Source organism: Salmo trutta, chromosome 18 (assembly GCF_901001165.1).
Source record: "Salmo trutta chromosome 18, fSalTru1.1, whole genome shotgun sequence".
Classification (NCBI taxonomy): Eukaryota; Metazoa; Chordata; class Actinopteri; order Salmoniformes; family Salmonidae; genus Salmo; species Salmo trutta.
In genome coordinates, this window is record NC_042974.1 from 37,047,652 (window position 1) to 37,119,740 (window position 72,089).

The following is a 72,089-nucleotide window of genomic DNA, read 5'->3' on the forward strand; positions in this document are numbered from 1 at the left end:
GGTTAGATAAAGGAGAGTATTGTCTTTAAAATGGTGTAAAATAGCCTCACCAATACTATTGGATATTGGTGAGGCGTTCTGTCTGTCCCTAACAGGTTTTAAGACATGAAGGTCAGTCAATCGGGAAAATTTCAAGAACTTTGAAGGTTTTTGTGACTGCACTTGAAGAAACTATCAAGCGCTATGATGAAACTGGCTCTCATGAGGACCACCACAGGAAAGGAAGACTCAGAGTTACCTCTGCAGCAGAGAATAAGTTCATTAGAGTTACAGATAACAGCCTCAGAAATTGCAGCCCAAATAAATGCTTCACAGAGTTCAAGTAACAGACACATCTCAACATCAACTGTTCAGAGGAGACTGCGTGAATCAGGCCTTCATTGTCAAATTGCTGCAAAGAAACCACTACTAAAAGACACCAATAATAAGAAGACTTGCTTGGGCCAAGAATTTTATTTATTTATTTATTTCACCTTTATTTAACCAGGTAGGCTAGTTGAGAACAAGTTCTCATTTGCAACTGCGACCTGGCCAAGATAAAGCAAAGCAGTTCGACACATACAACAACACAGAGTTACACATGGAATAAACAACCATACAATCAATAATACAGTAGAAAAGTCTATATACAGTATGTGCAAATGAGGTAGGATAAGGGAGGTAAGGCAATAAATAGGCCATGATGGCGAAGTAATTACAATATAGCAATTAAACACTGGAATGGTAGAATGTGCAGAAGATGAATGTGCAAGTAGAGATACTGGGGTGCAAAGGAGCAAGACAAATAAATAAATACAGTATGGGGATGAGGTAGATTGGATGGGCTATGTACAGGTGCAGTGATCTGTGAGCTGCTCTGACAGCTGGTGCTTAAAGCTAGTGAGGGAGGTAAGAGTCTCCAGCTTTAGTGATTTTTGCAGTTCGTTCCAGTCATTGGCATGAGAAACATGAGCAATGGACATTAGACTGGCGGAAATTTGTCCTTTGGTCTGATGAGGCCAAATTTCATAATTTTGGTTCCAACCGCCGTGTCTTTGTGAGATGCAGAGTAGGTGAACGGATGATCTCTGCATGTGTGGTTACCAACGTGAAGCACGGAGCAGGAGGTGTGATGGTGCTTTGCTGGTGACACTGTTGGTGATTTATTTAGAATTCAAGGCACACTTAACCAGCATGGCATGGCTACCACAGCATTCTGCAGCGATACGCCATCTTATCTGGTTTGCGCTTAGTGGGACTATCATTTGTTTTTCAACAGGACAATGACCCAACACACCTCCAGGCTGTATAAGGTATATTTGACCAAGAAGGAGAGTGATGGAGTGCTGCATCAGATGACCTGGCCTCCACAATCACCTGACCTCAACCCAATTGAGATGGGTTGGGATGAGTTTGACCACAGAGTGAAGGAAAAGCAGCCAACAAGTGCTCAGCATATGTGGGAACTCCTTCAAGACTGTTGGAAAAGCATTCCACGTGAAGCTGGTTGAGAGAATGCCAAGAGTGTGCAAAGCTGTCATCAAGGCAAAGGGTGGCTACTTTGAAGAATCTCAAATAAAAATATATTTAGATTTGTTTAACACTTTTTTTGGTTACTACATGATGTGTTATTTCATAGTTTTGATGTCTTCACTATTATTCTACAATGTAGAAAATAGTAAAAATAAAGAAAAACCCTTTTGACTGGTATTGTATGTTTCAGTAAGATTGGATTTTTAGCAATGGTTATCACCTGTACTGCAGGGATGGAATATAAGTCGCAGAAAATTGAGTTTGTGGTGGCAGCTGCAGAGTGGTATTTGGGTGTGTGAGACTTGATGTCAGAAGACTTACAGGGTGTGTTAAGTGGTGTTTTCCCATCCTTTCAGGCTGTTGGCCTGAAGTAGTACTAAATAAATTTAAAATTGGAGTAGGGTGGTGTTATTTTGTATTATTATTACTTTTTTGTGAGTGTAGTGTTTGATGGTAGGGTATTTCTTTATTCAAGGAAAGTATAAGGGAGTTGTACTCCAGTCTAATAGGTGGCTGTAATGCAACATTTATTGGATGCCAACCGCAGTTAAACCTCATCGAAGAAGAAAGCGTCTAGTCTGCTGGAAAACCACACGAAGAAGAAGCAGAAGAATAGGAGTCATTGGCACTACAAAATAAATAAAGTCCAGAATCTGGAAAGAATTTAAAACCAATGCCGGTCATCAATGTACCGCTATAAGCGTAGTTTTTCCATTGGTACATTCTGTATCGTTTTTGTAAACTGTGGCTATCTTTGCACGGAGTTAACGCTTGTTTTGTGTGATTACGCCGAAGTCTAATAAGAAGAGGCCTAGCCGGGTGCAGAAGAAGCGGTCCCACTGTCTGAGTTGAGAGGTGAGTGTTTTTCCGGTGTTAGCGCAGTTCGCAATTTCGCACCATGTCTTGTTTTAATGTGTATCATTGCTAATTTTGAGAAATACATTTTCACACGTTTTGTTACAGAAAATAACCCATCGTCTTTAAGGCTGCATTTACTGGCTAGCTAACGTTAGACCATGTAGCTAACTAGGCTAAAATGTAAACATGGCTAACTAACGTTAACTAACTAATGACAGCGTTTCTAAACCATCTTGCTATTGGCTGTTCTGTCGCTCTTCTTCCCAACTGCCTGGCTTATCCTTGCATTGGTCCAATCAACCAGTCAGTCGTGCCATAGTTTGCAATTACTAACTCAGTCAAAGTTGTGTAGTTAGCTAACTAGCCAGTTAGCTGGCTATGCTACATCAAGGAGGAAAATAACGTTATTGCTCAGTTAAATTTAGAACTAGCTAAATAGCTATAACTGTTAGTGATAAAGCTAAAGATGTAGTGTTAAAAGGCTAACGTTGGCTAACTAACGCCGTTACCGGTAAGTATGTAGCCAGCAGATCCGACCCGTTTGCTTACAGCTGCATAAGTGTCGAACAGACTAATGCCATAATGTCCACAAGATGCACATGCATTCTGCCTTATGTTGTTTTTGCTGTATGTCTAGACCGTGTTTTCCGTACTTGATGCAGAACGGTTTGCAGCATGTAAAATATCATTTTCGATCATAACTTAATCCATTCTAATTATTAACTATTTTCCTATCGACCTACTGGTTTCATAGGCTGGCAGAGCTACAAACAGACGGCGTGCATAAGGGCACATTTACAACAATGAATCAAGTTTGCTTCTATTCTTCTGTCACTCATCTCTAGCAACATCAATGAATTAAACTGGTTGTTCCCAAAGAGTACTGATTTTTCAAATCACTAGCTTTCCCTGCATGATGGCATGCTAAATTACACACACAACAGTTCTGTGCATATTCATTTTTCACGCCATTCTGCTGGCTGGTTTTGTGAACTAACCAACAGGGCACACTACCCAAGTGTTGTAATGTTGAATTGTGTCATTGTTACCGGAGACAAATTTCCAGTGATTCAGCCAGTGTATGCATCTTCTCCTCTCTAACTATACAATAGTCATCATCATTTGGCTTCTGTATGGTTCCATCCCGGCCATGGAACTTTTATGAACTTCTGTTTGTACCACCGCATGGAAATGTAGCGCACGAGTTAAAAATATTTAACACAGGCACTACACAGAACGCACCGCAGCCTAATGTGGCATCCCAAACGTAGCTTTGCGGACTGTTCCATTGACACTGAATGACTTTCGCCAGAGCGCAAAGAATTTGACGCGTCTGGTGGATATGAAGCTTAAGTGAGTGTGCCGATTAAAGACATTGTAGAGCAGGGTTGGAGCAGGGTTGCCAGGTCTAGCGCAAATGTATATCGCAAGGACCCAATAGTGTGCAATTTGGGGTGCACACCATTGGTTCCTGCATGAACCACCCCTCGCCTCAAGCATGACATCCCCATGCTTGTGACAGTTTTTTGAATGTGGTTCAAAAGGGAAATAAAAGTTATCTGAGTTTTTTTTCTGCCCCCGCCCCGGTCGGAGTTCTCCTTGTTAGCTAGCGGGAGCGACATCGGCAGACAGTGTCCTTCGCTCCCGCTTGCCGAAAACCTGCCCGTCGTTAATAGAACTATGTAAAAACGCTGCCCGACAAGCGCGGGCGAAGGACACTGTCTACAGGTCACTCACGCTAGCACAGCAGGGGGGAGGCTGGGACTACACCATGTTATAGCTAGCTAGCGACACCGTGTGCTCGCTTGCTAGTTAGCTACCACACTGTGTCACCACTGCCTCCCGCCTTCTGTATACCGGAGAACATTGTGCCCGAAAGGCAGGAGCAAAGGACACTGTCTACCGGTTGCCCCCTACTCCCGCTAGCGCGGGAGGCTGGGGCGACACATATGTTAGCTAGTTAGGGACACGGTATGCTAGTTACCTAGCTAGCACAGTGTCGCTCCCGCCTGCTGTTTTCTGGTAATTGTGCCGTTATTATGTGCCAGATGTTGAGACTACAAAGTACAAATTGTTGTAACTGTCCTGTTTGCGGGATTGACTTGTCATTTCAATTGGCATAGGCTACTGACAAAAGTGGGTTTATGATTGTAATTCAACTTTGATGGTTTGCTTAGCTAGATTCAGTTAGACTAGCCCCTTATTGGTCTACATTTTATTTCAGATACAGTAGCCTAGGCAAGATGTAGGTAAGCTGAACGATTTAGCAGTTTGCTTAGTTAAAATGTAGACTTTTATTTAACCTGAATGGCGATTTCGAGATAAGAAGTGCTTGTGTTGCCTAATAGCCTGCTGGAATAAGCTACTGAGAATGGGCTCGTAATTTCAATGACTGAATCAGTTATTAATAATATGGAAATGAACTGAATATGCTCGTCAACAACAGCCCGTGTTTATTTTTTTTAACCTGTAGCCTAATCTGACTGTTAACATCAATCAAATGCATTCCAACCATAGCTGATTGGCAATTGCGATAGAGATGTGACCATGATCACAATTGATAACTTCCAATTTTAATTAACTTAACATGGCAATTCATAATTGCATGATAACACAAGGCTACAACAACAATAAACTGAAGTTCTAGGCTATTTATTAAATTGGTTTGGCAGCCCCAGGTAGGCTACACAAGTGGCACACATTGATTTACAATAACTCCAGTGATATCGTCATTTCAACATATTTATTGTATCAAATGGTAAGCTTCAGTAGTCTACGATGGCATAGAAATCAATATGCTACTTGATCGCCAACAGATGCAAATGTATCATTGTCCAAATTTTAATGTCAGTTTCATTGTGGACTTTTCCCCCAATAAGAGAAGCACGTTAGGGAGTTCCATAACTTCCATAAAAACCTTCGCTTGACACAGTTCAAACCACTTCTGAACGAATTTATCTAATGCGCTCTAGTGTGCCTAAGTCATTTTCCAGTGCTTTGTCGCCTTTCTTTCTTGATGTGCATCAGTTCTAGGACTTTATGTTTTATGGAAAAAGGGGGCAGATGGTGTGTGTGTTGAGAGAGCAGTGCAGTGAGCAGCTGTGTCACGTGAGTGAGAGGAGACAGAGCAGCACACGCGTGATAGCTTTTTACCAGTTGTAGGTAGGTAGACTATTTAGCATTTCTTATCTCGCATCTGCTCCTCTGTGCCTTAATCTACACTGGAAGGCGTTCTGACCCTAGTGCAGTTGTATGCAAGTGGGTCGGATATGTTGGCTAGCTAAATGCAGTATGTGACCCCCTCCAGTTTATTAGCTATCTGTAGGTATGCTAATTGTCTGATCATAAATAGTCAGGGAAAAACATTCAACCTATTTTGCCTGTAGGCCTACACACCCTCCACCAGCTTTGTGTGAGATAAATATTGATAAACTAATATTGTTTTCTGGTGTTACAGAGAATATGTAACATACATCACCATGACATCCAGATTTGGTAAAACCTACAGCCGTAAGGGAGGGGAGGCAAACTCCAAATTTGAAGAGGTCTTCTCCAACAAGGCCACACTGAGCACCAAATGGGGAGAGACCACTTACAAGGCCCAACTGGGCTCTAAGCGGCCCACTCTGAAGCCTGAAGTTGTCGAGTTACTCAAGAGGCCCCGGCTTGAGGATGATGACAGCTCAGAAGATCCTTTTGGTTTTGACAGCGATGATGAGTCCAAGCCTGTCACCTCCCTCAGTGTGCCCCAGTCTAAACCGGCTGAGGGTGAGGCCAGTAAACTGCCTTCTGCTACAGTCACAGCCACAGTACCAGTGGATACCAGTAGGAACTCCAACAGCACATCTACAGGTAAGAACTGGATGGCAGATAACTCTGACTGTTGGCCATAAACATGTAGGATATGTTTTCATTAGCGAGGATGCTCTCGGAAGTTTAGAATGGGATGTTGTGTGCACTTTGTCACTAGCTAGATGTCCATCCAATTAGCAACAGAGTTTCATGAAAACATTCTAAAATCTGCATCAAAAACAATATTTGGCTTTTCCAGGGATGTGCCCATTCCGGTCCTGGCACGTGCCCTCCAGCCAACCGCTCACCGATACTGTGCGGGTATAGCCGACATGATGAGATTATTATTTGTCAAACTGCATCGATCATCATGTCACCAGAATGAATCCCTTGATATTTATTGGAAAGGATAATCAAGCTCATCACCGTGCACGTTCACCACCCTGTGAAGTTCATCATAACTTACTTCATCTGTAGCCTAATAAACTGCATGCTTTTTCCCGAGTCGTAGTGGCAGGACCACACAACATACAGTGCCTTCAGACCTTTTCCATATTTTTGTTGTTACAGCGTGAATTTAACATTTATTTAAATAATTACATTTTATGTCACTAGACTACACACAATACCCCGTAATGTCAAGGTGGAATTATGTTTTTAGAAATGTTTACATATTCAGAAAATATAAGCTGAAATGTTTTGAGTCTAAGTATTCAACCCCTTTGTTATGGCAAAACTAAATAAGTTAGAGTAAACATTTGCTTAATAAGTCTCATGGACTCACTCTGTGTGCAATAATGGTGTTTAACATGATTTTTGAATGACTACCTCATCTCTGTACCCCACACACAATTATCGGTCGAATAGTGAATTTCAAACAGATTCAACCACAAAGACCAGGGAGGTTTTCCAATACCTCGGAAAGAAGGGCACCTATTGGTAGATGGGTAAAAAATAAAAAAGAAGACATTGAATATCCCTTTGCGCATGATGAAGTTATTAATTACATTTTGGATGGTATATCAATACCTGCGGTCACTACAAAGATACAGGAGTATTTCGTAACTCAGGGATTTCACCATGAGGCCGATGGTGACTTAAACAGTTACAGAGTTGAATTGCAGTGATAGAAAACAGGATGAATTAACAACATTGTAGTTGCTCCACAATACTAACCTAATTGAACGAGTGAAAAGAAGGAAGCCTGTACAGAATAAACATTTTCCATAACATGCATCCTGTTTGCAACAAGGCATTTAAATAATACTGCCAAAAATGTGTCAGAGCAGTTCACTTTTTGTCCTGAATACAAAGTGTTATGTTTGGGGCAAATACAACACATTACTGGGTGGTACTCTGTCCCTGAGTGCCACTCTCAATATTTTCAAGCGTAGTGGTGGCTGCATCATGTTATGGGTATGCTTGTAATCATTAAGGACTGGGGAGTTTTTCAGGATAAAAAAGAAACGTAAGGAGCTAATCCTAGAGGAAATCTTGGGTTTAGTCTGTTTTCCACCAGACACTGGGAGATTAATTCACCTTTCAGAAGGACAATAACCTTCTAAAACAAGGCCAAATCTATACTGGAGTTGCTCACCAAGAAGAAAGTGAATGTTCCTGAGTGGCTGAGTTAGTTTTGACTTGTATGGTAAGACCTGAACATGGATGTCTAGTAAGGATCACTTTACTGACACATTTGGTGTTCTATCAGGCCTGTTGTGAAGAAAAAATAATTATCTGACATGTACTATACAGTGAGGGGGAAAAAGTATTTGAACCCCTGCTGATTTTGTACGTTTGCCCACTGACAAATAAATGATCAGTCTATAATTTTAATGGTAGGTTTATTTGAACAGTGAGAGACAGAATAACAACAAAAAAATCCAGAAAAACGCATGTCAAAAATGTTATAAAATGATTTGCATTTTAATGAGGGAAATAAGTATTTGACCCCTCTGCAAAACATGACTTAGTACTTGGTGGCAAAACCCTTCTTAGCAATCACAGAGGTCAGACGTTTCTTGTAGTTGGCCACCAGGTTTGCACACATCTCAGGAGGGATTTTGTCCCACTCCTCTTTGCAGATCTTTTCCAAGTCATTAAGGTTCGCGAGGCTGACATTTGGCAACTCGAACCTTCAGCTCCCTCCACAGATTTTCTATGGGATTAAGGTCTGGAGACTGGCTAGGCCACTCCAGGACCTTAATGTGATTCTTCTTGAGCCACTCCTTTGTTGCCCTAACCGTGTGTTTTGGGTCATTGTCATGCTGGAATATCCATCCACGACCCATTTTCAATGCCCTGGCTGAGGGAAGGAGGTTCTCACCCACGATTTTATGGTACATGGCCCCGTCCATCGTCCCTTTGATGCGGTGAAGTTGTCCTGTCCCCTTAGCAGAAAAACACCCCCAATGCATAATGTTTCCACCTCCATGTTTGACGGTGGGGATGGTTTTCTTGGGGTCATAGTCAGCATTCCTCCTCCTCCAAACACGGCGAGTTGAGTTGATGCCAAAGAGCTCCATTTTGGTCTCATCTGACCACAACACTTTCACCCAGTTGTCCTCTGAATCATTCAGATGTTCATTGGCAAACTTCAGACGGGCATGTATATGTGCTTTCTTGAGCAGGGGGGACCTTGCGGGCGCTGCAGGATTTCAGTCCTTCACGGCGTAGTGTGTTACCAATTGTTTTCTTGGTGACTATGGTCTCAGCTGCCTTGAGATCATTGATAAGATCCTCCCGTGTAGTTCTGGGCTGATTCCTCACCGTTCTCATGATCATTGCAACTCCACGAGGTGAGATCTTGCATGGAGCCCCAGGCTGAGGGATATTGACAGTTCTTTTGTGTTTCTTCCATTTGCGAATAATTGCACCAACTGTTGTCACCTTCTCTCCAAGCTGCTTGGCGATGGTCTTGTAGCCCATTCCAGCCTTGTGTAGGTCTACAATCTTGTCCCTGACATCCTTGGAGAGCTCTTTGGTCTTGGCCATGGTGGAGAGTTTGGAATCTGATTGATTGCTTCTGTGGACAGGTCTTTTATACAGGTAACAAACTGAGATAAGGAGCACTCCCTTTTTAAGAGTGTGCTCCTAATCTCAGCTCGTTACCTGTATAAAAGACACCCGGGAGCCAGAAATCTTTCTGATTGAGAGGGGGTCAAATACTTATTTCCCTCATTAAAATGCAAATCAATTTATAACATTTTTGACATGCGTTTTTCTGGATTTTTTTGTTGTTATTCTGTCTCTCACTGTTCAAATAAACCTACCATTAAAATTATAGACTGATCATTTCTTTGTCAGTGGGCAAACGTACAAAATCAGCAGGGGATCAAATACTTTTTTCCCTCACTGTACTTGAATTAAAAGGTTGGGTGGAAACCTGGTTTTGTTTCCACAGGTGCTTGTAGAATAATTGTGTGTGTATACAGTAGCTAAAGAACACCTGCCTGTCTCTTGTATTTCACTTTATTTATTGAATTTTTTTTGATTATTATGGAAGGGAAACTGTCTGTGATAATGGTGATGATAGCTGTGGTGTGTGGATGTTTCCGGAGAAGATAAAGTGATGGGCTCTCTTGTGGGCTTTTAGTCTCTGCTGCCAGCTTCTGTGTCAGCTTATCTGTCCCTGATGGCTCACTAAAGATAAATCAGGCTTTACTGCAACGCCGTCGTCTCAATAGGCCTGTACCCCTTTCATTTAGAATTAGATTACTGATTAGAAATGACACAAACCAAACAACCGTGTTGAACAAAATCTGAAACAGTAATTTATAATATAATGCTTCCTTTTTGTTAACATGCTCTTTTTTTCTCCTTTGTGCTCACAGGCAAGCAAACATTGTCCAATGAGGGTGCAGAAAAGAGTAGCCAGTCCTTGTTCAGAAATACATCAGAGAGTAACCAGAAGCCTATTGCTCAGTCCTCTGTTTCAAAGACTGTGCCCAAGGACCCCTATGTGGAATGGAGCCTAATAGGAACCCAGGAGTTTTCTACCTCCTCCCCTAGCATGGATCCTCTCCAGGAAAAAGACTCAGCTGAGGCACCAGGGTTTAGTGGGGACTCCCAGTCCTCATCTTCAAAGGATGGGCTCTCCTCAGGTGGGATGAAAAGTGCTGAACACGAGTCCCCGGCCGAGCCTGTTGATGACAACATCCCTCCCTCCCCATTCCTCCTCAGGCCGTCCAATACTAGGAAATACATCCGGCCCAAACCAAACAAGGCCTCCGATGTTCCAGATGCTTCTGCTACTAGCGACAGTAAACTGCCCGTAGCCGCCAGCAGTCCGGCTGCACTGATGCCCAAAAGTGTGTCCACTGCCAGCAGTTGCGGTGGCACTAATGCTATCACAACAGTGGCCAAACCGGCGACTAAACCTGCTGGCAGGGGTCGGGTACGGGACTATACGGTGCTGCACCCATCCTGCCTGTCAGTGTGTAACGTCACCATCCAGGACTCCATAGAGCGCAGCATGGACGAGCTCATCACCAGTGCACCCCCTGCTGACCTGGGGGAGGTGGGACGGCTGAGGAAGAAGGCAGACATACCTCCAGCCAAACCCACCAGGTAAACGACTCCACTGGCTGTGGCCCAGACAGTACACACAAGACTCTTGCCTGAGTTGCCTCCCACTGGTCCTTCATGACATGCTTGATACTGCTTAATATTGTACAACTGTATATTTACAGGTAAGCGCATAACGTCCCTTATACCCACTCATCTCACCCTCATGTGGTTTACCAAATGTTTCCACTACACCTAAACCTAGGTGAATCTGTTTTCTCGATTTAAGCACCTCTTCTGTTTAAGAAGACACTTAACCTTTGACTATTGTTTTCGTGTTTTTAATGTCAGCTGCTGATTTTGAAATTAATCCATTCTCCGCTTGTAACCGTCAGGTCCCGAACCACCCAGAGTAAGACCAAGAAGGAGACCAAGCTGGAGTTCTTTGGCTTCGAGGACAAAGGTGACCAGGAGGGGGAGGAGGGAGCGGACCACGCGGCCGGCGGAAGCAGCAGCTACAAGATCAAGTACTTTGGCTTTGACGACCTCAGCGAGAGCGACAGTGATGAAGAGGAGGGCTCCCAGGCCAAAGAGAAGAGGAAGGCCAAGAAGGCTGCAGCAGTGGTGGCAGCTGCAATGGCAGCTATTGTGGACAGCCCCCAGCCCAGCGACTCTCAGGACAGCCAGGGCAGCAGCAGTACAGGTGACATATACTGTTGATGTTTGTGTTTGTCTAAAGGCAATAAAGAGGTTAGCTGTATGGGAAAACACAGGTGATTTGATAAGCTTTATCATATACAGTCAAAATAGGATGCGTTGCTTAGTCAGTTTTCCTACAACATGTAACAGGATTTCTATTGTACATGTATTTCCATCATGTTGATTCCACCTTATTGTGCTGTTTCCCCCCTCTCAGATATTCTGGAGTTTTCTGATGACTCGATCCCTGGTGGGTCTGAAGGGCAGAAGGGTCGCTCAGGAAAACAGGGGGACAAATCCATGGAGATTGGCAGGAAGATCTTCAGTGGGCCCAAAAAGGTGAGGGACCTATGAAGTCTGATTTTGAATGTGTGTGTGTGAGATGGAGAGTGTGTATGGAAAGAGTTGTTTGATTCACAGTGTATTTGTAGCGGTGCTCATGAGGTAACCCAGATAGAATTGCTGTCACTAAGGGGAGTACATGTTCAATAATGTTTCAAGCAGTCACGGGTGAGCAGTGGGAGAACGTTCCCAGTAAAGGGATTTTTGTGCTGTGATATTGTTATTGATTCCGTCTGCTTTGCCTCTCTGGATATCGAACACTGCTTTTTTTGCAAGGCAGATGAATGGGTTAGGCCTAATTACATGAATCTTCAGAAACATCACAAGAACCTCTCGCCTCAACTCAAGCATTTGACCAGATCAAGCGCAAAGTCACACTGTTGTCATAGCACACATGTCTAGACTGACCATCAAAACGAGTGATTTAAGCCTTGAAAGAGGACCACTAGATTGTTTTAATTACAATAATAAGTATTAACTGCACCCCCCAAAGTAGCTGAGCTTTTCAGGAACCGTTTATTCGGGACTGTTAAGGAAGAGCTTAAAGGAAGCTTTTCACTACTGTTTACACCTGCTGTGTTCTGTGCCTGTGACGAATAAACTTTGATTTGAAGACCCTTTACTCTTGGGCCGAGATTCAAACCAACTCAGATAATGACCTGCACACTGCTATAGACTTTTAAAGGCTGTTTCTCTGATATTCACTGTAAATGCTACAGACATCATCTTAAGCATCAATCTCCTTTTAAAAGTAAATCGCAGGTTACAAAGGTCGTTTATCTGCGTTTGTTTGAATCCTGCCCTTTTAGACTTTATAACTAAAAAACAAGAAGTTCCACATTTTTACCATTCCATTATAACTTTGTCAATGGTTTTGACAAACACAGTAAATGTGTCCACTCTGGTCTTGGCACAGTGCACTCTAGCCAACAGCTCGCAAATGCAGTGCAGAGATGGGCTACAGTTGAAGTCGGGAGTTTACATACACTTAGGATGGAGTCATTAAAACTCGTTTTTCAACCACTCCACAAATTTCTTGTTAACAAACTATAGTTTTGGCAAGTCGGTTAGGACATTTACTTTGTGCATGACACAAGTCATTTTTCTAACAATAGTTTACAGACAGATTATTTCACTTATAATTCACTGTATCACATTTCCAGTGGGTCAGAAGTTTACGTACACTAAGTTGACTGTACCTTTTAAACAGCTTGGAAAATTCCAGAAAATGATGTCATGGCTTTAGAAGCTTCTGATAGGCTAATTAACCTAATTTGAGTCAATTGGAGGTGTACCTGTGGACGTATTTCAAGGACTACCTTCAAACTCAGTGCCTCTTTGCTTGACATCATTGGAAAATCTAAAGAAATCAGCCAAGACCTCAGAAAAAAAAATTGTAGACCTCCACAAGTCTGGTTCATCCTTGGGAGCAATTTCCAAATGCCTGAAGGTACCACGTTCATCTGTACAAACAATAGTGCGCAAGTATAATCACCATGGGACCACGCAGCCGTCATACCGCTCAGGAAGGAGACGCGTTCTGTCTCCTAGAGATGAACGTACTTTGGTGTGAAAAGTGCTAATCAATCCCAGAACAACAGCAAAGGACCTTGTGAAGATGCTGGAAGAAACAGGTACAAAAGTATCTATATCCACAGTAAAACAAGTCCTATATCGATATCACCTGAAATGCCACTCGGCAAGGTAGAAGCCACTGCTCCCAAACCGCCATAAAAAACCCAGACAACGGTTTGCAACTGCATATGGGGACAAAGATCGTACTTTTTGGAAAAATGTCCTCTGGTCTGATGAAACAAAAATGGAACTGTTTGGCCATATTGACCATCGTTATGTTTGGAGGAAAAAGGGGGGATGCTTGCAAGCCGAAGAACATCCCAACCATGAAGCACGGGGGTGGCAGCATCATGTTGTGGGGGTGCTTTGCTGCAGGAGGGATTGGTGCACTTCACAAAATAGATGGCATCATGAGGAAAGAAAATTATGTGGATATATTGAAGCAACATCTCAAGACATCAGTCAGGAAGTAGCAAATGGGTCTTCCAAATGGACAATGACCCCAAGCATACTTCCAAAGTTGTGGCAAAACGGCCTAAGGACAACAGTCATGGTATTGGATTGGCCATCACAAAGCCCTGACCTCAATCCTATAGAACATTTGTGGGCAGAACTGAAAAAGCGTGTGGGAGCAAGGAGGCCTACAAACCTGACTCAGTTACACCTGCTCTGTCTGGAGGAATGGGCCAAATTCACCCAACTTATTGTGGGAAGCTTGTGGAAGGCTACCAAATACTAATTGAGTGTATATACACTTCTGACCCACTGGGAATGTGATGAAAGAAGTAAAAGATGAAATAAATCATTCTCTACTATTATTCTGACACTTCACATTCTTAAAATAAAGCGGTGATCCTAACTGACCTAAGGCAGGGAATTTTGACAAGGAGTAAATGTCAGGAATTGTAAAAAACTGAGTTTAAATGTATTTGGCTAAGGTGTATGTAAACTCCCGACTTCAACTGTACATGATGAGACTATGGATCAGAGCGCAATAATTTTATTTGGCAGCCAAGCACCGATAATCATGTCAGTAGCATACAAATTAAGACTTTTATACATAATTATATTTCTGGGAAATGAGCACAAAGTTCATTGCTGTGCATTTTTACCACCCTGTGAAGTTCAACATCAATTTATTTCACATGTAGCCTAAATAATTAACTGTTCATGCTTTTCCATGTCCTAGTGGACCACACAACATAGCATCGCGTGACTGCAGTTTACTTCGACGTTAGGGTTGTTCTAGGGCCGGGTCGATACCAGTATCGCAATATTTCTTTCCATGGAAACACGAAGCACACCAAACCATTTGGTTCTTTAAAAACCTGCTGTATGTAAAATATTGTGCTATAGCTTGGAAAATAAATGTGACTCTGAATGACAACAGATGTTTGTTTCAAACATTAGGGCTGTTTTTCCAAAAATGTAAATCTACTTCATGTTTTGTTTCCTTGCCACGATACTAACGAGTATCGCAATACTGGTATGGTCCCGACTCTGTTATTCTATCAACAATTGTGCAAAAAAGCATTTCCAATGCCATGTATCACATTATCTATTTAACAGACAATATTATCCACCCCCTGTGTAGTGTATTTTGTTTTGTCGACATTTGGAAAGTTTACAGAGATTTGCTGTTTCCATCAGGCCTGTCATGAGTTTCTGACGTGTACTTAACTCGCATTGTTGGATGGAAGCATGGTTTATGGGTTATATAATCATAACATCCTCTCAATATAGGCCATTCATATTAAGGACATGCTCTGGACTACTTCAACAATTTATGGTTTTTCATTAAAATGCTATGTTGGAACATACTGAAAGGTCTACCTAGGAAATTAAGATACTTTTAAGTCTAAATTATCTCAGATTTTGTATTCCTTCCATCACCAATTCACCACTCTATCAGATTTAATGGTTTGCTAATGACGAACTGAGCTTACTCAGACCTGGATAGGCTTAACAAAAATGTCTCAGAATGGAAATGTAGGGGATATATGTATTTATGTTGGAAGTAGTCTAGTTTCTGGTAAATGTTAAAAGAAGTGACCTAGGTCTAGTTGACTGTTTTTGTCCTGGAGTCTGATTCTGAAAGCAACTGGTTGATGAAACGAGCCATGCAGGGTCATAAGTGTAGATGTTATGAAGTTGCGTTCAGCAGTCTCCACCATTTCGCTCGTATGGTGATTATGATGCTAATAATAACACGTCAGATGTATCTATTACTCACTGTTCCCAAAACTGAGGATACAAGTCAAGGTATGTCTTGGTTTTAGGCATTCATGTTGAATCATATCCACTGCTACTGAAACCTCTACTGTTATCATTCCTACTGCTACTGTACTTACCCTGGATCTGTGGTTGTTTTTGTTGTGTGCAGTCCCCTGCTAAAGCTGTGTACAATGCCCGCCACTGGAACCAGCCTGAGCCTGAAGAGATGCCCCTGCCACCCCTGGCCCGCGCACACACTGCTCCGGTGAGAACTACTCTAGGACACTACCAAGGCTCTGCCTAACACTGGTCGCACACACATCCTCTCTCTATTGAATTTGCTATCTCTAGCACGAAGATAACAATGTGTTGTCCTAGAATAATGCATTGACCTAGGGCTGCACGATATTGGAAGGTAATTACATTTTTACTTGCAATTTTAGATCAAAAAAGCTTGGGTAAGCTGAAATAGAAATAGAATGGTCATTCAAATTGTGTGGTTGGACAAGTGTGCGCTTGGAATGCCGTTTTTGTTTGGCATTACAACGCATTAAAAACTAATGGCGGAGATGGTTGTGACCATAGAGATCCTATATGAAAGATCACAATATCTCACAACGGCTGTAGTTCCGCGTGGAGAAAGTTGCATTCTGTGCATGGTTCTCTGTATGGTTGTGCTCTGTATTTACAAATGAGTAATCACATAGGTAAGGAGCCGGCAAAATCGACTTTGCGATAACATAAACCATTGTCAATGTCGCAGTGCTATTTCATGGTATAATCTTGAAATTATCCAGCAGATGGTTATTTTTTAATTTATTGAACCTTTATTTATCTAGGCAAGTCAGTTAAGAACAAATTCTTATTTTACAATGACTGCCTACCTCGGCCTAACCCAGACGACGCAGGGCCAATTGTGCACCGACCTATGGGACTCCCAATCACATCCGGCTGTGATACAGCCTGGAATCGAACCAGGGTCTGTAGTGACACCTCAAGCACTGAAATGCAGTGCCTTAGACCACTGCGCCACTCGGGACACACAGCCTCACATTAGTTGGCTAAGTCCAAAACCGGTTTGTTTTCAATAAACAACGAACAATGATAGCCCGTCCTGTTCACTCATTCATAGATGGATATCACAGTCAAGAAATAATATAATATTTTAAACAGAGGTTATTTTCTGTGTATAACATTCAGTTACTAGCAGGCAACTAGTCCAAACCTGGTAGCTAGATGGCTAGCAGAGGAAAACAGTCAAATTGCAATGATTACAGGTCAACATGTAGGCTAGGCTTATGCCAGACAAGTAGCTAGCTAGTATACTTCCTGATAACCTCGTAGCCCCAGCTCAGCGAATGGCAGGCTATGGAACATCATCGGCACCGGGTAAGGAAATATTTGTGTGCTGATGTAGCTACCAAGCCATCTTATTAATTGAAAACGAGGGTTGTCTTAGCAAGCAAACTTTACATGACTAACATCTGCATTCATCCATGCGTGCTGGCAAGATAGCCAATGCAAGGCAGGACTAGCTAGCTACTGCACCCACTGGCAGGCAGCTTGTGGTCATTCGGTGTTCCAACAAGATAGCTGAAAAATAACGACAATAACTAGAACTCGGCTAGCTAGCTAACTAGCTAGGTAGTTGGGGGCTACAGATGGGCTAGCTAACATTAACTGGCTACTGTTTTTGAGTAATGGATGCTGCAAAGTGCCGGTGGCTGAAGATTGGATAAGTTAAAATATGGTTAGATAATTGTAATTTTTTCATAGATGGAACCGATTTTAGCTATCTATCCAACATTGTAATTAGAGCTGGCTATGTGTTTGTTTATTTATTATTAAAAAAAATCTATGCATACAAATACATGGCTCTGGCTAGCATACAGGTCAGCCGCAATGTGGCTAGCTAGCATTTCCTCCCTGAACGAAGCAAACAAGCTATCTGGCTGACCTCCAGAAAAATGGACACTTGATAACAAGAGTAGTGTTGATGATTGTACCCGAAACTACCAGAACGACATGTTGCTTTACACTTCTCACAGCACTGAAAAACCATGGTTGACCAAATGGATGACCTTTAGACTATCATAAGAAGGTTCATGTCCATTCTAGTATTTTAATTCTATAGTTGTGACAGAGTAGGAACCAAAGTGTTGGTCAGTGTTTCCCAGGGGATCCTAATTAGATTTAAGTAGGTACATTCAGACAGATTTTAGAATATTCTTTGCCTTTTCCTCTCTGATATACTCCCACAGATACTGGCATGTATTAGAGCAAAAGTTTCTCAGTGGATTTAGCGAGCCAGCTAGTTAGCCCCTAAAACTAATCATTAGCTATCACAATTTTTGGCAACATTTGCAGCTTGCTAAAATCAACTAACTAGCATTTTGCAGAATAAGCAAAGTTTATTTGGTTTGAAAAAATCTTGACTGCATGCGTAATTTTGCTCAATGCATGCGGAGTGAATCTTGAGCACAAGGAACTGCCTGCTTGAGTGACAGTGGGTGGGGCTTGGTGTGTGGGTCTGGGAAGCAGAAAAAAGAGGAGCAATGAGTGGGAGCTCGAGCAATAAATCAAAAGTAAAACAAAACAAACGGGTGTTAGACAGCTAAGTGGCGTTTCAAAATAGGGAGGGACTCATAGTCCATGTCCAGATCTTATATTTCTGAGGCTCCGTATCCGAGTGCGCAAATTCTCGCAGTATCAAGTGGGAATTTGGAAATGTACTCATTTCCTCATGCCCAAACCGGATTAGATACATACCGGTAGTTGAATGCCAAAAATATGATATTCACAATGTCACTAAGCAAGAACCTTGATTTTGACATGCATTCAGTACCACTTGCTTGATTTTGCAGATCCATGACTATGGTGCATCGACATTAGCTAGCTAGCGACGCTAATCATCATAGGCTTCTACATGATCATCAGCTCGGTTAGCTGGCCAGCCTAGCAAGCTCTACTCCAATGGAAACCGGTGTAACCCTGCTGGCTACGTGGCTAGCTAGATGGCCAGTGGTGACAGTGAGGTCCATATGAGATTCAAGGCTTTAATAAGTGCCATCGTGCAGAAAATACTGGTTGATGAGCTAAGTTGGTTAGAAAGATGGCTATGACAGTTAGCTACCAGTGTGCATGCACAAACGCTAGACGACACATTGTATCGAAGTCAAGAAGGCATGCAGAACGGACAGCCTCTGGAACTGGACCTCCCCATCTAGCTAGCTAGTAGCGGGGTACAAAAACGGCGGTACACAGATGTATAGCTCATACAATTATATTTTGTTTGTCAATGACAATACATGTTGCAAAGTAAATACCCGCTTGAACTATATCTCATTGCATGCTAGTGCATAAAATCTCTAGTTGGGTTGTTTTTTTTGCATAGGAAAGGGGGCCCATCCAACATCAAGTTTGTGAAGAGGGGATACAGATTTATGATGGCTAGTGACCAAGGATGAAAAACCCGATGACCACTAGTTCTTCTCGTATACCCATATTTAGGTCAATGCTCTAGATTTTTCATCAGTACTGTGTAAATGACATGCCCATTCAATCTATTTTGTATAGTTATCTTCATTTTTTTTTATAGTCTGCAGGTAGGGGCGTACTTCAGATCATTTTTTTCATGAATGGTTTTAGGTGAGCTGAATTGCATCCCCCATCTTCGTGTAAGAAGACATTTGATTTCACAAATTATGTTCTATTTTAATTTCTGCTGGATTGCCTTTTCTCATGTTAGCCCCACCTCACCCAAGAAATGCAAATCAGTTGTCAAATCAGTTTACAGAGTATGTATCATATGGTGAATGCACCAATTTGTAAGTCGCTCTGGATAAGAGCGTCTGCTAAATGATGTATGTATGTATGTATGTATGTATGTATGTATGTATGTATGTATGTATGTATGTATGTATGTATGTATGTATGTATGTATGTATGTATGTATGTATGTATGTATGTATGTATGTAACAGGTTCATAGGTGTTCCCCAAAGATTTCTCAGATATGTTAATATATACAAGTCATATGCAAGAGTGACATTTTACACTAGTGCAGTAAGCTAGTGGACTCTATCAATACTGTTAAAATCAATTTGATCTGTAGGTATACGATGACACTTTGTAGTGGTCGTATGGTTGATTTCTCCCTAACCATTTTTATCTCCCCACGCTGTTTACTGTTTTGTTGGGCCCCGGCAAACTGTCCACCTCTTGTGCAAGAACGACGAGCCAAATGTCTGAGAGATTGTGGACTAAATATGTTGTGTATTGAGACATTTTGTTGTATGCATTTTTTTATGTGATGGCAAGATGTATAGCTAATGGAGATGACACATCTAGCTAGCTACTTTACAGTTTACGACATGCTCGCTCATGGCTATGTGAATTTATGTGTACTGACTATTATTAACTACAGATAATAAAAGATCGTTGCATTGCATGAGAGCTGTGTCTGTGCCGGCGTTTTAGCGTCCCATTGGACAGTCCGTCCTGGTTGTAATGTTGACACGACACCAGAGACGGTCTAACTTCTTTGACAACACTGGTCCTGCCATGCATGCAAAGCTAGCTGGAACCTCTTTGATAACTGGTATACCTTGCTAGCTAACTTAGCTCATCAAACAGTATTTTCTTTGCTATTTCTACACGATGGCACTTATTAGAACCTTGCATCTCATTTTGAAGTCCCAAATTCCCACGAGATACTGCGAGAATTTGCGTGCTCATGTGTATAAAATCTGGTCACTGATTAGGAGCCACTCCCTTCAAAATATCACAGCCTCTTGCGATATGGATATTGCACATGTCAATATTGCAATTTTTATTAAAATTGGAATAATCGTGCAGCTCTACATTAACCCAATAGCAGCCTCACCTAAATTACATTTCAGAGGAGGAAATCTAAATATTAACCCTATTCTGTTTAGTCAAGACTTGAAAATGTCCCTATAGGAAACAATTCAGATAAGGGCAACTGGAATGAAAGTTGTTTGTCTCTAACTTTTTCAATTGTTTTCTGCTTTTTGACTCTCCAGGCCAGCGTATCGAGCGGAAGCAGCAAGGACACCAACTCCCACAAGGATGACGGTCTGTTCAAAGCTCCTCCCCCACCGCCCAAAGTCATCAAGTCTGTGACCATCCCCACTCAGCCTTACCAGGACATCGTCACGGCTCTCAAATGCAGAAAAGAACACAAGGAGGTGAGCCAGCCATGCTGGGGGATATTTCACGCCCTCAAGACAGTCAACATTATCTTTTCACTGTAAACATCCCCCAAACGCTCATCTGCTATTTTCACAACTTGTTTGCATGCTGTTAGGGATTTATTAGTCTCTTTATTTATTTCAGACACAGTGTAGCCTGTTAATGTCCATTTGGAGCGCAGTGTAAAGCTTGTCTTTTGTTCATTTAAAACACAGCATGGGCTGGTCAGGGCCTGTGGAGCATCTTGTTTTATTAAAGCGCCACTGCCCCTACAAAGCAACTTCTCCTTTAACAAATCCTATGTGGCATCGTTATGAGTCAAACATTTATTCTAGTGTCAAAATTGACTACAAAGTGTAAATAGGATAACTTTGGTCATGAAGTCAATCTCGTCCTGAACAGAGATTTGCGAGATGATAGGAAAAAATGTTACGTCACGAAATGAAGGGTATGTAACAGTTTTCCTTGGGTTGGGGTTATTTCAATCCTGACCACAGCTGGCATCACCTAAGTATTAATCAAGCGGCTGCATTTCTTAATGACCAAGCCGAATCCGGAAGTTCAGCCCCCCTTTAAGGCCTAGCTATAGCTAGCAGATCTGCCTTCTGGTTCTTGACCAGACGGTTAGCTGCACATCCCCCTTGCCAATAGGGACTGAAGCTAAGCTATCTCGTTGGGCAGTGCCTTGGCCACACACACAATCGCGTGCCTAGGTCCAATCACTAGCCAGCAAACACAGACATGGTCTAATCTCTAGCAAGCAAACACACACAGCTGATCAGATACTTCCACTCTCAGCAGTGTTCTTGATGAGGGGGTATTATCCCAGTCAGCTAATAGAACTGATGGCGTGGGGCTGCTTTGCATGCTGGGTGACCTTTTTTTCCTTCTCTGCACACACACAAATACACAGCAACATTTTGGAAATTGCATTGGATAATATTCCTTCTATTTTAAATATCGGGTTTTTTTTCTGGATCAAAACGAGTCTTAGGTGGTTGGACGTGGCAGAATGCATGAGGGGGCGTCGCCGACCGAACATTTTAGAGGCCCTCCTGTTGGCCCAATGACAAAATATAGCCGTTTTTAAGCTAATTTCCTGCAATTCTACGCATTTTGCCATAACTTATGCTGTCTAAGTGACTCAAACATTATAACAAAATCAATGGGAGCCCATGCCATGGCAAAAATACTCCTGAATGCATCATTTTTGGATTTTAGATTCTTACTGACTAAAAGCTTTTATTTTGGGGATTTTTACTTCTCAAATAGGATGTTTTTTTCAAAATATATAGTAGGTTGGTTATCTTTTCTTCATACTTTATCTTGTTTTAGTTCAAGTTTACACCAAACATTTTTCCATCCCTGAAATGTAAAAAAATTAAATATTTTACTGTTTGGACATGGGCAGCCCATAAATAAATAAATAAAATAAATAAATAAATAGGCGGTTATTGTTGCTCAATACCATTTGCTTATGTAAATGTCACTCATAATGTCATTATCTCTCCCCCTTGCAGCTGTACACGGTTGTGCATAATGTGAAGCACTTCAACGATGTGGTAGAGTTTGGTGAGAACCAGGAGTTTACTGATGACTTTGAGTACCTGGAGACTGGCCTGAAGAGCAGCCAGCCACTCAACACACGGTGCCTTAGGTAAGACAAATCCACTCAAAATTGTCCACCTCGGTGAAGGATCTTACCTGATTTAACATCCCTTCAATACATTTCCAGCTATATGCTCAATTCTAGAAGACATGAGCAGATTTAGAATTATTTATACTTGTCCACTCAATCTTCTATGTACTCTTCTCTTCGGAACTTCTTTAAACAACCTCCCCCTCTCTTGCTCTCTGTCTAGTATAATCAGTCTAGCTGCAAGGTGTGCAATGCCCAGTTTCCGGATGCACCTACGGGCCAGAGGGAAGGTGGCTCAGGTCTTCAAGATGTTGAATGATGCCCCGCAGCATCCGGTAGGAATCTGTTCTAATCTACAACCACAACTGACCCAAACTAACAACAGTAACGGACCCAAAATAAAGGGCTTCAGTAGGGTTACAATTAACCTCCCTCTGCTTATTTGTGGTGGCAGCATGACCTACTATTTGTCCTGTAGATACTTCAATGTTCGCTATTTGAATATAAAAGGAAAAGATTCAAGGACTTTCCCTGCCACCAGTTGCTTCTGAACTTATTGTTGCCCCTCCCCGCTCTCCCTTTACTCGTCTCCAGAACCTTGCCCTGTGTACGGCCTCTCTGATGTACATCCTAAGCAGAGACCGGTTGAACATGGACCTGGACCGGGCCAGTCTGGAGCTGATGATCAGACTGTTGGAGCTGGAGCACGACCACTCGGGCCACCACCAGGACCAACTGACTGCCAAGGAGATGACCAAGGTCAAGGAGAAGATCCGCAAGCTGTGTGAGACGGTCCACAACAAGCACCTGGACCTGGAGAACATCACGGTATGCAGGGACAATCAGAAGGATTATGTTTAATATTTATATTGATGATGATGATGATTGTGGGTTGGAGTTCTACAGCACTTTATTTTGTTTGTTTTGCAGTCGTGTCACTTGGCCATGGAGACCCTGTTGTCGCTGACCTCAAAGAGAGCCGGCGACTGGTTCAAAGAGGAGCTGCGCTTACTGGGAGGCTTGGACCACATTGTAGACAAAGGTGGGTGTTTGTGTGCGTGCATGTTCTGTTGAACTATCGGAGCACCTTTCTGCGCCAGAAGCATACTTTTTTTTTTAGTTGTCCTTGTTCCTATATTTGACAGTTGCATCTTATCAAGGTCAACTCACTTTGTTAGGCTATATTCATTGGCATATACACTACCGTTCAAAAGTTTGGGGTCACTTGGAAATGCCCTTGTTTTTGAAAGAAAATCACTTTTTTTCCCCTTTTTTTTTTTATGTATGCAATATCTACAGAGGCCCATTATCAGCAACCATCACTCCTGTGTTCCAATGGCACGTTGTGTTAGCTAATCCAAGTTTATAATTTTAAAAAGCAGCCAAGAAGTGCTCAGCATATGTGGGAACTCCTTCAAGACTGTTGGAAAAGCATTCCAGGTGAAGCTGTTTGAGAGAATGCCAAGAGTGGCAAAGGGTGGCTCGTTGAAGAATGTCATATTTTGATTTAACACTTTTTTTTTGTTGGTTACTACATGATTCCATATGTGTTATTTCATAGTTTTGATGTCGTCACTATTATTCTACAATGTAGAAAATAGTAAAAAAATAAAGAAAAATCCTTGTAGGAATAGGTGTGTATATGTACAGTTGAAGTCGGAAGTTTACATACACTTAGGTTGGAGTCATTAACTTGTTTTTCAACCACTCCACAAATTTCTTGTTAACAAACTATAGTATTGGCAAGTCAGTTAGGACATCTACTTTGTGCATGACACAAGTTATTTTTCCAACAATTGTTTACAGACAATTCCAGTGGGTCAGAAGTTTACATATACTAAGTTGACTGTGCCTTCAAACAGCTTGGAAAATTCCAGAAAATGATGTCATGGCTTTAGATGCTTCTGATAGGCTAATTTTCATCATTTGAGTCAATTGGAGGTGTACCTGTGGATGTATTTCAAGGCCGACCTTCAAATTCAGTTCCTCTTTGCTTGACATCATGGGAAAATCAAAAGAAATCAGCCAAGACCTCAGAAAAAAATTGTAGACCTCCAGAAGTCTGGTTCATCCTTGGGAGCAATTTCCAAACACCTGAAGGTACCACGTTCATCTGTACAAACAATAGTACGCAAGTATAAACACCATGGGACCATGCAGCCGTCATACCGCTCAGGAAGGAGACGCGTTCTGTCTGCTAGAGATGAACGTACTTTGGTGTGAAAAGTGCAAATCAATCCCACAAGCCTCCCACAATAAGTTGGGTGAATTTTGGCCCATCCCTCCTGACAGATCTGGTGTAACTGAGTCAGGTTTGTAGGCCTCCTTGCTCGCACACGCTTTTCCAGTTCTGCCCACAAACTCTCTAGGATTGAGGTCAGTGCTTTGTGATGGCCAATCCAATACCTTGACTTTGCTGTCCTTAAGCCATTTTGCCACAACTTTGGAAGTATGCTTGGGGTCATTGTCCATTTGGAAGACCCATTTGCGACCAAGCTTTAACTTCCTGACTGATGTCTTGAGATGTTGCTTCAATATATCCACATAATTTTCCTCCCTCATGATGCCATCTATTTTGAAGTGCACCAGTCCCTCCTGCAGCAAAGCACCCCCACAACATGTTGTCTCCAACCCCGTGCTTCACGATTGAATGGATGGTGTTCTTCGGCTTGCAAGCCTCACCCTTTTTCCTCCAAACATAACAATGGTCATTATAGCCAAAACATTCTATTTTTGTTTCAACAGACCAGAGGACATTTCTCCAACAAGTACGATCTTTGTCCCCATGTGCAGTTGGAAACCGTAGTCTGGCTTTTTTATGGCGGTTTTGGAGCAGTGGCTTCTTCCTTGCTGTGCGGCCTTTCAGGTTATGTCAATATAGGACTTGTTTTACTGTGGATATCGATACTTTTGTACCCATTTCCTCCAGCATCTTCACAAGGTCCTTTGCTGTTGTTCTGAGATTGATTAGCACTTTTCACACCAAAGTATGTTCATCTCTAGGAGACAGAACGCGTCTCCTTCCTGAGCGGTATGACGACTGTGTGGTCCCATGGTGTTTATACTTGCGTACTATTGTTTGTACAGATGAACGTGGTACCTTCAGGCGTTTGGAAATTGCTCCCAAGGATGAACCAGACTTGTGGAGGTCTACAAAAAATTTTTCTGATGAATTTTCCAAGCTGTTTAAAGGCACAGTCAACTTCTGACCCACTGGAATTGTGATACACTTAGGTTGGAGTCAGATTATTTCACTGTATGTAAACTTCATGTTCATTCATTCATTCATTCATTCATTCATTCATTCATTCATTGTGTGTGTCTCCTGCAGTAAAAGAATGTGTCCAGAACCTGAGCCAAGAGGATGACAAGGAGAAGCTGGTGTCGTCGCTATGGGGGGCAGAGAGGTGTCTAAGAGTACTAGAGAGTGTAAGTACAACATCAAGGAGTGTTAGCAGGCTCAGATGTTTTAAATCCATTCATTGAATACAAAATGGGAAAGTAAATAGACTGCACTCTCAGCCTCATCTAACCACCTTTTTTATTTGACAATTTTAAAAGGCATTTCAGTGTCTTCCTGTCCTTTCATTGCAGGTGACTGTCCAGAACCCAGAGAACCAGGGCTACCTGATCGCCTACAAGGACTCTCAGCTCATAATGTCCTCTGCCAGGTGAGAGCGACTGGATCACATGCTAATCTTTTGGTGACAGAGCCCTGGTCTTTCACTCCACCTCTACTCCCTTTGCCCAGTCCCCGCCTCTAGTATACTAGTATAGGGACCAGTCCCTGTAAAGGACTCCGTGTTAAATCTCTCTGCCCTCAGTTTTCCTGGGACTCAGAGGCTTTGACACCGTTAGTTGGCCGAGGAAGTCCCATCTAATTTGTATGATCTCATTTCTCTCTCTCACACAGAGGTTTGCGGTACTGTGTGGACATGATCCAGTGCTACAGCCGGGAGGTGAACAGCTCTCTGTGTTCGTCAGGCACGGTGCTGCCCCACTCCAGCTTTAGCAACGTGGGCAAGGCCGTGGAGGACTGCATGAGGGCCGTCATAGGGGTGCTGCTCAACCTCACCCACGACAATGGTAATATCACTGCATCAGCACGACTTCTACATTCGGCAACATTGTAGCTAGCGCATTGCGGTCCCTAGCTAGTGCCTTGTGCTCTCCATTGTCCCACGGACCTCATCACAGCTAGAGTCCACATAACACGCACCTTCTTGGTGTGTTGGGGCTGTAGTACTTAAGCCTGACTGGTCTCAGGCCACAGCTGACTACTGCAGGGTGGAGTGAGTGTGGTAACTATGGACTGTACTGTGGTTTTTAGAGTGGGGAAGCACTAAGACTGGAGAGCAGGACCAGCTAATCATCACAGCACTCAACTGCGTCTTACGGGTCCCACGCTACATACCTCAGGAACAACGCTTTGACATCCGAGTCCTGGTGAGCGTGTGTTTGTGTGTGAGGCCTTTATGTATATGATTACACAAATCCAATTACCTGTACGATATCTGAAAAATGTGGGTCCTTTGTACCCACTTTATTTGAAGTGCCCACAGGTTGAGGAGACCTTGAACGCTGACAATAGCTTGAATGCCAAATATTTTGTATGTCCTCTAATCTTAATGAATTACTAAATAGTTATTAAAACCGAAGCTTCAATGTAGTAATTTCATGGTTGTTTGTATCACAATGTTTTGTTATGGATCTTAATGAAGTGTATGTCCTTGAGAGCTTTTTTAACAGCATCTCTCGTCCGGTGTGTGTGCTGGTACAGGGCTTGGGGCTGCTGATTAACCTGGTGGAGTACAGTGCAAGGAACCGCCACGGTCTGGTGGACATGGAGTTCAACACAACCAGCCCTGAATGCAGCCAGGGAGAGGCAGGTGGAGATGAGACCCAGACCCCTGAACCAGTCCTAGCCTCCACAGAGATCGAGAACGGGGCAGAGCCACCTACAGCAGCCCCTTCAGAGGGTGCTGAGGAGAAGACCAAGGACTCTTCTTCAGGTGCCCTGGCTGCTCTGGTGCAGGTAAGAGTTTTTTGTTATAACTACATCACGACTTCAGAATAACTTATAGAGAAATGAGGCCAAATATCACAGGAAATTGAGTTACTCTTGTGATTTTTGTCTGTCTTTTCCTCCGTCCACAGTTCTTCCTGGAGCGGGAGCGAGCGGCCATATTGGCCGAGGCGCAGACTGATGACCTCATCAGCGAGGCGCCCAAACCCCAGGACCAGAGCGGGGAGTGGCAGGAGACGTCGGGCGAGATCCAGTGGGTCGCCACAGAAACCAACGATAGCGAAAATGACAAGGAGAAGGACACAAAGAAGGAGGAGGAAGAGGAGGAGCTGGACCTCAACAAAGGTAAAGATGTGTGTCTGTGTGTAAAATCCTATTTTTGCAACAGCAGTTTTCAATGCTATCATTGCTCCATGTTGAGTGTTTTTCTGACTCTGTGGTGTTGTAGCTCTACAGCATGCTGGGAAGCACATGGAGGACAGCATCGTGGCCTCCTACACAGCTCTGCTCCTGGGCTGTCTGTGTCAGGGAAGTCAGGTAAGCTTCCAGCAAATTAGCTATAACCCTGTTCCTCGATCCTGCCATTGGGGGTGCAGGCTTTTGTTCCATCTCAGCACCCACACACCTGATTCAATGAATCAATTAAGGGCTTGATTGCTGAGCTTGCAGGATTGAAGTATAGGCTACTGCAAACCAGTGCCATTCTTCTGTCTTGATGGCAGATGATCTCTTAGGGTCCTTCACACTTGTACGTGAAGTTGAAGCTTGTCAAATCAAATGTATTGGTCACGTGCGTACACGTGTTTAGCAGATGTTATTGCGGGTGTAGCGAAAGGCTATTACAATATTAGATACAAAATAAATAAAGTTTACATATTAACAACTAAGTGAAAAGGTAAGGCAGCTGCAGTGCTGTACTTTGTTCATGGTGAGAAAAAGAGGACATGATCGAGGTCTAGCTGTGGTCTAAGACGCTGCCTCCATATACCGCTGCACCATGTGTTTGGATCCGGCCCACTTTTATTTCAGCAACTCTCTCCTCTATCTTTCCTCTTTACCTCTGTCCTATCCAATGAACAAACATAAATACAAGAGGAGTGGGACTTAAAAAAAATAACAAATATCCCAAAATTAAAATGAACCTGATCACTGATGCATAATGCTGTATCAGAATTCACTTGTGTTAATAGTTAGCTATTAAACAGAACATAATGAAACAATACATTCACAGTGCATTAAAACAACCTATTTTTGGTATAAAAAAACAACAACCTAGTTTGAAGCTTGTGTCTCATTGTAGCCTATTGCTAAATGGAAGTATGTGGATCTGTGGGAAAAGCTAGTATCCTACTCCCCTAAACATCTCATTGTGACACTGATTTTCTTCTCCACCTACATCAGTGCAGATTTGACCAAGAGCTGTGCAGACTCCAAAAACCAAACTTGTTATTGCTCAGGTTTTGTAGCTGGTTGCACATATATTTTCGCGGGAGGAAAATGTTGCAGATTGCCACTTGATGTGTATTTGCTCATCTCTCCTCAGGTTAATGTGATTAATGTGCGGGGAAACCTACCCGAGGGAGATTTCTCCATCATGACGGAAATGCTGAAGAAGTTCTTGAATTTCATGAACCTCACTGTAAGTGAGAAATGTCTTTTGATAATGGCCTAGCATCTCACATTACTTAACAAATATATACCAGACACACAATACAAGCTAACTTGCTTTTTACCCTTTCTTTTTCAACAGTGTGCATTTGGAACCACAGGGCATAAATCCATCTCTCGTGTCATAGACTACCTGGAGCACTGTTAGCTAATCCTTCTTTGCACTCTGACTGCACATAACGGTCCTGCTAGATCTGGCAACCCCAGCAGGAGGGGCTGTACAGAGAATCCACCAGAGGTCAACAGTGTTCCCCGGCAATGCTTCAACCTGCATCCTCATTCTGAAGAGCAAGACACACAAACTCAGCACTTTCTGAACCAAAGCCACGTTAACATGTACCATTGATTTTAATCAATGCTGTTTTAAATCTTCACATACCATCCAACTACTGGTAAGATTCCTAGTTGCAGAGGACAGCTTGAGACTGCTGGCATGTGGAGTGAGGTTTTTTTAATATTTTTTTTTAATATATTGAATCAAGGATGTTATCCTTGATTAGCTTGAAAATAGTACTCAAGGACGTATCAACAATGTCTGTTAAGTTGTGTGGAATGGTTCAATGCAAAAGATCAGTGTAGCCATTTACATGTTTGCCTCTGATGGTTGTAGAAAAGGGAAGGTCAATGTGAAAGGCCCCTGTAGTTCTCTCTAAGCTAAGTTTCAGCTCTGAATATGTCCATTATCTGTATAAGCTTACTGTCAAGTCGAAATTCACCTCTGTTGAAATATTATTTTTCTTCAGTGCATCATGCTTGTTTAAGTTCTTAGAATGTCATGTCATTTAACAATCTAAATTGATTTAAAAGAGATCAGCAGGTCTGGATGACTGTTAATGTTATTTAAATCTTTGTTTTTAAATAATGCCACTTGGCATTGTTTTCCTTCCTGCCTTTCCCAATTTGACTTTACAGTAAAGAAATTGAGTTTTGTTTGTTTTAAAATAGCAGTTCAGATGATTTTAATGATTGTGGCTTTCATATATTTATTTTACCATTAATGATCCAGATCTGATGCTGCTTAAGATGTTTCTGTGCACTTCCTTACCTTTTACATGTTCCACTGAACATGTCACTTGAAGTGGCTGGGTCTAATAACTGTATATACGGTTTTCATTAGACTCAGAGAGTCCTTGGTTAACCGGCCTGACATTAATAATAACCAAACCTCAGCCAACTGGCATGATCCTCACTGAAAAGGATTGTTCCTTGCCTATTATATTGTAACATTTGTTCTGTGGGCATTGTGTCTAACCACTTCAAGTAGTGCCTATCCAGAACGAACGCCTAGCCCAGGGTTCACCTCTGGTCCTGGAGAGCTGCAGGGTCCATCCAGTCCTGCAATAACACGCCTGATTTAATATATAATACAGATCAAATCTAATCAATTGTTACTGCAAGGCTGGATTGCAAGCCTACATACCTAGTACCCTGTGTTGGTGACCCCTGTCCTAGCCCCAACCCCCTAGGTACTTGTGGAGGTCTGAGAGGACTGGATGGTAAAATTCTACCTAGCCTAACAGAGGGAAAAGTGAAGTTGCTACCATATTATTTATACCTATCCTTTCGGCTCTACACAAGTGTTTGTGGGGGTAGTGGTTGGCTCTGGACAGGCTGTAGTGTTTTTTTACCCGCCCTTGTGTCTTATGTCAAGTTGGACCTGACCTTCCTACTCTGAGCAGTGAATCCCCTTAACATCCTTCCAGCTACACTATAACTAGTCCTGTCCTCCAAGAAGATAGTGTTTGACTGACAGCTATACTGATAGCTGTTTCATGTCATTTCCCTCTGATTTGTAGAGCTGCAGTTGAACAGACATGTTCCTTGCGAGTTGATTTGCAATCTGGTTGTGGATGAAATTTCAGAATGTAAATAAAAAACATCTAAATAGTGGTTAATGGATGTTAGAATGCTAGACTACTTTTCTGAAGCTGATATTTTTATTTTATACAACATTTCTGAGTTGTCATTTGAAGTAAAAACATAAAATGTATAAAAAAAGACAACTGCAGGGCAAAAAAATGTTTGTACTGGTTTTGAGGACATTCTTTGGCTACATGTAAAGAATTGTAACTCAAATAAAAAGTTGCTACTTTCAGTATACTACTGTATCTTTCTCATGTATTGTTTGAGAAATACTTGTGTATGCATTCTGCCATTATACTGATGTGCTTAGCCTCAGGAGGCAGACACTTTTTATATGTAATAGAACTCGATATTGGTATTCGCGTGAAGAGACAGAATACAGTCATGCATACACTCTTGTTTATCCTTATTTTCTCACCCCTATGAGGCCATGACTGTGTTTTTTGGCAGTGTGCGTGCGTGATGCTTATCTTCACTCGCCCTCTCTCTTTGTCTCTCTGTATGTGTTCATTCACCCTGACTGACTCACAGAGCTGATTTCGACTGTACACAGACCGAGTGAGTTACACAATAGAAACAAGCGTTTTATACTTAACAAAGCACCACATATTGACAGTTGGCCTTCTGCTTGACTGGCAGCTGTTTTAATAGAGACAAATATGCTTGTATGTGTTAATACCCCATTCTCTTAAACCAACAAAATGCTAAAGGAAGCCTTCTGGGAATTATTTGAATATCTGGTAACCTGACAGGGGTGTCTATCTGGGAGACAAATACATGATTATGTCTGAACCTGACAAGACATGGCAACATAAGCTGTGAAAATGTAGCCATGCAGCACAACTACCTTGACTTAATGTACGAGGCCAATGTGAGATAATGGTTGCAGTGCAACGTCAAGATAGCGACAGTATGTCAATGGAAGGGATAGACAGGAGTTCCAAGTGTTCTCTTTTTTTTTCCATAGCTCATTATTGTGTTTGAATTCCAGGCAGGCAAGAGAGATCTATTCTCAATTCAAATGTAACTAATATCAGTCATGAATGCTGGATACTTAAGTGTAGAAAATGTGGATGAATATGAATGGAGAGGTAGTATTACCAAAGATGGATAAATGAAGATGTCTTACTCAGGCTGTTTACCATAGATACCCATGTGATTGCAGCTGGGTCTGGCCTGGTTAGTTCAGTGACTGTATATGATCCAGAAAAAAAGGAGCGAGTGAGATGTCTCGCTTCCTCTTCTGTCTCTGGTTTTACCCAGAGGCTAATTGGATTGATGTTAATTCCCTCAATGAGCATGGAGATCCTGCTGGGAAGGGAATGCCATCCTCTCTCCTGGCAGTCAGCCGATCTGACAGTCTTTCTCCGTTCATCTCTCTCTGAGTGCTTTTCAATTGGGCAGAATGGCCACCAGGTGGCGAGAGCACTAAAGCAGTGACCATATGTGGCTCAATATTTTTTTTTATTTTTTTTATTTCACCTTTATTTAACCAGGTAGGCAAGTTGAGAACAAGTTCTCATTTACAATTGCGACCTGGCCAAGATAAAGCAAAGCAGTTCGACAACATACAAAAACACAGAGTTACACATGGAGTAAAACAACATACAATCAATGATGCAGTAGAAAAAAATAAAAATAAGACTATATACAATGTGAGCAAATGATGTGAGATAATGGAGGTAAAAGCAAAAAAATGCCATGGTGGCAAAGTAAATAAAGTATGGCAAGAAAAAAAACACTGGAATGGTAGATTTGTAAATATAATGGTGAACAGGTAGAGAGAGACCCTCTAGAATTGATCTCACACTGGAAGACTTGAGTTTCTCATTCGTGCCTTCACACCCGCATACACACGCAGGAGCCTCATCAGTGGTGCTACCTGCCTTTTCTCTCACAGGCTGAAAACACCAAATGAAGAAGACATACCCACACAGAAGTATACACTTTCCCATGACCATCATCAATGCACAAACACACACACTTGGGGGCTCTTTAATCTTGCACCTTAAATTATTGACTGGCACAGCAGAAAGAGTCAATAGCCCATCTGTATTCCTGAGTGTGTATGACCTGCACTGTAATGGATGGCTCATGTCTTCAGACCAGCCAGATGACTATTTGAAGGCTAGGGTTGTTTCTACTTTTCTATTTATTTATTTTTTATTTCACCTTCATTTAACCAGGTAGGCCGGTTGAGAACAAGTTCTCATTTACAAGACTAAGCAAAGCAGTGCGACACAAACAACAACACAGAGTTACACAAACAAACGTTCAGTCAATAACACAATAGAAAAGTCTACATACAGTGTGTGCAAATGAGGTAAGATTAGGGAGGTAAGGCAATAAATAGGCCGTAGTGGTGAAATAATTACAATTTAGCCATTAAACACTGAAGTGATAGGTGTGCAGAAGATGAATGTGCAAGTAGAGATACTGGGGTGCAAAGGAGCGAAATAAAATGAGGTAGTTGGATGGGCTATTTACAGATGGGCTATGTACAGGTGCAATAATCTGTAAGCTGCTCTGACAGCTGATGCTTAAAGTTAGTGAGGGAGATGAGTCTCCAGCTTCAGTGATTTTTGCAATTTGTTCCAGTCATTTGCAGCAGAGAACAGGAGGGAAAGGCAGCCAAAGGTGGAATTGGCTTTGGGGGTGACCAGTGAAATATACCTGCTGGAGCGTGTGCTACGGGTGGGTTCTGCTATGGTGACCAGTGAGCTGAGATAAGGCGGGGCTTTACCTAGCAAACACTTATAGATGACCTGGAGCCAGTGGGTTTGGCGACAAATATGAAGTGAGGGCCAGCCAACGAGAGCATACAGGTCTTAGTGGAGGGTAGGATATGGGGCTTTGGTGACAAAACGGATGGCACTGTGATAGACTGCATACAATTTGCTGAGTAGAGTGTTGGAGGCTATTTTGTAAATGACATCGCCGAAGTCAAGGATCGGTAGGATAGTCAGTTTTACAAGGGTATGTTTGGCAGCATGAGTGAAGGATGCTTTAATGTGAATAGGAAGCCGATTCTAGATTTCATTTTGGATTGGAGTTGCTTAATGTGAGTCTGGAAGGAGAGTTTCCAGTCTAACCAGACACCTAGGTATTTGTAGTTGTCCACATATTCAAAGTCAGAACCGTCCAGAGTAGTGATGCTGGACGGGCGGGCAGGTGCGGGCAGCGATCGGTTGAAGAGCATGCATTTAGTTTTACTAGCATTTAAGAGCAGTTGGAATTGAAGCTCGTCTGGAGGTTAGTTAACACATTTCTCATGTCAGAGGTGAGTCAGTCTTAATTGAGTGGGGAGGAGAAGAAGAGGGATGTGCATGCATGTGTGTTTGCGTTCATGTACAGTATAAGAGTGTTGATGTGAGATGGACAACCCATGCTCTAACTGACCCCAATGGAGTGTCTTGGTTCAGCCTCAGCAGATTACCTGTGGGATTGAACACACGCAGTTTAAATGCCTATTAAAAAGGAACACTTGCAAGCCTGTACATTCAGAGCCTTCAGAAAGTATTCAGACCACAATTTTTTCCACATTTTGTGACGTTACAGCCTTATTCTAAAAATTATTTTTTTAAATTCTCTCATCAATCTACATACAATACCCCATAACGACAAAGCGAAAAGAGATTTTTTGAAATTTTAGTAAATGGATTAAAAATAAAAATAAATACCTTATTTACATAAGTATTCAGACCGTTTGCTATGAGACTCGAAATTGAGCTCAGGTGCATCCTGTTTTCATTGATCATCCCTGTGATGTTTCTACAACTTGATTGGAGTCCACCTGAGGTAAATTCAATTGATTCGACATGATTTAGAAAGGCACACACATGTCTATATAAGGTCCCACAGCTGACAGTGCATGTCAGAGCAAAAACCAAACCATAAGGTCGAAGGGAATTGTCCGTAGAGCTCCGAGACAGGATTGTGTCGAGGCACAGATCTGGAGAAGGGTATTAAAAAATGTCAGCAGCATTGAAGGTCTCTAAGAACACAGTGGCCTCCGGCCAAACTGAACAATCGGGGAAGAATGGCCTTGGTCAGGGAGGTCATCAAGAACCCGATGGTCACTCTGACAGAGCTCTAGAGTTCCTTTGTGGAGATGGGAGAACCTTCCAGAAGGACAACCATCTCTGTAGCACTCCACCAATCAGGCCTTTATGGTAGAGTGGGCAGACGGAAGTCACTCCTCAGTAAAAGGCATATGACAGCACGCTTGGAGTTTGCCAAAAGGCACCTAAAGACTCTCAGACCATGAGAAACAACATTGTCTGGTCTGATGAAACCAAGATTGAACTCAGGAGGAGACCTGGCACCATCCCTATGGTGAAGCATGGTGATGGCAGCATCATGCTGTGGGGATGTTTTTCAGCAGCAGGGACTGGGAAACTAGTCAGGATCGAGAAAAAGATGAACGGAGCAAAGTACAGAGAGATCCTTGATAAAAATCTGCTCCAGAGTGCTCAGGACCTCAGACTGGGGCAAAGTTTCACCTTCCAACAGGACAAAGACACAGCCAAGATAGCTGTGCAGCAACGCTCCCCATCCAACCTGACAGAGCTTGAGAGGATCTGCAGAGAAGAATGGGAGAAACTCCCCAAATGCAGATGTGCCAAGCTTGTAGCATAATACCCAAGAAAACTTGAGCCTGTAATCGCTGCAAAAGGTGCTTCAACAAAGTACTGAGTACTTAGAAAAATGTTATTATTATTATAATTATTTTTAAAAGAAATTAGCAAATATTTCTAAAACCTATTTTTGCTTTGTCATTATGGGTTATTGTGTGAATATTGATAAGATTCGTTAAAAAATATAGATATTTTAGAATAAGGCTGTAACGTAACAAAATGTGGAAAAAGTCAAGGGGTCTGAATACTTTCTGAATGCACTGTACATGTTAAATACAGACTTTCCATTCCTCTGTGATATAATCCTAGTTGACCCTGACACTCGTCTCCCTGAACAGAGTGTGGATAGGGTCTTAAGGGAGGTGAGAGACTTTATTATTCTTATGAGAGTATGTGTGGGAACATGGAATAATCTTAGACATAAAGCCTCATGTACTGAACAATATCATACAAGGACCAGAGAGTGCAGACTGTAGTCTAAGTAGTCTATATCTTTTTCTCTCTCTCTCTACCCAGTATTATTTTACTCTTTGCTTATGCTATTTGTTTCCCTCTGTCTCCATTTCTCAATCAATGTCTGTCTCTCTGTAAGTTTTCTGTCTCTTGATCCCTTCTCAACTCTGTCCTCTCTCCATGTTCTACTGTCTGTTTAATTTCCCCTGCATGTTTTGGAGATGTTTCTGATTGACTGCCAGTACACAACATCTGAAGGCCCAGCTACTAGCTTGACTGTATGAAATAGCTGAGGTTCTACTGACTTCAGAGGGTCTGACAGTCAGAAATATCTCGGGGCACTCGAGTCTCAGAAGTAATAAACAGGGAAGTGGACTGATCTGAACAGGACATTCAGTGGGACGAGCCTTGATGGCAGCAGAATGTTTGATATCAAGTTCTGTTAGAAGCCAGTGCCAGATATGAGTTGTATTATGTAGCATTAGCACTGGTAATACCCCTAAGATGCTAGCCCCCCTTTAGTGAGACACTTCACAGAGAAGCCCATTCGTTCCCATTTAACACTGGAAGTACAAAGAGAGAAGTGTGGAACTAAAGGATGAGCAGCTGTGTCAGTTATCCAGGGGAGGCTATTTAAAGATGCGTATTTCTGAGAAGAAAAACAGACCTGAAAGGCCTTGTATTTGCATTATCTTGCATAATTGAATCTGAGTTATTCAAAAGGAAATTCATATGAATCCTCCCCTCTACCTGGTGCCCTGTGAAGCTGCGCTGCCTGGGGGAGAGGAGACAACCACACATGGGGAGGCCAACGGAAGTTTCTTTCCATCTTAACTAGCAGGGGGTGGACAACTTTCCTCCAACCTTCCTCCTGGAGAGCTACTGGCGTGCAGGATTTTCCTCCAACCCTGCTCTAACACACCTTATTCTGTGCAGTGCTGGAGCAAAAGCGTTCATAACCAGAGGCTTTCCAGTGCAGGGTCAGCCACCCTCTGGGTGGTAGCTAGTACTGTATTTGGTATGGAGGTCACGTAGGGGGACTGAGACATCCATCAGATTGAGATCCTTAATGTTGCCCATTGTGGAGCTATTCTCCCTGCCCTTAATGAATTAAAGTAAAGATGGAAGTGAATATACTGATTTTTGACAGCGTACCTTAAGGAATATTATGTGAATTTATTTGGCATAAAAGGGACTTTGTAGCACACGTCAACAATAAACTATTGTGCTCCTGGAGTCAAATGAGACTTAAACCTTTGCTCGGAAATCCAAAAACAATGCGTGCCTCTCCATTTTTTGCTAAGCTGTTGGTTCTATTAAGAATGCTCGGTAGAGTATGGAAAGTTCACTTAGAGTTTCTTCATTCTGTCTAGTCCAATTTAACAACCCCTTCAGGTACAACTACACCTGAACCACAAATAAGTCTCTCACATGGAACACATTAACCATCAAGAGGAACAGATATCTCTGCTTCTCTCCTGTCATGTCTATCTATTCCCCCTTCACCCCTGCTCACATATTCAATTCCTCTCATTCTCTCCATCTCGGACACAAACGGAATGTAGATGGGCAAATAGAAATGGGAACAAAGAATTGCTTATTTATCTGTTTTATTCATTGGAATGTTGTGGAGAATGTTACTCAAGGTGTGATGCAAACAATTACATTGATAGAAGCAACAATCTATCTGTAATATTAAAAGCTGATGTGCGTGTGTGGGTGCATACATGTGTTTGTGTCTGCATGCGTGTGTTTATGCAGAACAACTCATTTGGCCTTGTGTGCGTGCGTGGTTGTGTTTGTATACAGCTGCCTGATCCCCTGAGTGTGTAGTCAGCTGGGGACGACAGAGGGAACTGTGCTTAACACTGGGCATTCAGATTCAGATTTTATTCCTCATACACTATTAATGAAGCTCTCTCTCTCCATGTTTACTTACCTTCATCATAGTAGCGCCGGCCCAGCCTGGACCACATGGTCCTGGGACTCTACAGCCCTCCTGGGTGGATGTGGCATCTAATTTTAGGCCTGCTGCGCTGTGAGGACATCACAACAGTGGCTGTGCGCTAGTCGTCCTGGGCTGTTTTTGTGATGATTTCATTGGCCAATGGATGGTGATGTGAGCCCTGTTCTGCTTCAGCAGGATGAAAGTGGTGTGGACCTTCGACTTGAGCTGATTCAGACTCGAGTAAACACTGTGGGTTTAGTCATAGCCCTTCAGAGATGCAATAAATGTAACACCTGCTTTGATCCAAGATGGAAATATACAGAGGAGGGTTCGATTTCAATTATTTTTTCTTCGATATCTCACATGGGGGTTCGCTAGGAGTGCCTACTCTCTCGGAAGTACCTATCAACAGCATCTGTTGGAGACAGGAGCCACTCTCCCACCCTCTGGTTATTCTCACTTCTCTTCCTCACGAAGAGTGCCACTACTCTAGCTTTCCTCATATCGACTAGATACCTGTTTGTCTGCGCACAATCTAATAGTGAAGGATACCGCTGCTGAGCGTAGGTCTTCAGAGCTTGTCAAGAGGTTGAGTACTAACCGGAAGGCTTTTGTTTTCAAGTAGAAATTCCTTTTCTACTTCTCAGTCTCCATTGGTAGCTAGCGTCACTGCTAGCTATTGAGACCAAGTTGGCCCGCAATACTTTTTTTTACATTTGAGTCATTTAGCAGATGCTGTTATCCAGAGCAACTTACAGTTAGTGCATTCATCTTAAGATAGCTAGGTAGGACAACCTAGCCCTGCCAACAGCGAGTTGCAGTAGACCAGATTAGGACCTCTGCCGCTTCCTGTGTGAGGTAGGGTTGTACACTACGGAGGTTGTAGAGCATAAACCTGCAGGAACGAGTTACTGCTTTGATGTTTGCAGAGAACGACAAGATGTTGTCCATGGTCACGCCAAGGTTCTTTGCATTCTGGGAGGGTGACATTGGCGTTGTCAATCAGGATGGAGAGCTCTGAGTGGGCAGGCCTTCCCCGGGAGGAAGAGCAGCTCCATCTTGTTGAGCTTGAGGTGGTGGGACAAGAGTGACTCCGGCCAGTTTGAAGTCAGAGGAGAAATGAGGAATGGATGATCTGGCGAAGGGAGGAGGGGATGGGGTTGAGTGGGCTGGTTGACGGTCGGCCAGATCTCACTAGTCGCAAGATTTCATCTAGAGAGAGAGGGGAGAAAGGGGTCAAGGCGCTAGGGTAGTTCTTTGTGAATGGGACAAGTGGACTCAATAGGCTGAGTGAATGAGGAGCGGATGTCGTCAACCTTGTTTTCAAAGTGGGGAAGGGAGAGGAAAGTGTAAAATAGTTTCCTCTGGTTAGAGGCAAAAGCTTGACATTTAGAGTGATAAAAGTTGCTTTATCGGCAGATACAGAGGAAGTGAAGGTAGAGAGGAAGGAGTGAAAGGATGATAGGTCCTCCGGAAGTTTAGTTTACCTCCATTTTCGCTCAGCTGCCCACAGCCCTGTTCTGTAAGCTTACAACGAGTCACACAGCAAGAAGGGAGGGCCGAACCTGGCCAGGATGAAAGGGGACAGTGCAAGTCATAAGATGCAGAATCAGGAGAGAGAAGGATTTAGCAGAAGGGAGAGATATGATAGAAGAGGAGACAGCAGTTCCACTCCTTCATTGTCCAGTCATTGAAAAACAACAAATACACAACAAATGAAAGCAACTGTCCAAGCAGAAAGTAACTCTCATTGAACAAGCAAATATGAGGTCAAGCGTATTGTCTGCCTTGTGAGTTGGAGGGGATTGGGAAATAAATAAATTGAAGGCAGACGTCGGGAGGTTGAGGTCACCAAGTACGAAGAGCAGTGAGCCATCGTCAGGAAATAAGCTTATCAAAGGTGTCAAGCTCATTGAGGAACTCTCCAAGGTCACCTGGTTGGCGAAAGATGACAACAGTGTTAAGCTTGAGTGGACAAGTGACAGTGGCAGCATGGAATTCAAATTAGGAGATGGACAGGTGAGAGGGGGAGAAAAGAGAAAATCTCCAGTTAGGAGAAATGAGCAGCCCTGTGTCTCCCCCGTTACCAGATGCTCTTGAAAATGTAGTCAGATGAAAAGAGAGCAGCTGTAGTAGCAGTGTTCTCTGGGGTGATCCATGTCTACGTCAGGACAAAAAAGTCAAGGCACGGAAGGGCAGCATAGGCTGAGATGAACTCTGCATTTTGACCGCAGATTAGCAGTTCCAAACACTGCCGAAGACCCAGAATTCCACATGGTTTGTGCACACAGGGTACACTAAATTAGAAGGGTTGCAGCCAAGGGGTGGGGTGTGTCTGACAAGGAGAGGAGTGAACAGGTATGGAAAACACATACATAGTTGCCAAAGCTACTAAATAGCTAATTAGATCATCAGAAAATAACTAGGTAAAGTACTCAAGTGCGAGACTGATGTGGAGCCTTCCTTTCCATCCTTACTCGAAGAACTCGACAGCCACTGACACGACTGCTGCTTACACGGCTGTCGCTGAGAAACCTCTGCCAGGCATATTGCCTAGCAGAGGTAACGAGCACACCCCCCTGTACTAATTGCTGATTTCCTAGGAGAGAAGAAACCACTCCCCCTCCAATACAGCCACTGATTACCAAAACAAGTCGCAGATTGCCCTGCCCCTTAATCCTGTATGATGTGTCAGCAATCATCTGCAAGTTATGAGCAGTCAGCAGTTCACACACCATGTACTGGGAAGACAGGCAGCACTTAAAGAAGATGGCCCCAGCTAGGAAAAATGCAATACTAGACAACAGATAAAGACAAAAATTATACTTATCACTCCTGGAGATATCAGGAGTCCCCTAGCTATAGAATGAAGCACCTCACTACCATACCCTATCTGCAATATGGTAGAATTGCTAGCTTCCTTCTCTAGTCTAGTTAACCTATACAAAAGTATGTGGACACCTGCTTGTCAAACATCTCATTCCAAAATCATGGGCATTAATATGGAGTTGGTCCCCCTTTGCTGCTATAACAGCTTCCACTCTTCAGGGAAGGCTTTCCACCAAATGTTGGAACATTTCTGCGGGGACTTGCTTCCATTCAGCCACAAGAGCATTAGTGAGGTTGGGCACTGATGTTGGGCTATTAGGCCTGGCTCGCTGTCTGCATTCCACTTCACAATAACAACACTTACAGTTGACCAGCTCCAGCAGGGCAGAAATTTGACAAACTTACTTGTTGGAAAGGTGGCATCCCATGACGGTGCCGAGTTGAATGTCACTGAGCTCTTCAGTATGGGCCATTCTACTGTCAATGTTTGTCTATGGAGATTTCATGCCTGTGTAGCTGACATGAAAATAGCTGAATTCACTCATTTGAAGGGGTGTCCACATACTTTTGGCCATGTCATGTACTTTCACCTATTGTGCTAACTAGACAGACCATCTCAGCCTTCACAGCACTGTTGGTCGCGGGAGCACTCTTTCTGAAAGCTAACTCGGTCATTCGGTTTCTTTCAGCCAGCACTGAGCTAGCCATGGCATACTTTCACCAAGAGGTAGCTTCTAGCTAGCGAGCTAATGCCCCACTAGCCTCACTGCTATAGGGTTATACAGTGCTCAATACTGTTACAGTAGATGTTAGCCACAAGGCTCCTAACTATATATTCTGATACGCCATTTGCACAAGCTAATATTTGACATTGAGTGGACGTCTTCTGTAGGGGCTCAGCGCCCTTCAAGGGACCTATACGATGGGAAGAGACTGCAGTCCCATACAGCCCCTAAAAGAACTGCTCCCTGCAGTACTAGCTTGCCTCAGGGAAGCTAAGAGCTTGTGTGAAAAACTAACTAGAAGGATTCTTGCTAATGGTACACCAAGCCTGGACATGCATAATATTCCAGGTTTGGAAACCCTCCCATGGTGGAGCCGTCACTGGATTACCACCTCAGCCCCCTGTGTCGTGTTACTAAGGCCACCAGCACCTCACTCCCTGGGAAGGTGGAGCGCTTTACTGCCTTCATTTTTCAGAAGACGCACAAGGCAACAGCCCAAGAAATTAGAGCTCTCAACGTGACCTCTTTCTTGTTGGCATATTAGACTGAGCTACTAGAGGCGGTGGGGAAGCAATTGGACTCGGAAATCCAAGACCCAGATCCTTGGGAGGAGATCTGTATGATTACAGACCTGAGACCTCCAGTAGTGCCATTCAAAAAGGACACTTTGGCTGAGCTTATCCAGCTTAACAGATAAAGAAAAAGTGTTCCTCCTGGATGGCCCAGTTGTTCTGTCGCCGCCAAAAAGCAAGGCGAAGCCTTCAACTTCTGCTTGCCCCACAGACCGGGCTCCTTGGCAGCCCGTCAGTTCCTGAATCTCTCCCCAGCCTCACAGCTGGTAGGGGGCAACAAGCTGGCCTTGGTGGACTGTGGTCCCCGGCGACACAGCAATCTACCAAGACTCAGGCTAGGCCCCTGATCCAGGCCAAACCTGTAGGGAAGCAGTCATACATGCAGCAAGGATCCACCCTGCTGTCCCTCCTAGGGGAGATAAGAAACTCTCTCTTTGGGTTTAATTGTTGCTTCTCCTTCCCCTCTCCGAGTTTTTGCAGCAGTGAGAAGGCAGGGCTGTGTTAAGACAAAACCCTTTTTTAAGACAAAACAGATCACATTTGTGACCGTGCTCACATGAGAAAATTAAGGAAACATACTTTGTTTTCCCCAGGAGTGCCTCCCTCTCTCAGCCTCTCCCCCCGGTGCCTTCTCAGGTTTATGGCCAGGGGCAGAAGTCAACATGTCAGCCCTCCCTCCGGTCTCAGCGACACACGGAGTAGGATGGCAATCTACCTTTCACCATCCACTGTGGCCCTGTTTTCCCCATGCCCATGGCCTTTTGCCTCTGACTGATATGGCGAGAGCTATCACAGTAAAGCCAGTTAGGGTATGTGCTGCTCCAGTTTTCTCGCCAGAGGGCATTGCTACTCTGTACAAGGTAAGGGAACCCTAACCATTCCGCTCCCCCATTCCATGGGATGACAGGTTTCCAGCGTTCACTGTCAAACCCCCTCAGCCCAGGATTCTGAGGGGCGCTTTTTCCTCTACTTGGCAAAGACGACTTGGCACTCTCCATTGACCTAGTGATCAGTTAGTGTAGTTATTAATTCCTTATGTTCTGTAGAAGGACTGAGAAGCTCAGTTCTGGTGACTTTTTAATAAGAGGACAGTCTACTCCAAAATTAAATAAAAAAAATGTTGCTGACACCACTTAAAATATAATTTCCATGTCCAGATATGAGCCAGTAAAATATTGGTAAAATAATTTGTTTAAATTATGCATGTAGCCTATGCATGGTCCATATTATCAAGTTTGCTATTGGCAATAAACATTATGACCTGTAGCCCAATTGATGCAGCATAATGGCTCTAGAAAAATTATAGGCTGAAGCATGGGGTGGCCTATCTGCATTTATCCTATTGGGCTAATCATTAGCTAGAACCCAAATGTGATCTTTTAACTAGTTAGCATCCTATTGGTGAATTATATGTCTCAAAAACACAGTGAATATAATATAGCTTGGGTCAATTGTAGGATTTCTTTTTTCTTTATTTATTTCACCTTTATTTAACCAGGTAGGCAAGTTGAGAACAAGTTCTCATTTACAATTGCGACCTGGCCAAGATAAAGCAAAGCAGTTCGACACATACAACAACACAGAGTTACACATGGAGTAAAACAAACTTACAGTCAATAATACAGTAGAAAAATAAGTCTATATACAATGTGAGCAAATGATGTGAGATAAGGGAGGTAACAGCAAAAAAGGCCATGGTGGCAAAGTAAATACAATATAGCAAGTAAAACACTGGAATGGTAGATTTGTAGTGGAAGAAAGTGCAAAGTAGAAATAGAAATAATGGGGTAACTTGGGGTAAACCGCCAAACGGGGTAACACACCCCTTTCCTGTATTCATGTCACAATTTTCCCTGGTTGCCACTACTCTTGCTCAACAAAAAATGTAATCAGTCTCATCACAATTTTTTAAGTCACTCCCCCCTGAAATATTTCCATAAACAGCCACATAGAGAAGTCAGATTTGAACATACCTACTAAGACACTTTAGTCATCACCTTTGTGCACAAAACATAAATTGAATAGATTTTTTGTATTCACTTACAGCCAAAGATATTAACATTTATATTCATCCAATGTCTGCCATGTTTTTGGATGATGTGATGAAGTCGTCGCTGCTCCCTGTGCGCACTGAGTGCTATTGCGCATGTAAAGTTGGATCTTGTAAACCGGATGCAACCCAGATATCAACCTGGTCTCAGAGCATTTCTTATTATTCTATATGTAAATCTGAGACACTCCATTTACACTGAACAAAAATACAAACGCAACATGTAAAGGGTTGGTCCCATGTTTCATGAGCTGAAATAAAATATTCGTTTTTTTTCTTTTAAATTTTATGCCCAAATTTGTTTACATCCCTCTTAGTGAGCATTTCTCCTTTGCCAAGATAGTCCATCCACCTGACAGGTGTCGCATATCAAGAAGCTAAATAAACAGCATGATCATTATACAGGTGCACCTTGTGCAGGGTACAATAAAAGGCCACTCTAAAATGTGCAGTTTTGTCACACAACACAATGCCACAGATGTGTCAAGCTTTGAGGGAGCGTGAAATTGGCATGCTGACTGTAGGAATTTGCACCAGAGCTGTTGGCAGATAATTTAATGTTAATTTCTCTACCATAAGCTGCCTCCAACGTCATTTCTGAGAATTTGGCAGTACGTCCAACCGGCCTCACAACCGCAGTCCACATGTAACCACGCCAGCCCAGGACCGTCTGAGAGCGTCTGAGAGACACCACCCAAACAGCTGATGAAACTGTGGGTTTGCACAACTGAAGAATTTCTGTACACACTGTCAGAAACCATCTCCAAGAAACTCATCTGCGTGCTCGTCTTCCTCACCAGGGTCTTGACCTGACTGCAGTTCGGCATCGTAACCAACTTCAGTGGGCAAATGCTTACCTACGATGGTCACTGGCATGTTGGAGAAGTGTGCTCTTCATTGATGAATACCAATTTTAACTGTACAGGGCAGATGCCGTTGTGTGGGCGAGCATTTTTCTGATGTCAATGTTGTGAACAGAGTGCCCCATGGTGGCGGTGGGGTAATGATATGGGCAGGCATAAGCTACGGACAACAAATACAATTGCATTTTATTGATGGCAATTTGAATGCATAGAGTTATTGTGACGAGATACTGAGGCCCATTGTTGTGCCATTCATCCGCAACCATCACCTCATGATAATGCGCGGTCCCATGTCGCAAGGATTTGTACACAATTCCTAGAAGCTGAAAATGTCCCAGTTCTTCCATGGCCTGCATTCTCACCCATTGAGCATGTTTGGGATGCTCTGGATTGACATGTACGACAGCGTGTTCCAGTTTCCGCCAATATCCAGCAAATTCACACAGCCATTGAAGAGGAGTGGGACAACATTCCACAGGCCACAATCAACAACCTGATCAACTCTATGTGAAGGAGATGTGTCGCGCTGCATGAGGAAAATGGTGGTCACACCAGATACTGACTGGTTTTCTGATCCACGCCCCTACATTTTTTGTAAGGTATCTGTTACCAACAGATGCATATCTGTATTCCCAGTCATGTGAAATCCATAGATTAGGGACTAATGAATTTATTTCAATTGACTGATTTCCTTACATGAACTGTAAGTCAATAAAATCTTTGAAACAGTTGCATGTTGCGTTTACATTATTGTTCAGTGTAGTATGATGTGTTCTGTTTCGTATTGTATGTATTCATTTGTGGATGTCCATCACCCATTTCGTATGATATGTTCCAAATTAAAATTCGTATTACAGTGCATTCAGAAAGTATTCAAACGCCTTCCCTTTTTCCACACTTTGTTGCGTTACAGCCTTATTCTAAAATGTATTAAATTAATTGTTTTCCTCATCAATCTACACACAATAGCCCATAATGAAAAAGCAAAAACAGTTTTTTATAAACTTTTGCACATTTAGAAAAAAATGTAAAATAGAATACCTTATTTACGTAAGTACTCAGACCCTTTGCTATGAGACTCAAAATTCAGCTCAGGTACATTCTGTTTCCATTGATCATCCTTGAGATGTTTCTACAACTTGATTGGAGTCCACCTGTGGTAAATTCAATTGATTGGACATTATTTGGAAGGGCACACACCTGTCTATATAAGGTGTTACAGTTGACAGTGCATGTCAGAGCAAGAACCAAGCCATGAGGTTGAATGAATTGTCCGTAGAGCTCTGAGATAGGATTGTGTCGAGGCACAGATCTGGGGAAGGGTACCAAAAAATGTCTGCAGCGTTGAAGGTCCCCAAGATCACAGTGGTCTCAATCATTCTTAAATGGAAGGAGTTTGGAACCACGAAGACTTCCTAGAGCTGGCTGCCCGTTTATTTGTATGTCTTGCATAGTTTCACAGTTTAAATAAAATGTGGAACAATACACACGCTGCGCCTTGGTCTTCATCATACGACAGACGTGACAGCAGCCAAGAGAATGCAAGTCTCTGAATGTCCTTGAGTGGCCCAGCCAGAGCCCGGACTTGCACCCAATCGAGCATCTCTGGAGAGACCTGAAATAATTTTAGAATAAGTAAAATGTAGAGAAAGGCAAGAGCAATATAGGGTCCTAACTCAATCACTCTTCACAAAAAATACAATTTTCACTGCAGCACATTGTGGTGTCGAGTAGGCCTAGGCTACATTTCTTGTTGGCCTTTTATAAACACATTTCGTGCAATTCTACTACACTTTGTATGAATTAGCAGCATCTAGACTGCTGACACTGACTATCAGATCAATAAAAACGATGTTCTCTAATCCATATAATCCGCCCACGAAAAGGGGAGATACAAATAGCCAATAATATGACGTCCATCTAACCTGGAGGAGGAACAAATTGTTCAAAAACAAACAAAAGTGACACTGATCCAATGATAAAGACAGTGAATATGCACACTCACCGGGGATATGGCCGATGTTCTCCAATGGTGCCAATAAGATAGGCTACTGTTTGCTCAATTATGTTGAGCATTTTGATAACTAATAGACAGATTGGAGTCTTTTCAGTGTCATCTGTTTACAGCAATAGCCATTTGCTTACAATCAGTTTTTTCGCGATTGTATTTTAAAATATTGCGATATGCCTGGCTTGGTCTCTCTGATTTTCACTGACAGTTGCAACTCAACAATCATCTATTTGGCTACCCAAATTCAGGGCCCTTCCGACTATAGTAAATGAGATTTAGAACAATCCACATTTTAACAAAAATAGAAGCTAATGATCCTCTGTGGCCAAATTATGTTTTCTGGTGTAGAAGCCTATTTGGGAGGATTTTATGTATTTCTGTATAGATAGGAATACGCTAATTAGGCTATTAGGCATTCTGCGATTGTCATTAGGCCTACAGTACACTTAAAGACCACTGTTTGTGAAAGTGTTCTCGTCGAACCCCAACTCAATTTGGAGCGTATAGCACCAGATTTCCAGTCAATTTTCACATTTTCATGTTGACATGCAGTAATACTGGTGTAATAACCTATTCATAGGTTGCAACTTCGTCACTCGGTAGCGTCATGCCATTGTTATGAATGTTCTCAAGCTGCCATCTGCTGGCGGCGCCATAGTGGTGCCCTAATGCGGTGATAAGTGCAGTCACCCAGGCACATTGTGCCTGGAAATACTATGACATTGCTAAAGTAGTCAAATATTTAAAATAGCAGATCGTGACCGCCTTACTTTCACCCCTGACTGTAGGAGAGCAATATAAAGCATCTAATTATTTTCTTTACATTCATCCTGTTTACTATCCCAACCACATCATCCTGAGTTTCTGTAAAATAGTAGCCTGCTGTTAACCAAATGAGGAATCATTGACTGGAGCCAGTGAAGAAGACCAGAGAGCTGTATGATGGAAAACCTCTTCTCTCTGATTCCATGGCGGTGTCGAATCGCTGATTGAAATGTAAAACCCTGTGTGATGCCAGCTGGGAGCTCTGTACCATGTACGTTATGTATGCCTTCATCTCTCTCCCCCTCTCTCTCTCTCTCTCTCTCTCTCTCTCTCTCTCTCTCTCTCTCTCTCTCTCTCTCTCTCTCTCTCGCTCTCACAATGGAAAAAATCAAGTCTGACATTTCAAAGTGGAAATTACAAACTTTAGAAGATGTTTTAATCCTTTTACAGTTCTCCTGCAACGGGGTGATCAAATTAAGATCCTACATCTGTATCTCTGCCTCTCTCTCTCTTTCCTCCTCTCTCTCGTCTTTCTCTCCATCTCTCTCCGTCCCCCAACTCTCTATCTATCACAGCACTCCCATTGTGGGTGTCCTGTCCATTCCTGAAGCCTTTCCAGAGAATAACCAAAATATGCCCTCCACCAGGCAGACCCTTTGAAATGCATTGCGCTTACAAAATCCAATAGGCATCAAAGATGAAAATATATCTATCATGTTGTTTCTTCAGAGACAGTGGTAATTTCCAGCCTCCAGTAAACTGGGGTTTGAGTGAAAATCCACTCTGATTTGCTCTGTGTGTTGTGTTTGTGTCTGTGTGTGTTGTGTTTGTGTCTGTGTGTGTTGTTTTGAGACACCGATTCCAAAGCTGCTTGGTTAACATTGTGATGTAGAAGGATCAGTCACTTCTGTGTGTTTGTTGCACTTCTGTGGTGAATGTGTCATTTTGGCTGGATCAGTTAGGGTCTCCTCTTGTTCGGTGGGATGCCTTGGGTTTTCCCTAGGTTAATGCTACTTGTTTACAGCTATGATTTTTGGGGGGCATAGTAGTTGTCCGTACTTTGGAATGTGAAGTATGAAGGATTGGCCATGACACACATCTGTACCAGAAAACCAATGGAAGCAAGTTTGCTAGTCTTGCAAAGTAAACATACAGAAACCAAGGATTGCAAACAATCCTCATGTACTATAGGGGGAGCAGGTAGCCTAGCAGATAAGCTCGTTGAGCCAGTAACCGAATGGTCGCTGACCCAACGTGTGCCCTTGAACAAGATACTTAACCCTAATTGCTTCTGTAAGTTGCTCTGTATAAGGGCATCTGCTAAATTACTAAAATGTAAATGTAAATGGTGTTGGGGATAGAATCAGGTTTAGGGGTGGTGGAATGATCAGGAAGCTTTGGCCCTGTGAAGGGTGTTCAATCAAAATCTCTGTCTCTAATGACAGGTTGTGAAATTGACTTGCAAGCTCTTGACCCTGCCAGAGCCAGAGCAATTTGATGTATGTGCTTCCTGGTATCACTGTATGTAGTAGATATTCATTTGATGTCACTGTAACACTTTACATGAAGTTGCATCTATTGCTATGTAACTACAAAGTAATAACTGTATTAACAACATAGTAGTTATATAGGTGTTACTATGTTATTACTTGGTAATAAGATTGTAGCGCTATCAGTTATTACACAATTGGAACAAGGAATGTGTAATTACAAATCCACTTGCTAATGGTTATTCCACATGTGTAATTACTGATGTTATTATACATTTTCTCTTGTTCCACTTTGTAAGTAATGTTTTGTAATTACATGTTTAAAAGTCACCTGTGAATTACCATGTTAATAACTCAAACCAAAATCTGACTTTCTTACATGTAACTAGGTGCCACTACCATCAAATCCACATGTAATACCAGGGTTAATAAATAGGTCAGGACCTGGTGACAACAATTGTAACAAGGCACACCCTGTCATTGACTACTGGTAATTTTCAATTTTATGTCATGGCTCAAAGGCTAAACCAAATCAAGTGTAATGTAAGAACAATGTAGTTACATAGGATATACTTGTAATTCATGTACCTACTGACGAGCAAGGAACTTAATGTCAAGTGAAACCCAGTAGTGTATAACCTTTATAATGACTATGTAGTTACAATGTAACAACCTTTGCAGACAATTGGCTAACCAAGAGAAATTAGGAGACAGGAAAACATTACTAGGTATAACCCTTTTAGTTACATTGTACTTCCAATGTAACAACCAACTCTGTAATTACAATGTTGCTACAAGGGATACACATGTATTTACAATGTACTTCCCCAGAAGCAAGCAACTTAATGTAAAGTGAAGTGACATTTTTTTTTACACTAGGTGAAAAGGGTAATTATCAGGGGATACCTTTATCTATATATTTCCAGATATCTGACATTTTATTAGATATAAGGAGTATACATTCTCCAGTTATGCATGTGCTTAATTTCATATACGGAGCTAAGATACTCTCCGTAATGGAACAGTTTCTACATGCATCCAATCCGGACCTCCAAAATCTCCCTGTCTCCAGGGACATATCTGGGGTGAGATACGTACAAGACACACACCTGATGAGTGTGCACCCACTTATATATTGAATATTCTATCTCCGGAAAGGGTATGTGTCAACATGCTGACATATCTAAGCCTTTAATTCAGGGATGAATCCACATATTTTTAGAAGTGTATAATATCTGTAGTCATTACCTGATCATTTATGTATCCGTATTTTTAAATAAATTACCAGTTCAATAGATGTCTTTACATGATATGTGAATCATAGATATTTTAATGTTTCATCCTCGTATGTCCAATTTAAATTGGGCTAAATTCGACTCATGAAATGTTCAGCGGACAAGATATTTGACCTGTTCAGGTGACAAAAATCATTGTTCTTCTTTACATTTACATGAAGGGACATATTGGAGCATACATATTCCACCTATTGAGTAGCAGGCAAAACAAGGCACGGAAAGGCAAACATCGTCCTATTTAATCCAAGTTGCATCTCTGCTATTTCTGTAAAATAATGCTGCAAGGCAAGTCCTGAGCTCCAATCACAACACTAGTGTTCTGGAAAGATGCAAACGTAGGCTAATCTTTGCGAAAATGTTTTAATTGATTTAACAGTAAATAAAAGTTGCACACCCCCAACTTAAAAAATGACAGTTGGAACTCTGCAACAGAAAACATGTGATTCTTGTTGCTAGGCTACCAGTTACAGTGCTTTAAGCTTGCGTCTTTACTTGTGTTTTATCTAGAGCTGTCACTGGTGTAGAAAGGAGTAGGCAGGAGGCAGTTGCAGGTTTAGAACTACTGAATTTATTTAAGCACCATAGATCAAAGTGGGACGAAACCCAAACGTTGTTGTGCTGAAAATATATCTTCATAAACAAAAAGGCACAGGGCCAACCCAAAGTGCAAAATATAAAGTACTCAGGAAATAGTAGGAGAGATTCCTCTCAGGAAGACAAAGAACATTTACAATGACCGACAAAGACAAATGGCAGAGGGAGTGTACACTACAATTCAAATGTTTGGGGTCAATTAGAAATGTCCTTGTTTTTGAAAGAAAAGCAACAACAAAAAAATCCACTAAAATAACATAAAATTGATCAGAAATACAGTGTAGACATTGTTAATGTTGTAAATGACTATTGTAGCTAGAAACGGCTGATTTTTTATGGAATATCTACATAGACATACAGAGGCCCATTATCAGCAACCATCACTCCTGTGTTCCAATGGCACGCGTTGTGTTAGCTGATACAAATATATCATTTTAAAAGGCTAATTGTAAACGGGATGGCGCCGACAGAGATGGTCGCTTCGCGTTCTTAGGAAACTATGCAGTATTTTGTTTTTTCTATGTATTATCTCTTACACTGTTACCCCAGGAAATCTTAAGTCTTATTACATACAGCCGGGAAAAACTATTGGATATAAGAGCAACGTCAACTTACCAACATTATGACTAGGAATACGACTTTCCTGAAGCGGATCCTCTGTTTGGACCACCACCCAGGACAATGGATCGGATCCCAGTCGGCGACCCAAAACTACTTGCCAATGTCCAGTCTCTTGACAACAAGGTAGACGAAATTCGAGCAAGGGTTGCCTTCCAGAGAGACATCAGAGTTTGTGATTAACGAGTCGTGGTGTGATCACAACATACAGGAACTCAAGACCTTTTGTTCACCTGACCTAGAATTCCTTACAATGAAATGCCGACCACATCATCTACCAAGAGAATTGTCTTCGATTATAATCACAGCCGTGTATATCCCCCCCATCCCAAGCAGACACCTCGACAGCCCTGAAAGAACTTCATTGGACTCTGTAAACTGGAAACCACATATCCTGAGGCTGCATTTATTGTAGCTTGGGATTTTAACAAGGCTAATCTGAAAACAAGACTCCCTAAATTTTATCAGCATATCGAATGTGCGACCCGGGCTGGCAAAATTCTGGATCATTGCTACTCTAACTTCCGCGACGCATACAAAGCCCTCCCTCGCCCTCCTTTCGGCTAATCTGACCATGACTATGTTTTGTTGCTCCCAGCTTATAGATAGAAACTAAAAAAGGAAACGCCCATGCTCAGGTCTGTACAACGCTGGTCCGACCAATCTGATTCCACACTTCAAGATTGCTTCGATCACGTGGACTGGGAAATGTTCCGGATAGCCTCAGACAACAAGATTGATGAATACGCTGATTCAGTGAGCGAGTTTATTAGCAAGTGCATCGGTGATGTTGTACCCACTGTGACTATTGAAACCTTCCCCAACCAGAAACTGTGGATTGATGGCAGCATTCGCGTAAAACTGAAAGCGGGAACCACTGCTTTTAATTATGGCAAGACGACCGGAAACATGACCGAATACAAACAGTGTAGCTATTCCCTCCGCAAGGCAATCAAACAAGCTAAGCATCAGTATAGAGACAAAGTAGAGTCGCAATTCAATGGCTCAGACACGAGACATATGTGGCAGGGTCTACAGTCAATCACGGATTACAAAAAGAAAACCAGCCCCGTCGCGGACACCGAAGTCTTGCTCCCAGACAAACTAAACAACTTATTTGCTTGCTTTGAGGACAATACAGTGCCACTGACATGGCCCGTTACCAAAACCTGCGGCCTCTCCTTCACCACAGCCAACGTGAGTAAAACATTTAAACGTGTTAACCCTCTCAAGGCTGCAGGCCCAGATGGCATCCCTAGTCACGTCCTCAGAGCATGTGCAGACCAGCTGCCTGGTGTGTTTACGGACATATTCAATCAATCCCTATCCCAGCCTGCTGTTCACACATGCTTCAAGAGGGCCACCATTGTTCCTGTTCCCAAGAAAGCTAAGGTAACTGAGCTAAATGACTATCGCCCTGTAACATTCACTTCCGTCATCATGAAGTGCTTTGAGAGACTAGTCAAGGATCATATCACCTCCACCCTACCTGACACCCTAGAATCACTCCAATTTGCTTACCGCCCCAATAGGTCCACAAACAACGCAATCGTAATCGTACTACACACTGCCCTAACCCATCTGGACAAGAGACATACCTATGTAAGAATGCTGTTCATCGATTACAGCTCAGCATTTAACACCATAGTACCCTGCAAACTCGTCATTAAGCTCGAGACCCTGCGTCTCGACCCCGCCCTGTGCAACTGGGTCCTGAACTTTCTGACGGGCCGCCCCCAGGTGGTGTGGGTAGGAAACAACATCTCCACCCCGCTGATCCTCAACACTGGGGCCCCACAAGGGTGCGTTCTCAACCCTCTCCTGTACTCCCTGTTCACCCATGACTGCGTGGCCATGCATGCCTCCAACTCAATCATCAAGTTTGCAGACGGCACTACAGTGGTAGGCTTGATTACCAACAACAACAAGACGGCCTACAGGGAGGAGGTGAGGGCCCTCGGAGTGTGGTGTAAGGAAAATAACCTCACACTCAACGTCAACAAAACATTGTGGACTTCAGGAAACAGCAGAGGGAGCACCCCCCCTATCAACATCGACGGGACAGTAGTGGAGAAGGTGGAACGTTTTAAGTTCCTCGGCGTACACATCACGGACAAACTGAAATGGTCCACTCATACAGACAGCGTGGTGAAGAAGGTGCAACAGCGCCTCTTCAACCTCAGGAGGCTGAAAAAATGTGGCTTGTCACCAAAAACACTCACAAACTTTTACAGATGCACAATCGAGAGCATCCTGTCGGGCTGTATCACCGCCTGGTACGGCAACTGCTCCGCCCACAACTGTAAGGCTCTCCAGAGGGTAGTGAGGTCTGCACAATGCATCACCGGGGGTAAACTACCTGCCCTCCAGGACACCTACACCACCTGATGTCACAGGAAGGCCAAAAAGATCATCAAGGACAACAACCATCCGAGCCACTGCCTGTTCACCCCGCTATCATCCAGAAGGCGAGGTCAGGACAGGTGAATCCGAGAGACTGAAAAATAGCTTCTATCTCAAGGCCATCAGACTGTTAAACAGCCATCACTAACATTGAGTGGCTGCTGCCAACATACTGAATCAAATCTCTAGCCACTTTAATAATAAAAAATTGGATGTAATAAATGTATCACTTGTCACTTTTTTAAACAATGCCACTTCATATAATGTTTACATACCCAGCATTTCTCATCTCATATGTATATACTGTATTCTATACCATCTACTGCATCTTGCCTATGCCGTTCGGCCATCGCTCATCCATATATTTATATGTACATATTCCTATTCATTCCTTCACACTTGTGTGTATAAGGTAGTGTCAGGTCCTGACCAGTAAAGGGGTCATTTGTAATTGTAGTATGGTCAGGGTGTGGCAGGGGGTGTTTGTTTTCTGTGTTTTTTTTTTTTTTGGTTCTATGGGATTTTGGTTCTAGTTTTCTATTTCTATGTTTCTTTTTCTATGTGTGGCCAAGTATGGCTTCCAATCAGAGGCACGTGTCTTTTATTGTCTCTGATTGGAAGCCATACTTAGGCAGCCTGTTTTTCCTGTGTTTTTGTGGGTGGTTGTTTTCTGTATAGCCTGTGTGCCTTAAGGAACTGTATCCTCGTCTGTTTATTTTGTTTTGAGTGTTCTTCCTAAATAAAGTAAGAAGATGAGCACTATACCCGCTGCGCCTTGGTCTGTCCCTTTCGACGCCTATGATAGAACCAACCACCAAAGAAGGACCAAGCAGCGGAGGAAGGAGCAGCAGGAGAAGTATTTGGAGTCATGGACGATGGCAAGGGAGTCATGGACGATGGCAAGGGACCATGGAGCCAGGCTGGGGAGTACCAGCGCCCGAAGGCGGAGCTGAAGGAAGCAAAGAGGGAACGACGGAGGTACGAGACGTTGTATCCTCCTATTCAGGACGTGGAGAGGCAGCCCCAAAATATTTTTTTGGGGGGGGCATAAGGGGGGTGTTGCTAGGTCAGGGGGGAACCCTGACCCCAAACCGGAGCCGAGAAAGGAGTCGAGCGCCGAGCTTGACGCGAGATTCCTGAAGGAGGTACTGGCAGAGAGGGCACGACTGAGCAGGCGTGCAGAGGGGCGAGCGATGCATTACGGGGTGATGCATTACGGGGTGATGCGCACTCTCGCCCACAAGGAGTGTGCCTGCTCAGCGCATCTGGCCGCCAGTGCGTCTCCTCGGTCCAGCTTATCCTGCGCCTGCTCTACGCATGGCAGCCCTCATTCCCCAGCACAGCCCAGCTCGCCCTATGCCAGTGCTCCGCCCATGCCGGGCTACAGGGACCATCCAGCCAAACGGAGTGTGCCAGCCCTGAGCTCCAGACCTCCGGTGCGCCTCCACGGCCCAGTGTGCCTCGTGCCTGCTCTGCGCACCCTGTCTCCTGTAAGTCTTCCCAGTCCGGGGAGACCGGTCCCAGCTCCACGCAGGAGGGCTCCAGCGCCGTTCCTCAGCCCGGAGCCTCCAGCGACGCTCCTCAGTCAGGAGCCTCCAGCGACCTCCAGTCAGGAACCTCCAGCGACGCTCCTCAGCCTGGAGCCTCCAGCGATGCTCCTCAGCCCGGAGCCTCCAGTGACGCTCCTCAGCCCGGAGATTCCAGCGAGGCTCTTCAGCCCGGAGCCTCCAGCGACGCTCCTCAGCCCGGAGCCTCCAGCGACGCTCCTCAGCCCGGAGCCTCCAGCGACGCTCCTCAGCCCGGGACAGAGGGTTTTCTGTATAGCCTTATGGAACTGTTTTGCCGTCTGTTTATTTTGGTTTGAGTGTTCTTATTAAATAAAGTAAGAAGATGAGCACTATACCCGCTGCGCCTTGGTCTGTCCCTTTAGTCGCCTATGACAGGTAGGTGTTGGGAAATTATTAGATTACTTGTTAGCTATTACTGCACGGTCGGAACTAGAAGCACAAGCATTTCGCTACACTCGCATTAACATCTGCTAACCATGTGTATGTGACCAATAAAATTTGATTTGATTTAGAAAACCCTTTTGCAATTATGCTAGCACAGCTGAAAACTGTTGTGCTCATTAAACAAGCAATACAACTGGTCTTCTTTAGAATAGTTGAGTATCTGGAGCAACAACATTTGTGGGTTCATTTACAGGCTCAAAATCGCCAGAAACAAAGAACTTTCTTCTGAAACTTGTCAGTCTATTCTTGTTCTGAGAAATGAAGGCTATTCCATGCGAGAAATTGCCAAGAAACTGAAGATCTCGTACAACGCTGTGTACTACTCCCTTCACAGAACAGCACAAACTGGCTCTAACCAGAATAGAAAGAGGAGTGTGAGGCCCCGGTGAACAACTGAGCATGAGGACAAGTACATTAGAGTGTCTAGTTTGAGAAACAGACGCCTCAAAAGTCCTCAATTGGCAGCAACCTCTTAAGGATCGGAGCCTTTTTTTCAAATTTTTGCCTAAAATGACATACCCAAATCTAACTGACTGTAACTCAGGCCCTGAAATGAGGATGTGCATATACTTGATACCATTTGAAAGGAAACACTTTGAAGTTTGTGGAAATGTGAAAGGAACGTAGGAGAATATAATACATTAGATCTGGTAAGAGATAATACAAAGAAAAAAACAACAGTTAAAAATACAAATTGTACCGTCATCTTTGAAATTCAAGAGAAAGGGCATAATGAATTATTCTAGCCCAGGCACAATGTAGACTTTGGCCACTAGATGACAGCACTGTATGTGCAAAGTTTTAGAGTGATCCAGTGAAATCTTGCATATCTATTCAAAATGTTGTATCAAGACTGCCCAAATGTGCCTAATTGGTTTATTAAAAATAAGTGTTATGGACATACAAATCTAAGTTTGAAGTGTTCGGATCACAAAGAAGAACATTCGTGAGACGCAGAAAAATGTAAAGATGCTGGAGGAGTGCTTGATGCCATCTGTCAAGCATGGTGGAGGCAATGTGATGGTCTGGGGTGCTTTGGTGGGGGTAAAGTGTGAGATTTGTACAGGGTAAAAAGGATCTTGAAGAAGGAAGTATATCACTCCATTTTGCAACGCCATGCCATACCCTGTGGACGGTGCTTAATTGGAGCCAATTCCCTCATACAACAGGACAATAACCCAAAGCACAGTCACCAGATCTCAACCCTTGTCACGTCCTGGCCAGTATAGGGTTAATTAGTATTGTAGTTTGGTCAGGACGTGACAGAGGGTATTTGTTTTATGTGGTTCGGGGTGGTGTGTTTTTGTTAAAGGGCATTTGGTTTAAGTATTCCGGGGTTTTTGGGTACTGTTTGGTGTTCTGGTATTCTATGTCTAGTCTAGTATGTCTGTTTCTATGTCTGGTTAATTGGGGTTGGGACTCTCAGTTGAAGGCAGGTGTTGTCTATCTGCCTTTGATTGAGAGTCCCATATATGAGGGTGTGTTTGTGTTTGATGTTGTGGGTGATTGTTCTGTGTTCAGCCCTAGGCTTTGCCAGACTGTTTTGTTGTTCGGTCGTTTTCGTGTTTTGTTTGTTTTGGAGTGTACATTTTTTGTAGTTAATAAAAGTCGAAATGAGCATACACGTACCTGCTGCATTTTGGTCCTCATTCACCGGACGACAACCGTGACAGAATCACCCACCACCAAAGGACCAAGCAGCAGAGGAACGAGGCGGGAGGATGGACATGGGCCGAGTTAAGGAGGAGCATTTCCAGGGCGATGGAAGAGTTTAGGGAGACCGAGAGGCATCCCCAAGAATTTTTTAGGGGGGGCACAAGGGCTGTTTGACGGGGCAAGAGCTGCCCGCCAGTCAACAGTCGTCGGAGCTGCCCGCCAGTCAACAGTCGTCGGAGCTGCCCGCCAGTCAACAGTCGTCGGAGCTGCCCGCCAGTCAACAGTCGTCGGAGCTGCCCGCCAGTCAACAGTCGTCGGAGCTGCCCGCCAGTCAACAGTCGTCGGAGCTGCCCGCCAGTCAACAGTCGTCGGAGCTGCCCGCCAGTCAACAGTCGTCGGAGCTGCCCGCCAGTCAACAGTCGTCGGAGCTGCCCGCCAGTCAACAGTCGTCGGAGCTGCCCGCCAGTCAACAGTCGCCGGAGTGGCCAGACTGCGCTGAACTGCCGGAGTGGCCAGACTGCGCTGAACTGCCGGAGTGGCCAGACTGCGCTGAACTGCCGGAGTGGCCAGACTGCGCTGAACTGCCGGAGTGGCCAGACTGCCCCGAGTGGCCAGACTGCCCCGAGTGGCCAGACTGCCCCGAGTTGCCCCGACTGTCCCGAGCTGCCAGACTGCCCAGACTGTCCCGAGCTGCCAGACTGTCCCGAGCTGCCAGACTGCCCAGACTGCCCAGACTGTCCCGAGCTGCCAGACTGCCCAGACTGCCCAGACTGTCCCGAGCTGCCAGACTGTCCCGAGCTGCCAGACTGTCCCGAGCTGCCAGACTGCCCAGACAGCCTGGAACAGCCTGAGCCGGAGCCACCTCCAGAAATAGGTGGGTTGGGGAGGGGGGGTGTAGCACAGTGCCGTCGTTGACGGCAGCCACCCTCCCTTTAGAAAAGGGGAATTTTTCTTTTGGTGTTGCTTGGGGTTATTTTTTAAGGTGCTTCTGGGGTAGCACCTTTAAGGGGGGGGTACTGTCACGTCCTGGCCAGTATAGGGTTAATTAGTATTGTAGTTTGGTCAGGACGTGACAGAGGGTATTTATTTTATGTGGTTCGGGGTGGTGTGTTTCTGTTAAAGGGCATTTGGTTTAAGTATTCCGGGGTTTTTGGGTACTGTTTGGTGTTCTGGTATTCTATGTCTAGTCTAGTATGTCTGTTTCTATGTCTGGTTAATTGGGGTTGGGACTCTCAGTTGAAGGCAGGTGTTGTCTATCTGCCTTTGATTGAGAGTCCCATATATGAGGGTGTGTTTGTGTTTGATGTTGTGGGTGATTGTTCTGTGTTCAGCCCTAGGCTTTGCCAGACTGTTTTGTTGTTCGTTCGTTTTCGTGTTTTGTTTGTTTTGGAGTGTACATTTTTTGTAGTTAATAAAAGTCGAAATGAGCATACACGTACCTGCTGCATTTTGGTCCTCATTCACCGACGACAACCCTACTGAGCTGTTATGGGAGCAGCTTGACCGTATGGTACGTAAGAAGTACCCATCAAGCCAATACAATTTGTGGGAGGTACATCAGGAAGCATGGGGTGAAATCTCTTCAGATTACCTCAACAAAATGACAACAAGAATGTCAAAGGTCTGCAAGGTTGTGATTGCTGCAAATGGAGGATTCTTTGATGAAAGCAAAGTTTGAAGGACACAATTATTATTTCAATTAAAAATCATTATTTATAACCTTGTCAACGTCTTGACTATATTTCCTATTCATTTTGCAACTCATTTCATGTGCAGTTGAAGTCGGAAGTTTCCATACACTTAGGTTGGAGTCATTAAAACTTGTTTTTCAACCCCTCCACAGATTTCTTGTTAACAAGCTATAGTTTTGGCTAGTCAGTTAGGACATTTACTTTGTGCATGACACAAGTCATTTTTCCAACAATTGTTTACAGACAGATTATTCATATATAATTCACTGTATCACAATTCCAGTGGGTCAGAAGTTTACGTACACTAAGTTGATACCTTTAAACAGCTTGGAAAATTCCGCAAAATGATGGCATGGCTTTAGAAGCTTCTGATCATTTGAGTCAATCAGAGGAGCACCTGTGGATATATTTCAAGGCCTACCTTCAAACTCAGTGCCTCTTTACTTGACATCATGGGAAATTCAAAAGATATCAGCCACGACCTCAGAAAAACAATTGTAGACCTCCACAAGTCTGATTTATCCTTGGGAGCAATTTCCAAATGCCCAAAGGTAACACGTTCATCTGTACAACCAACAGTATTCAAGTATAAACATCATGGGACCACGCAGCAGTCATACCGGTCAGGAAGGAGATGCGTTCTGTCTCCTAGAGATGAACGTACTTTGCGAAAAGTGCAAATCAATCCCAGAACAAAAGCAAAGGACCTTGTGAAGATGCTGGAGGAAACAGGTACAAAAGTATCTATATCCACAGTAAAACGAGTCCTATATCGACATAACCTGAAAGGCCACTCAGCAAGGAAGAAGCCACTGTTCCAAAACCGCCATAAAAAAAGCCAGATTAATTTTTGGAGAAATGTCCTCTGGTCTGATGAAACAAAAATAGAACTGTTTGGCCATAATGACCATCGTTATGTTTGGAGGAAAAAGGGGGATGTTTGCAAGCTGAAGAACACCATCCCAACCGTGAAGCACGCGGGTGGCAGCATCATGTTGTGGGGGTGCTTTGCTGCAGGAGAGACTTGTGCACTTCACAAAATAGATGACATGAGGGAGGAAAAGTATGTGGATATATTGAAGCAACATCTCAAGACATCAGTCAGGAAGTTAAAGCTTGGTCGCAAATGGGTCTTCCAAATGGACAATGACCCCAAGCATATTTCCAAAGTTGTGGCAAAATGGCTTAAGGACAACAAAGTCAAGGTATTGGAGTGGACATCACAAAGCCCTGACCTCAATCCTATAGAACATTTGTGGGCAGAACTGAAAAAGCATGTGCGAGCAAGGACAGAGGATGAGAGGTCAACACAGTACTAAAAGAGACTGAGGACGAGAAGTCAATAGAGTAATAACGATCAATGGAAATAGTGTTTTTTCTCTAATAGGGGATTAATGCAGGGAGATGGGAGGAATTAGTCTATATATTGAGTCTGAAATTGGATACTTGTTATTTGGCACAGTTTTATTGCAAGGCATTCTAATTGGTCAACCACAGGCTAGGGCTGGGTTATAAACTACATCCTGTTCCTTTGTTCTGTGGAGAGAGTCTCAGGAGAGCATCACTGAGGATAGGGGAGAAGTACCATCTACTTCCAAGCATGATTTGTCCTATTTGAATGAACCTATTTTCCTCCCCCTGATTTGCTTTGGGGTCTGTGTTATTGAAGAATTACATCAACTGCTAACAGGAGCATACATTCTACAATTGTAAACGATCAAATAATTTTTCAAGTTAAAACCCATGTATATTATCGAACATCATAAAGGTCCATTATCTGCTACCTGGACTTTAACCTTTTTTTGTTCACTCTTTAGATGACAAAAATTGTATGTTGGCACATTCAAATGAATTAAGTGACATCATACCGACCTCTCACCTCTCACACGCTCCTCTGCAGCCAAAATTTGAAGCCACCTGCTATTTCTGTCTCTTAATGTTTTGTTAAAGATTGTTACATTGTAAGAACAATGTAACTTAAAGGGTCATACCTGTCTACTAATTTCTCCTGGTCAGCCTATCGTCTGCAAAGGTTGTTACATTGTCACAATATAGTAATTATGAAGTTGAACCTACTGGGTTTACATTAAGTTGATTGCTCGTCGGTAGGTACATGGTCATTACAAGTACATCCTAAGTAACTACATTGTTCTTACATTACTCCTCATTCGGTATAGCCTTCGAGCCAGGTCATAATATAGAAATAAACTAATTGAAAATGACGGGTAGTTAATGACAGGGTGTGCCTTGTTACAATTGTTGTCACCAGGTCCTGACCTATTTATTAACCCTGATATTACATGTGGATTTGATGGTAGTGGCACCTAGTTACATGTAAGAAAGTCTGATTTTGGTTTGAGTTATTAACATGGTAATTCACAGGTTAATTTCAAACGTGTAATTACAAAAACATTACTAACATAGTATAACAAGAAAATGTGTAATGATGTCAATAATTACATTTGCAGAATAACCTTCAGCAAGTGGATGTGTACTTACTGATAGAGCTGCAACCTTATTACCATGTACTTACATAGTAACGCCTATGTAACTACTATGTGCTACTACAGTTATTACTGTGTAGTTACGTGGTAATAGGGGCAACGTAATGTAAAGCGTTAACTTAGTCACAATAATCTCTTATCCCTCTACTTTACCTTCCTTTCAGGTCTGCTAAATGGAAATTATGAGAAAACATTAGTTGTGGTATGGTCATAGGAATTGAGCATTCTACTACTCTGGATAAGTAATAAATCCTCATATTTCTGACATACTAAAATGTCTGATCATTTTAGTTAAAACATTTTTTAACATAGACACCTCCCCCAATAACAGTTTGCCACTGGAGGGAATGCTCAAGGCCCTTGTATATGTTTGTAATGAGGGATTTTGAAGGCGGTAATGCCAATGACAATGACATTAAAAATAGGGACACATAATATTTGTAAAAAATAAAAATAAAAGATACCGATTTGAAGGTGTCATAAATATTTGGACAAATTCACTTATGTGTATTAAAGTAGTAAAAAGTTCAGTATTTCATCCCATATTCCTAGCACGCAATGACTACATCAGGCTTGTGACTCTACAAACTTGTTGGATGCATTTGCAGTTTGTTTTGGTTGTGTCTGCTAGGCTGGTGGGGTTACACGTGGTCTATGGTTGTGAGACCGGTTGGACGTACTGCCAAATTCTCAAAAATGACGTTGGAGGCAGCTTATGGTAGAGAAACAAACATTTAATTCTCTGGAAACTGCTCTGGACATTCCTGCAGTCATTGTGCCAATTGCATGCTCCCTCAAATCTTGAGACATCTGTGGCATTGTGTTGTGTGACAAAACTACACATTTTAAAGTGGCCTTTTATTGTCCCCAGCACAAGGTGCACCTGTGTAATGATCATGCTGTTTAATCAGCTTCTTGATATGCCACACCTGTCAGGTGGATGGATTATTTTGGCAAAGAAATGCTCACTAATAGGGATTTAAAGAAATTTGTGCACAAAATTTGAGCGAAATAAGCTTTTTGTGCATATAGAAAATGTCTGGGATTTTTTATTTCAGCTCTTCAAACATGGGACCAACACTTTACATGTTGCGTTTATATTTTTGTTCAGTGTATATTGTGTAATTTTGGAGTCACTTTTATTGTAAATAAGAACATGTTTCTGAACACTTGAACACGGATAATTATGAATGAATCGAGAATAATTATATGTGAGAAAGTTGCAGAGGCACAAAGATCCCCAAGACATTATAACCTCTCACCATTACCAATAACAGGGGAGGTTAGCATTTAAGAGGGTTCGATTGTAATGCTGATATTAATGCCTCTAACTTTCTCACTCATCATTTAATCATGATTCGTTCATAATTATCCGTTATTAATGTAGAGGTGTTTAGAAACATATTCTATTCTTAATTACAGAAAAACTGACTCCAAAATGACACAATTTCTTATTTACAATTCATTTCTACTGGGCAGAACATAATCTGAAACACTACCAAAACAAACTGCAAATGCATCCAACAAGTTTGTAGAGTCACAAGCTTGACTTAGTCATTGCGTGCTAGGAATATGGGACCAAATACTAACCTTTTCAACTACTTTTATACACATATAAGGGAATTTGTCAAAATACTTCTGACACCTTCAAATTGGGGGACTGGATATGTAAAGTGCCCCTCAAATAAAAGTTGACATTCTATACTACCGCCTCATATGAAACATTTGATCTGAAATCCAAAATACTGGAGTATTGAGACAAATGTAAAATACGTAGGGGAGTGTACCTGGGAAAAATCTAAATATGGCCCATGCAGAAAACTGAATTCAATTCTTGTTATATCTGTTTCAGATTTACCTAGGGGATGATGGCAGAAAGAATAGAATATTCCAACAGTTGGAGACGGGATCCTTTGTGTTGGTATGCTGGTGTTGAATACAGATCAGGGGATAGCAGGCTTGAAGATACAGCTATATTCCAACATAAAATGTTGCAGATTTGTCTTTGCTCCCATTCTGAAGCCTGAGATGCTAAGCTGCTAGAGTGAAAGAGGCACAGCAATCTCTGGGCTTATTGGCTGTGGGGCCGTAGGGATTGTGATATTAGTCAAGACGCATTAGCGCCACTGAGCTAGCTGACCCAGACCAGTCCCTGGGCACAGAGCAGCTGCTCCAGGCCCACTCAGAGGGCTCCATACTGGGCTGTATGGGCTCGCTGCCTGGCCTTTCTGGATCAACATCCATGGAACACCCAGAGCAGTATGGCATGATGACAGTCAGGTACCCAGGAGGCTTTTGGAGGCTTTGTGGGACATCTTCATCTTCCTCTCTTTTCTACCCTCTATATGAAAAGCTCTGTTTCCCTCTCTATGTAGGTGCCTGTCTGTCGTCTTTCTCTTTATCTCAATATCTCTATAAAGAACGATAATAAAATGTAAATGTAATGTAAATGTATTGGATAGCAGCCATTTTACGGGTTCCTGACCAATTCAGTCAGTGAGCAAATTTGCCCTCTGTTCTATTGGCGAACGTGTAGTCACTGGAGAACAAACTGGATGAGCTCAGTTCGAGACTATCCTATCAACAGGGTCTGAAAAGTTGTAATATCCTATGTTTCTCAGAGTCATGGCTGAACGAGGACATGGATGTACATCTTGCTGGTTTTTCTATGCATCGTCAAGACCGGACAGCAGACTCTGGTAAGACGAAGGGTGTAGGGGTGTGTCTCTTTGTTAACAACAGCTGGTGCACAATCTCTAATGTTAAGGAAGTCTCAAGTCTTGCTCACCTATTTACCACCACTAACCAATGCTGGCACTAAGACAACACTCAACGAGCTGTTTAGGGCCATAAGTAAACAAGAAAATGTACATCCAGAGGCAACGTTTATCACGGTCGCCGATTTTCATGTAGGGAAACTGAAATCTGTTTTATGTCATATTTACCAGCGTGTCACCTGTGCAACTAAAGGCAACAAACTCTAGATCACTTTTACTCCACACACAAAAATGCATAAGGCCCTCCCTCAATCAGACCATAACTCTATCCTCCTGCTTTCGGCATACAAGCAAAAACTCAAATAGGGAGTACCAGTGACATGCCAAATACGGTTGTGGTCCAATGAATAGGTTGCTAAGCTACAGGACTGTTTCCCTAGCACAGACTGGAATATGTTCTGGGATTCATCTGATAACATTGAGGAGTTTACCACATCAGTCACCAGCTTCATTAATAAGTGCATCAACAACGTCATCCCCACAGTGACCATATGTACATACCCCAAACAGAAGCCATGGTTTACAGGCAACATCCGCACTTAGCTAAAGGCTAGAGCTGCCTCTTTCAAGGAGCGGAACACTAAGAAATCCTGATACGACCTCCGACGAGCCATCAAACAGGCAAAGCGTCAATACAGGATTAAGATCGAATCCTACTATGGAGGCTCTGACATTCGACGGATGTTGCAGGGCTTGCAAACTATCATGGATTACAAAGGGAAACCCAGCCGTGAGCTGCCCAGCGACTTGAGCCTACCAGATGAGCTAAATGCCTTCTATGCTTGCTTTGAGGCAAGCAACACTAAACCATGCATGAAAGCACCAGCTGTTCCGGACAACTGTATGATCTTGCTCTCTGTAGCCGATGTGAGTAAGACCTTTAAACAGGTCAACATTCGCAAGGCCGTGGGGCCAGATGGAATTCCAAGACACGTTCTCACAGGATTTCCCGACCAGCTGGCAAGTGTCTTCACTGATATTTTCAACCTATACCTGACCCGGTCAGTAATCCCAACTTGTTTCAAGCAGACCAACATAGTCCCCGTGCCCAAGAATGTCAAGGGAATCTGCCTAAATGACTATCGCCCTGTAGAACGGACTCTAGAGCCATGAAATGCTTTGAAAGGATGCTCATGGTCCACATCAACACCATCATCTCAGACAACATGGAACCACTCCAATTCGCATACAGCCCCAACAGATCCACAGATGACGCAATATCTATTGTACTCCACACTGCCCGCAACCACCTGGACAAAATTAATACCTACAGTATGTAAGAAGGCTGTTCATTGACTACTGCTCAGCATTCAACACCATAGTCCCCTCCAAGCTCATAACCAACCTCAGGACCCTGGGACTGAACACCTCCCACTGCAACGGGATCCTGGACCTGGACTTACTAGCCATGAAATGCTTTGAAAGGATGCTCATGGTCCACATGAACACCATCATCTCAGACAACCTCCCACTGCAACTGGATCCTGGATCCTGGACTTACTAGCCATGAAATGCTTTGAAAGGATGCTCATGGTCCACATCAACACCATCATCTCAGACAACCTGGAACCACTCCAATTCGCATACAGCCCCAACAGATCCACAGATTACGCAATATCTATTGTACTCCACACTGCCCGCAACCACCTGGACAAAATTAATACCTACAGTATGTAAGAAGGCTGTTCATTGACTACTGCTCAGCATTCAACACCATAGTCCCCTCCAAGCTCATAACCAACCTCAGGACCCTGGGACTGAACACCTCCCACTGCAACGGGATCCTGGACCTGGACTTACTAGCCATGAAATGCTTTGAAAGGATGCTCATGGTCCACATCAACACCATCATCTCAGACAACCTGGAACCACTCCAATTCGCATACAGCCCCAACAGATCCACAGATGACGCAATATCTATTGTACTCCACACTGTCCGCAACCACCTGGACAAAATTAATACCTACAGTATGTAAGAAGGCTGTTCATTGACTACTGCTCAGCATTCAACACCATAGTCCCCTCCAAGCTCATAACCAACCTCAGGACCCTGGAACTGATCACCTCCCACTGCAACTGGATCCTGGACTTACTGACGGACCACCCCCAGTGGACCACCCCCTGCCACAGGTTGTGTGCTTAGTCCCCTTCTGTACTTCCTGTTCACCCATGACTGCATGGCCGTGCACAACTCCAACACCATCATCAAGTTTGCTGATGACATGACAGTGGTAGGACCTATCACTGATGACAATGAAGCAGCCTATAAGGGGAAGGTCAGAGATCTGGCAGTGTGTTGCCAGGACAATAACCTCTCCATCAACGTATGCAACACAAAGAAGCTGATCAGGGACTACAGGAAATGGAGGGGCGAGCACACCCCCATTCCACATCAACGGGGCTGTAGTGGAGCGGGTCAAGTTCCTCAGTGTCCACATACCTAAGGAATTGTCCACACATGGTCCACACCCACACAGTTGTGAAGAGGGCACATCGGGAGATTGAAAAGATTTTGATGATGCAATTAAAGAATTCCGAGCGCCAGGCACGCTCAGTGTCCTCTGTTCCTGGAAGAATCGGCCTAGCAAATGTAAAATTGAGGCGCTGCCTCATTTCCCAGCAGTGACAGCAAATCTCTCGCTCACACCTGAGAGCTGAGAGTGGACTGGGACCCAGCAGTGTGTGTCTGGCATGGTAACAGCCTGATTTAGACTACTGTGGTGTATGTCAGACTACTGTGGTATAAATCAGGCGGTTATCATGGCAGACAAATGCCGCTGGGTCTCTACCTGGGATCAAATACAGAAGTTAATAGAAGAAGTGGATGCAGTGATTTATCTGTTTCATCTAAAGTACTATACAATATATTTTTTAGGTACTAGTCATGGGACAAGTCCTCCCTCTGATCTGTTGACAGATTCAGATTTATCTCCATAGCAGAGCAGCCCTCTGAGCAGTCTGGAGGCTGTTGGAACAGGACATATTTTTAAACATAAAGATAAAAGGGCTATAGGTGAGGGGAGCAATAGCACAGTGGCCATGTCTGAATACCCTTACTTGCATTCTTAATAGTAGTAATTTTGGGTATGCGAAAATATAAAGTTTTATAGCATGGGAAATGTTTATAATTGAGTAGGCCTATGCTTTAAATGCCAGGATATCATAATCGTTTTGGATTTTCATGTAGTAGAATTGCAGTAGCATGCTATTGAGGAAGAGAATCGGCTTTTCATACCCACAAATGTTTGACAACAGCTGATAATGAGCCGATAATCAAATAAGGGGACGGGTTGTACCAAAATGAAACAATGCAATTGCGCGTTAGATGACCAATTCCCAGTGTGATTCTAAGAAGTTGATATTTTTTGCTTACTGCATACATTTTACAATATGTTCTAAATAGTATGTAATATGATTAGTAGGCCTACACATTATGCCATTTTCGTAAGTAGCCGTGTAGGCAAGACGGAATTTGGACAAAGCCATTGTTGTTTCCTGTGTGTGTTCTGTTGGCAATTGAAAGGAGAACACTCTAAACTACACACAGAGAGATTCTCCTGAACTTTGCCAGGGCAATTTAACTCTATTTAATCTGTTAACAGTGTGTTAATGAGGTACATGATCAACATCTCCAGGGAATAGACATGTTTTTCTACAAGTAACAGGCTGCAATATGGTCAAAGTGTTAGTAAAGATTATCGAGCTTTCAGTGTGAACTGGAATGTACAGTAGGTGTCAATAAGAACAGGTTGTTCTGCTCTGTCAAAGTGTTTCTACACTCAATGTGCTGTGGAGTGCTGGGTAACAACTTTGTAGTGGGAGATGTTGGCAGAACAACACATGTGTGCTTTATAAAAGCTGTTGGATTTCACGAAGGTGTACAATGTCAGAGTTATGTTGCGTCCATCAGGTGGAAGTAGATTGTTATTTTCTGAATCTCCTTGGACAGATGCACGTAACATAAAAGGGAATTGTAGCATCTGTCAACAGACTGTGGAATGCGAGGTCTAACGAGGAACTTTGTTCTGGTGTGCAGATGTTTTGTCACTGATTAATTGAATAAATCACTATTTCGCAGATGTTCGCATCTTTAGAATTTCGGAAGGGGTGCAGATATTTTGCTAGCCTGGGTGTCGTCTCTGTTCATCTATTACATTCCACTCCTGGCTACTCCTGTCATTTGGCAAATGAAAGGCGTGGCAAGGAGTGGAATGTTTGCTAAAAAGACTAGAACCCAGACTAACATTTCGCCCATAGACTTGCCCGAAACATGCAAAGAGAGGAGGTTGGAGATACCGCCCTGCTTCCGCTCCTCGTCATAGTATCTTTTCTAACCCAAATTTTATCAAGCATCTGACGCAATTACACAACATTTTAGTTCCGGGTTTGCCATATTATGTTGCTCACAAATCCCATGGGATACTTCCTAGTAAAAACTTGATCACCTTGATATGTTGAAGTGTAACCTAACATGCTGACCATACAGCTCGCATCGCAAAATAAATGTACACATACATGTTATTCAATCATTGCACCCACACTGCTCGCGTCAACGAGCGTCTGTGTAGCCAGGCGCTAAAATAGAACTTGGTTCTATTTGTGATGCTTAATGCGCTGCAAGTCCCACCTCTACCATCCCCTCATTGGTTTTTAGGAGCATATACCCATGTGGGTGATTGAAAGATTAACTGTGGTCCACACTCCAGCCCAGTCGGTAGTGGTAATGCACCTTAAAGTTGGTTGCCAACCACCATATAAAGTCCAAAGAAGAATGTATTCAGACACTTTCACTTTTTCTAAATGTTGTAAGTTAGTGTCTTATTCTAAAATTGATTAAATATTTTTTCCCTCATCAAATCGACACACAATATCCCATAATGACAAAGCGAAAACAGGTTTTTAGAAAATCTTGCTAATTTATTACAAATAAAAAACAGAAATACCTTATTTATGTAAGTATTCAGACCCTTTGCTATGAGACTCGAAATTGAGCTCAGGTGCATCCTATTACCCTTGATCATCCTTGAGATGTGTCTACAACTTAATTGGAGTCCACCTGTGGTAAAATCAATTGATTGGAGGTGATTTGGAAAGGCACACAACTGTCTATATAAGGTCCCACAGTTGACGGTGCATGTCAGAACAGAAACCAAGCCATGAGGTTGAAGGAATTGTCCGTAAAGCACCAAGACAGGATTATGTCGAGGCACAGATCTGGGGAAGGGTACCAAAACATTGCTGCAGTGTTGAAAGTCTCCAAGAACACACTGGCGTCCAACATTCTTAAATGGAAGAAGTTTGGAACCACCAAGACTCTTCCTGGAGCTGAACGCCCAGGCAAACTGAGCAATTGCGGGAGAAGAGCCTTGGTCAGGGAGGTGACCAAGAATTCTGACAGAGCTCCAGAGTTCCTGTGTGGAGATGGGAGAACCTTCCAGAAAGACAACCATCTCTACAGCGCTCCACCAATCAGGCCTTTATGGTAGGGTGGCCAGACGGTAGCCACTCCTCAGTAAAAGGCACATGACAGCCTGCTTGGAGTTTGCCAAAAGGCACCTGAAGGACTCTCAGACCATGAGAAACAAGATTCTCCGGTCTAATGAAACCAAGTGTCACGTCTGGAGGAAACCTGGCACCGCTCGTCACCTGGCCAATACCATCAGTACGGTGAAGCATGGTGGTGGCAGCATCATGCTGTGGGGATGTTTTTCAGCAGCAGGGACTGGGAGACTAGTCAGGATCGAGGCAAAGTACAGAGATATCCTTGATGAAAACCTGCTCCAGACTGTTCAGAACCTGGGGCGAAGGTTCCCCTTCCAACAGGACAACGGCCCTAAACACACAGCCAAGAGAATGCAAGAGTGGCTTCGGGACAAGTCTCTGAATGTCCTTGAGTGGCCCAGCCAGAGCCTGGACTTGAACCCCATCGAACATCTTTGGAGAGACCTGAAAATAGCTGTGCAGCGACGCTCCCCATCCAACCTAACAGAGCTTGAGGGGATCTGCAGAGAAAAATGAAAACCGGTATTGGCTTTGTCATACAGGGTATTGTGTGTAGATTGATGAGGATTTGTATTATATTTTTTATTTCACAATAAGTCTGTAACGTAACAAAATATGGAAAAAGTGAAGGGTTCTGAATACTTTCTGAATGCACTGTATGTGCTAGATATGTCACACATTTTACATAACAGAGTCCTTGTTTATGTTCTTTTGTGTAAGACAACAGAAAGTACACCGGTCTGGTTTCATGGTTGAATGCCCTGGTCATGGTACACTTGATCAAATTTGTCCAGAACAGAAAACATTATATAGGAGTGCAATGGTCTGGATTTCTTCACGAAAGTATTTCAGAGAATCAGAGGACAACCCGCCTTCACCGCTTCCTCACAATTCACAGGCTGTTTCCGTTGTCTCGCCTGACCCTGCAGTTCGATCGGAAGATCTGAAACCCAAGCAGAACTCATCAATTCAGGCCCTGAATTTGATCACAGATTGGCAAACTGGCCGTGGGATCAAGGCAAAACTTCTACATTTTCCTGTCAGAAAATGAATCTGTGCACTCCTCTCTGCTCGCTGTCTTCATAGGAAGGAAAGTTATGGATTCCCTCTTTTTTAATTCTGGAGGTTTATTTAAGCAGTTTGGTTCTGTTTCCACACACTGAATCTTAAATGCTATAAGCTCTGGCAAAACAGAGAAATCAAATAGACACTCCTTGGGAGTTTTCCCAGTATAAACAAATGCCAATTATCAATTCACAGACTAGACGGAGAACCCAGCGGGTTGGATGGATGTTAGTGCTGAGCAATTAACCTACATTTCTGGGGGTTTTCTGTTTTAAACAATGAACTGACCGAAGTTGGATAAATAATTTGAATTCCATTTCTTTCCTTTTTTTACTGGGAGCTCAATGCGCACAATGCACAGTTTCCCTAGAGCTAAATCAGATTCACCCTGAACTGTGTGATGTAGTAGGGAGTTGTAGTTTCCAACAGGCAAATATTCTGCATAGTTTAGCGCATAATATGTGTAAATTAACTACAATGACTGTCCGGTCTGTGTTTCTTTTACGCCTGCTACAGAAGAATGCGTGCTTGTGAGGGAAACTAGAGAGCAGCTGTTGCTTCACTAGGTATCTCTACCTGAAAATACATGATCTAAGTGATTGATAGTAAACCTATGCCTTATTTACTTAGAATACCTACAAAATAGTGATTTTGTCAGACAGCATAGGCAGCAGCTCTATAGAGACGAGATGGCTTGGAATTAAGTAATAAATTCATCAAAT

The 72,089-nt window shown here is 43.1% G+C and overlaps 1 protein-coding gene across 1 annotated transcript; it reads left to right on the forward strand.

Moving 5' to 3' along the window:
• The first annotated feature begins 2,076 nt into the window (after positions 1-2,076).
• On the forward strand, positions 2,077-31,144 carry wapla (WAPL cohesin release factor a). Its single transcript, XM_029698511.1, has 20 exons — positions 2,077-2,367; positions 5,828-6,222; positions 9,996-10,731; positions 11,064-11,371; positions 11,585-11,706; positions 15,668-15,763; positions 20,543-20,707; positions 22,232-22,368; positions 22,574-22,685; positions 22,945-23,178; positions 23,281-23,392; positions 25,682-25,779; positions 25,945-26,021; positions 26,264-26,436; positions 26,681-26,796; positions 27,131-27,385; positions 27,508-27,721; positions 27,825-27,913; positions 28,920-29,015; positions 29,127-31,144. Exons 2-20 carry the CDS (start codon positions 5,850-5,852, stop codon positions 29,190-29,192), a joined length of 3,579 nt encoding a protein of 1,192 aa, XP_029554371.1. The 5' UTR covers positions 2,077-2,367; positions 5,828-5,849; the 3' UTR covers positions 29,193-31,144.
• Positions 31,145-72,089: the final 40,945 nt, after the last annotated feature.

Excerpts from the sequence above, each read along its gene's own strand:
- wapla (XM_029698511.1), top strand. The coding sequence starts at position 5,850 with ATGACATCCAGATTTGGTAAAACCTACAGCCGTAAGGGAGGGGAGGCA. Across the intron at positions 23,393-25,681 it reads GGACCACATTGTAGACAAAG|TAAAAGAATGTGTCCAGAAC; the intron begins GTGGGTGTTTGT and ends TGTCTCCTGCAG. Across the intron at positions 26,797-27,130 it reads GCTTTGACATCCGAGTCCTG|GGCTTGGGGCTGCTGATTAA; the intron begins GTGAGCGTGTGT and ends GTGCTGGTACAG.